Source organism: Pelophylax lessonae (genome assembly GCF_965119305.1).
Source record: "Pelophylax lessonae genome assembly, chromosome: 9".
NCBI classification, from domain to species: Eukaryota; Metazoa; Chordata; class Amphibia; order Anura; family Ranidae; genus Pelophylax; species Pelophylax lessonae.
The window spans coordinates 32286633-32358721 of record NC_138776.1 but is presented as its reverse complement, the minus strand read 5'-3'; the positions used below and the strand labels follow the sequence as shown (position 1 = coordinate 32358721).

The window sequence follows — 72089 nt, the reverse complement described above, 5'->3', positions numbered from 1 at the left end:
TGTCCCATGTACATTCTAATTTGATGTTGTGTTTATTTATATTTAAATGCTCAGTGAACTCTGCTAGCGATGTCTCTGTACCAGCCCAAATAAAAAATAGGTCGTCGATGTATCTTTTGTAGAAGACCAGCTGCTCTTTTCTGTGGGCATATATACTCCTATCTTCCCACTCGCCCATAAATAGGTTGGCGAGGCTGGGTGCATATTTTGCACCCATCGCCACACCTTTCTGCTGCGTGAAGAATTGTCCCCCATACCAGAAATAGTTGTGGGTTAAGCAAAAGTCCATAACTATCCCCAAGAATTTTTTCTGGTTATGTGGTATGTCCTCTCTCTTACTCATTGCCCAATTGAGGGCTAGTAATGCATCCTCATGCTGGATAATCGTGTAGAGAGATGCTACATCAGCTGTTACAAGATATATCTCAGGGGCATCAGGCAGAGTTAGATTGTCCAACAAGGTTAAAAATTCCTTCGTATCTTTCAAATACGCTTTTAATTCAACCACACTTTTTTGAAGGAATACATCCAAGTATTCCCCAATTCTTGAGGTCACTGATCCGATACTGTTTACTATCGGTCTTGCTGGAGGGCAAGACTGATTTTTGTGGATCTTCGGGAGCGTATATATGGTAGGTACGCGATTAAAACTAGGGAATAAATATTTTTTCTCCTTCATAGTTAAAATGCGTTCATTAAAACCAAATTCAACCAAATTGCACAAATCCCTTCTATACATCAATGCGGGGTCCTTAGGTAAAATCCTGTACGTGGTGACATCATTAATCATGCCTATCAGTTGCTCGTGATAGAATTCTTTCTTTAAAATAACCACTCCCCCTCCTTTATCTGCTGGTCTGATCACGACCTCTTTTCTGTTTTCTAGGGCCTCAATGCCCTCTTGTATGTATTTAGGATTGGCATTCCTTATTGGTTTTATTTTCTCCAAGTCTGTCGTTATTAATTGTTTAAAAACCTCAATGTTGTGGTTGGACGTCTGTGGAGGATTAAAAAGCGAATTGTTTTTGAGTGCACTATTAACACTTGTTGTTGCCGATGGAACAATATTCTCCCGATTTTTACCTGGGTTTATATTCAAGAAATACTTCTTCATATTCAATTTTCGTGTGTATTTTTGAATATCCATGTAGACATCAAATTTGTTTAGCGACTTTTTAATACCGCATTTGAGTCCCGCATTTAATACGTTGATTTCTTTTTGGTTCAGCTCTATTTCAGCCAAATTATAAATCCCTTTTAATCCTGTCCCAGCCTTCTTTTTTTGGATTTTTCGTCCAGCTCGGCAGCCCCTACTTGTTGATTGTTTGTTGGCATATACTGGTTTGTTGGTTGTGGGCCGTAATTAAGTATATTTTTTAGACAGGACGTTTTATGGATTCCATTTTATATATAGATTTTTATATACAAAATTTTATATATACTTTTATCCTTCTCCAATTTTACTCGAATTTACGATTATGCCTCGACCATTGATTCCTTATGGCAACACGCCTTTATTTATATATATTTTAACCTTTAGTACCATTGGTTATGGACTAAGATATTTTAGAGCGAATTTTATATATTATATTTGCGATTTGGCCTCTATGAACAACATTTTCTTGTAATCTCAACATATGAATTGTACCTATTATTTATGAAGTTAATGTATTTATTTATTATGTATCTACTATTTATGAAATTATTTATTTAAGATTTGACATTTACTGGTTTTAAAACATATCAGAAATTACATGACATGTGCTAATTATGTAATAAGTATGACATCTTGAGGACAGTGGTCATACATGATGGTTTCACCATTAGAATGCACTTTACATTTTACCTATGGCCACATCACCCTGAACATGCCCGATCTCATCTGATCTCAGAAGCTAAGCAGGGTCGGGCCTGGTTAGTACCTGTATGGGAGACCACCTGGGAATACCAGGTGCTGTAGGTTTAATTTTGTGTCAAATTTTGGTTATATCGATTTTAGCATAACCGTTTTAAATATTAGTAGTACTTAAGATGTATGCATCCGGATAGGGCAAGATGGCATGTAGAATTAGGGGTAGAAAGAACTCCATGACCAATTTTTACAAATCGATAGGTTTGGAAATTTTGAACATACATGCTCAGATCGGGCAAAGATGGCCAATCTGAAAAAAACTGGGGCTCTGTGTGATTCAAACCCGGGGAATACCCATTCAGATACTGGTTGCAGTAATAAGAGAGTTAATAGCGGTATTAAACTTTGTTTTGTATCGATTAATCTTGTTTTTCCGGTATTTAGAAAATGATTCTATGGTATGTCCATATTGAATTTCCTTCAGGCCAGGTAATGGCAATGAAGAGGTGTTTGAACCCATCAGTGGTGTAAACCAATCATGATGGGAGGGAGGTCCTCCGGCTGCATACATTAATCTTGATTGCAGCAGCGCACGTTAGTCCTCTGTTGAAGTCTACCAGACCAAACCGGTCAGGATGCACGTACGCTGCTGCTGAGGAGACGAAGGGAGGATACCGCTGTTGTTCTGGATCTCGCCTGTTAGCCGCAGGAGCGCTGTAATCCACAGCAGGGACTAGCTCGCGGTCGGCGAGCGGCGGTACCTTTCAAAGCCTCTGTGTTTATGATATGCGTGCAAAGGGTGATTGAAATGTAAGCATATACGCTGAAGGGGAGGGAAGTTTTATTTATTAATAAAGTCGAAACAGTATTACACTACTCTCTTGCTTCATGTCGTTTGCTTACAAATTGCACTGAGGAGATATACAGCCTGATAGTGACCCCTGGTGGACGGATAGGATCTGGACGTGCCTAAGAGACGACAGACCGACTAGAAGCAAGGGCTCATGCAGCTTATGCATAAAGGCGATATTTCAAGGGCAATTTGGTGAGTAGCCACTTCATAGGGGTGCACAGTCGGTGTGGTGAAGGATTAGTGATACTGTGTGTATAATCACTGGTGCTGAACATCAGAGGAGAAATCTTTTTGCTGGCTGTGACTGCACATCCTGTGGAGTTGGGACTAGTTTGCAATTGCAGGCTCTGAAGCACTGCAGGAACTGACTAATATACTTGCACACATACATTGTGTGTGCTGAAGCGCCGCTGAATGTATGATATAACGAACTGAGACGCACAGATTGGGCTATTATTATACATTTGATTTTGCAAGTTTTACGTTTACAGTGGCAGCTAGTGCATTAAAAGGATGCACAGAGTGACATGTTTTACATGATTTTATCTACATGATTTTATTTACTATTTATTCATGATTTGAGTAGATATATTTATTTCTTTATACCTTACACTGATTTATATATATATTTTAGCGCCGGGCGGGTGGTTGACGTTTTTTAGCATCAGTTACCTTTTACAATATGACACTGACACTACTTTTATATCAAGACATCGCTTGTTAATCAAGTCAAAATGTATTGAAAATTTTTGCTTGTCTTGCAAAATGCTCTCTAACCAAGTTCCAACGAGAACTATAATATCCGCATCCCTCGGATGTTATAGAACCGCTGTGCGTTTCAGTTTGTTGCATAAGCTACGCACATTCCACGTTGGAATTTTCAGAGGGGCCATATTGAAGACATACAATAGAATTCATGCCCAGGCGACACGGAGACCCCAGGCCCAGACAGCACCAACACATCACACAAAATGGCACAACAGTAAGCTAGTACATAGAAAGATGACAGCATATATAACCTCTTATGTGTACATTGCTCATATGGAAAAATCACCAAATTAACCAATAACTTCCCATCCCTGGCCCCTTTAAGGGGGTGTGTTCTATACCTACATACTTTTGCTAATAGATGTCCCCGCGTTTCCATCTCAAAAAGTTGGGCGCTTTGTTTATTATTGTCATTGAGATCATCCCTCCAATCTGACATCTTGTCTTGCATGACCCAATCTAACCACATAATGACCAGCCGCCGCAGAAGTACTGCGGCAGGCTGGCTCTCTTACGCAAAGTCCAGTACATGTACGGCGCTTAAATAATAAATAGTGTAGCGCAGTCTATGATAGATTATTGGGATTCAATCATTGGATAAAACACTTTAAACCAATAATAAATATATTAAATATATTAAAACATGTCTAAAAAGGAGATAGTCCATATAAGAGGCGATAACAGTCGGTAGAGGTAAAAAGTCCACTTGTGATATGGTGAAATAATAACAGGTGTGACTCTGGTGCTCAAATCCCTCCACCAAGCAATATCTGCCTCTCACCTCCAAAACATGACCCTGCAGGGCCAGAAAGCATAAACAATCTCCACAGGTAACCAACTCGTGTTGCTCCGATACAGGCAAGACCAAGACTCCAGCACTTGTCAGCACAAATAAGGATATCGCTGCAGCAGGTACAACTCACACTCGATTCCAAGTTTCCCAAGATATATAAATAAAAGAGGGGGAGATCTAGTGCTCTCTGTTGTAATGCTGAAAGCTTTAATTCACTCAAAACATATTGCACTTACATTGTATCCGACCATAATAGGCATAGTAGTTGCAGAGTGTGCAGCGTGCTGGATGGTGCCTGGTTACTTCCTGGTTAACAGCCGTAGGACCGATTGACCAATCCCCCGAGCGGGACAATTGGTCAATCGGTCCTACGGCTGTTAACCAGGAAGTAACCAGGCACCATCCAGCACGCTGCACACTCTGCAACTACTATGCCTATTATGGTCGGATACAATGTAAGTGCAATATGTTTTGAGTGAATTAAAGCTTTCAGCATTACAACAGAGAGCACTAGATCTCCCCCTCTTTTATTTATATATCTTGGGAAACTTGGAATCGAGTGTGAGTTGTACCTGCTGCAGCGATATCCTTATTTGTGCTGACAAGTAGTGTTGAGCGAACACGGACTGTATTATTCGTGTTCGTACCGAATAATTGGATTTTTTGTACCCGAACACGGACACGGACACTTTACTGTATGTTCGGGTAAAAATCCGTGTTCGGTCGTTTTATTTCCGGGTTTTGCATGCTTTGGCGCTCTTTTCATGGCGGGCTTTCAACAGCCAATCAACAATCGTTTAACTGGTGTGCCTTAAGCCATCCCAGCCATGCCTGCAAATGTCTCAGTAGCTGTGATTGGCCGTCTGAAGCATGTGACCAAGTCTTTATAAGTTCGAGGCAGCCGCAGCGGCGTCATTATGCTGCTTAGATTCAGGGACAGAGCACACATCAACGTGCTGGCTGCTGATTAGGGAAAGATAGGCAGGAAAAAACCATTTGTGTCCGGATAGAATTGAGGGACAGGTCGGAGTGTTTAGGCAGGGCGAGTTGTAGGCATTTTAGGGATAGAGTCTGCTGAATTATAGGGTCAGTGTCTTCTACAAACTACAATCGATATTGCTGTGTGGGGGGTGGGGTGAATCTGCACTCAATCCTGATCTACGATCTCTTCTCAATCCTGTTAGGGACAGAGTCTGCTGAATTTTAGGGAAACTGTGTTCTACAAACTACAATCGATATTGCTGTGTGGTGTGGGATTGGAGATAGGCAGGTGTCAGTGATCCACATCCATTTTTCTGTGTGTGAGCTGCAGTGAACACAATCTTTTTGGGCTGCAGTGAACACAATCTTTTTGGGCTGCAGTGAACACAATCTTTTTGGGCTGCAGTGAACACAATCTTTTTGGGGTGCAGTGAACACAATCTTTTTGGGGTGCAGTGAACAAAATCTTTTTGGGGTGCAGTGAACACAATCCTTTTTGGTGTGCAGTGAACACAATCTTTGTGGGGTGCAGTGAACAAAATCCTTTGTGGGGTGCAGTGAACACAATCTTTTTGGGGTGCAGTGAACAAAATCCTTTTTGGGGTGCAGTGAACAACATCCTTTTTGGGGTGCAGTGAACACAATCTTTTTGGGGTGCAGTGAACAAAATCCTTTGTGGGGTGCAGTGAACACAATCTTTTTGGGGTGCAGTGAACACAATCTTTTTGGGGTGGAGTGAACAAAATCATTTTTGGGGTGGAGTGAACAAAATCATTTTTGGGGTGCAGTGAACACAATCTTTGTGGGGTGCAGTGAACACAATCTTTTTGGGGTGGAGTGAACAACATCCTTTTTGGGGTGCAGTGAACAACATCCTTTTTGGGGTGCAGTGAACACAATCTTTTTGGGGTGCAGTGAACACAATCTTTGTGGGGTACAGTGAACAGAATCTTTGTGGGGTGCAGTGAACACAATCTTTGGGGGGTACAGTGAACACAATCTTTGTGAGGTGCAGTGAACACAATCTTTGTGGGGTGCAGTGAACACAATCATTGTGGGGTGCAGTGAACTCAATCTTTGTGGGGTACAGTGAACACAATCTCATACTTCTGAAGGTTTGAGGGTGCTGCCTGTTCCATACTCCCCCTACTCCTCATCTAGCCTTTTAGGGGTACAAACAATAGTAATTGGGGCCTAGTGTGGTTGTGTACGTGTGATATACATACACTTTTTTGGGATCATATTTTCTATTCCGCTATTTAATCAAAAACCTTTGGGGATCAGTTAAATTGGGGGATAGTCTGTGTTGGTACGTGTGAGAGAGATCCACCTTTCCAAGTTGTTGGGGTTCATCTCATACTTCTGAAGGTTTGAGGGTGCTGCCTGTTCCATACTCCCCCTACTCCTAGCCTTTTAGGGGTACAAACAATAGTAATTGGGGCCTAGTGTGGTTGTGTACGTGTGATATACATACACTTTTTTGGGATCATATTTTCTATTCCGCTATTTAATCAAAAACCTTTGGGGATCAGTTAAATTGGGGGATAGTCTGTGTTGGTACGTGTGAGAGAGATCCACCTTTCCAAGTTGTTGGGGTTCATCTCATACTTCTGAAGGTTTGAGGGTGCTGCCTGTTCCATACTCCCCCTACTCCTAGCCTTTTAGGGGTACAAACAATAGTAATTGGGGCCTAGTGTGGTTGTGTACGTGTGATATACATACACTTTTTTGGGATCATATTTTCTATTCCGCTATTTAATCAAAAACCTTTGGGGATCAGTTAAATTGGGGGATAGTCTGTGTTGGTACGTGTGAGAGAGATCCACCTTTCCAAGTTGTTGGGGTTCATCTCATACTTCTGAAGGTTTGAGGGTGCTGCCTGTTCCATACTCCCCCCTACTCCTAGCCTTTTAGGGGTACAAACAATAGTAATTGGGGCCTAGTGTGGTTGTGTACGTGTGATATACATACACTTTTTTGGGATCATATTTTCTATTCCGCTATTTAATCAAAAACCTTTGGGGATCAGTTAAATTGGGGGATAGTCTGTGTTGGTACGTGTGAGAGAGATCCACCTTTCCAAGTTGTTGGGGTTCATCTCATACTTCTGAAGGTTTGAGGGTGCTGCCTGTTCCATACTCCCCCTACTCCTAGCCTTTTAGGGGTACAAACAATAGTAATTGGGGCCTAGTGTGGTTGTGTACGTGTGATATACATACACTTTTTTGGGATCATATTTTCTATTCCGCTATTTAATCAAAAACCTTTGGGGATCAGTTAAATTGGGGGATAGTCTGTGTTGGTACGTGTGAGAGAGATCCACCTTTCCAAGTTGTTGGGGTTCATCTCATACTTCTGAAGGTTTGAGGGTGCTGCCTGTTCCATACTCCCCCTACTCCTAGCCTTTTAGGGGTACAAACAATAGTAATTGGGGCCTAGTGTGGTTGTGTACGTGTGATATACATACACTTTTTTGGGATCATATTTTCTATTCCGCTATTTAATCAAAAACCTTTGGGGATCAGTTAAATTGGGGGATAGTCTGTGTTGGTACGTGTGAGAGAGATCCACCTTTCCAAGTTGTTGGGGTTCATCTCATACTTCTGAAGGTTTGAGGGTGCTGCCTGTTCCATACTCCCCCCTACTCCTAGCCTTTTAGGGGTACAAACAATAGTAATTGGGGCCTAGTGTGGTTGTGTACGTGTGATATACATACACTTTTTTGGGATCATATTTTCTATTCCGCTATTTAATCAAAAACCTTTGGGGATCAGTTAAATTGGGGGATAGTCTGTGTTGGTACGTGTGAGAGAGATCCACCTTTCCAAGTTGTTGAGGTTCATCTCATACTTCTGAAGGTTTGAGGGTGCTGCCTGTTCCATACTCCCCCTACTCCTAGCCTTTTAGGGGTACAAACAATAGTAATTGGGGCCTAGTGTGGTTGTGTACGTGTGATATACATACACTTTTTTGGGATCATATTTTCTATTCCGCTATTTAATCAAAAACCTTTGGGGATCAGTTAAATTGGGGGATAGTCTGTGTTGGTACGTGTGAGAGAGATCCACCTTTCCAAGTTGTTGGGGTTCATCTCATACTTCTGAAGGTTTGAGGGTGCTGCCTGTTCCATACTCCCCCTACTCCTAGCCTTTTAGGGGTACAAACAATAGTAATTGGGGCCTAGTGTGGTTGTGTACGTGTGATATACATACACTTTTTTGGGATCATATTTTCTATTCCGCTATTTAATCAAAAACCTTTGGGGATCAGTTAAATTGGGGGATAGTCTGTGTTGGTACGTGTGAGAGAGATCCACCTTTCCAAGTTGTTGAGGTTCATCTCATACTTCTGAAGGTTTGAGGGTGCTGCCTGTTCCATACTCCCCCTACTCCTAGCCTTTTAGGGGTACAAACAATAGTAATTGGGGCCTAGTGTGGTTGTGTACGTGTGATATACATACACTTTTTTGGGATCATATTTTCTATTCCGCTATTTAATCAAAAACCTTTGGGGATCAGTTAAATTGGGGGATAGTCTGTGTTGGTACGTGTGAGAGAGATCCACCTTTCCAAGTTGTTGGGGTTCATCTCATACTTCTGAAGGTTTGAGGGTGCTGCCTGTTCCATACTCCCCCTACTCCTAGCCTTTTAGGGGTACAAACAATAGTAATTGGGGCCTAGTGTGGTTGTGTACGTGTGATATACATACACTTTTTTGGGATCATATTTTCTATTCCGCTATTTAATCAAAAACCTTTGGGGATCAGTTAAATTGGGGGATAGTCTGTGTTGGTACGTGTGAGAGAGATCCACCTTTCCAAGTTGTTGGGGTTCATCTCATACTTCTGAAGGTTTGAGGGTGCTGCCTGTTCCATACTCCCCCTACTCCTAGCCTTTTAGGGGTACAAACAATAGTAATTGGGGCCTAGTGTGGTTGTGTACGTGTGATATACATACACTTTTTTGGGATCATATTTTCTATTCCGCTATTTAATCAAAAACCTTTGGGGATCAGTTAAATTGGGGGATAGTCTGTGTTGGTACGTGTGAGAGAGATCCACCTTTCCAAGTTGTTGGGGTTCATCTCATACTTCTGAAGGTTTGAGGGTGCTGCCTGTTCCATACTCCCCCTACTCCTAGCCTTTTAGGGGTACAAACAATAGTAATTGGGGCCTAGTGTGGTTGTGTACGTGTGATATACATACACTTTTTTGGGATCATATTTTCTATTCCGCTATTTAATCAAAAACCTCTGGGGATCAGTTAAATTGGGGGATAGTCTGTGTTGGTACGTGTGAGAGAGATCCACCTTTCCAAGTTGTTGGGGTTCATCTCATACTTCTGAAGGTTTGAGGGTGCTGCCTGTTCCATACTCCCCCTACTCCTCATCTAGCCTTTTAGGGGTACAAACAATAGTAATTGGGGCCTAGTGTGGTTGTGTACGTGCGAGATACATACACTTTTTTTGATCATATTTCCTATTCCGCTATTCAATAAAAACCTTTGAGGATCAATTGAATTGCGGGATAGTCTGTGTCGGTACGTGTGAGAGAGATCCACCTTTCCAAGTTGTTGGGGTTCATCTCATACTTCTGAAGGTTTGAGGGTGCTGCCTGTTCCATACTCCCCCTACTCCTCATCTAGCCTTTTAGGGGTACAAACAATAGTAATTGGGGCCTAGTGTGGTTGTGTACGTGTGATATACATACACTTTTTTTGATCATATTTCCTATTCCGCTATTCAATAAAAACCTTTGAGGATCAATTGAATTGCGGGATAGTCTGTGTCGGTACGTGTGAGAGAGATCCACCTTTCCAAGTTGTTGGGGTTCATCTCATACTTCTGAAGGTTTGAGGGTGCTGCCTGTTCCATACTCCCCCTACTCCTCATCTAGCCTTTTAGGGGTACAAACAATAGTAATTGGGGCCTAGTGTGGTTGTGTACGTGTGATATACATACACTTTTTTTGGATCATATTTTCTATTCCGCTATTCAATAAAAACCTTTCTAGGGCAAGATCTTAAATTACAGAAATATGAGGAGACCGTCAAATAAGGGCCGTGGCCTGGGTCGTGGTGCTGCTGGTAGAGCTCCTGTTGCAAGGAGAGGACATGGTCGATCTGTGCCAGCTACACGCACAAGTGAAACACCTTCCTCAAGTGTGAGTAGGCGACAGAACCTGCATCAGTATTTGGTAGGGCATCAAACGCCCCTAGAAGTGATGAGGCCAGAACAAGTTGAGGCGATAGTAGATTGGTTTGCTGCTGACAGTGCCTCCAGTTCCTTCACATTGTCTCCCACCCAGTCTACTGCAGAAAGGTCAGAGTTGGCACCTGCAGCCAATGTCCAACCGTCTTTCACCTCACCCCCTTGAAAATCAGGCCAGCAGTCTGAGCCCCAAGCCATACAGCAGTCTCTTATTCTTTTTGAGGACTCTGTCAGCAGGGTTTCCCAGGGCCATCCACCTAGCCCTGCCCCAGAAGTGGAAGAGATTGAGTGCAGCGATGCCCAACCACTTATTTCTCAAGATGAGTACATGCAAGGATCATCGCAGCACGTCTCCGATGATGACGAAACGCAGGTGCCAACTGCTGCGGCGTTCAGCATTGTGGAGACCGACAAGGAGGGCAGGGGTGAAGACTGGGTGGAAGATGATGTGGAGGACGATGAGGTCCTCGACCCCACATGGAATGAACGTCATGCAGGTGACCTGAGTAGTTTGGAGGAAGAGGCGGTGGTCGCACAGAGCCACCAGCACAGCAGAAGAGGGAGCAGGGTGCAGAAGCGGAGCGGCCGTGCCCTAGACACTACGCCCGCTACTGCCCAACGCAGCAAGGGAACGAGCGCACCAAAGTCAGCTCAAAGGAGTTCTCTAGCGTGGAAGTTCTTTAGAAAATGTGCTGATGACAGGACACGAGTGGTTTGCACCCTGTGCAATCAGAGCTTGAAGCGAGGCATGAACCTTCTCAACCTGAGCACAACCTGCATGATCAGGCATCTAAGTGCAAAGCACGAGCTGCAGTGGAGTACACACCTTCAAAACCAAGAAACGTCTCTGGCTCATCCTGCTTCCTCTTCTGCTGCAGTCTCGGCCGCTCCAGCCACATCTGTAGTGATACCGGCACCTGCCACCCCGCAAACAGACGATCTGTCAGCAACACCACCACCTGGGTCACCAACAACCATCTCCACAATGTCCCGTGGAAGCGTTCAGCTTTCCATCTCCCAAACACTTGAGAGGAAGAGGAAGTACCCCCCTACCCACCCGCGATCCCTGGCCCTGAATGCCAGCATTTCAAAATTATTGGCCTTTGAAATGCTGTCATTCCGTCTGGTGGAGACGCACAGTTTTAAAAACCTTATGTCGGTGGCTGTCCCACAGTACGTCGTGCCCAGCCGCCACTACTTTTCCAGGCAAGCCATCCCTTCCCTGCACAACCAAGTGGGGGAAAATATCAGGTGTGCACTGCGCAACGCCATCTGTGCCAAGGTCCACCTAACTACGGATACGTGGACCAGTAAGCACGGTCAGGGGCGTTATATCTCCCTAACGGCACACTGGGTAAATGCAGTGGCGGATGGGCCTGAGGCGGATAGCAATTTGGCGCATGTCCTTCCACCACCGAGGATTGCAGGGCGCTTCAGTTTGCCTCCTGTTCGTAACTCCTCCTACTCCGCTTCCTCATCCTCTACCGCCTCCTCATCCGGACAGCGTAACACCTTCACCACCAACTTCAGCACGGCCAGGGGTAAACGACAGCAGGCAGTTTTACAACTTGCCTGTTTGGGGGACAAACCACACACCGCGCAGGAGTTGTGGAGGAGCATGGAACAGCAGACAAATGAGTGGTTGCTGCCAGCGAGCCTCAAGCCCGGCCTGGTGGTGTGTGATAACGGGCGAAATCTCATAGCAGCTCTGGGCCTAGCCGGTTTGACGCACATCCCTTGCCTGGCGCATGTGCTGAATTTGGTGGTGCAGAGGTTCCTTAAAAACTACCCCGATATGTCAGAGCTGCTGCAGAAAGTGCGGGCCGTTTGTGCGCACTTTCGGCGTTCTCACCCTGCTGCTGCTCGCCTGGCAGCGCTGCAGCGTAACTTCGGCCTTCCCGCTCACCGCCTCATATGTGACGTGCCCACAAGGTGGAACTCCACCTTGCACATGCTGGAAAGACTGTGCGAGCAGCAGCAGGCCATAGTGGAGTTTCAGCTGCAGCACGCACGCGTGAGTCGCTCTGCGGAACAGCACCACTTCACCACCAATAACTGGGCCTCCATGCGAGACCTGTGTGCCTTGTTGCGCTGTTTTGAGTACTCCACCAACATGGCCAGTGGCAATGACGCCGTTCTCAGCTTAACTATCCCACTTCTATGCCTCCTTGAAAAAACAATTCGGGCGATGATGGAAGAGGATGTGGCACAGGATGAGGAGGAGGAGGAGGATGAAGAGGTAACATTTCCAAGGCTTTCAGGGCAGTCATTCGCAAGGGGCTCCGAGGGTGGGTTCCTGCACACGCAAACGCCAGGGACGCAATTGTCCAGCAGGGGCACAGTTCTGGAGGATGAGGAGGATGAGGAGGAGGAGGAGCTGGAGGAGGAGATGGAACCATGTTCACAGCAGGGTGGCACCCAGGCCAGCTCATGGCCATCACTGGTGCGTGGCTGGGGGGATACAGAGGACACGGACGATACACCTCCCACAGAGGACAGCCTTTCGTCGCCTCTGGGCAGCCTGGCACACATGAGCGATTACATGCTGCAGTGTCTCCACAACGACCGCCGAGTTGCCCACATTCTAACTTGTGCTGATTACTGGGTGGCCACGCTGCTGGATCCCCGTTACAAGGACAACGTACCGTCCTTAATTCACTCACTGGAGCGCGATCGCAAGATGCGCGAGTACAAGCGCACGCTGGTAGACGCCATGCTGCTGGCATTCCCATCTGACAGCGGGGCCACAGTGGAAGCACAAGGCAGAGGAGGAGGAGGAGGAGGTCGCCAACGCAACCAGGGCACCGCCAGCACCTCAGAAGGCAGGGTTAGCATGGCCCAAATGTGGAAAAGCTTTGTCAGCACGCCACAACAAACAGCAGCACCAGCAGCTCAGATGGAACGTCTTAGCAGGAGGCAGCATTTTACCAACATGGTGGAGCAGTATGTGTGCACACGCCTACATGTAGTGAATGACGGGTCTGCCCCCTTCAACTTCTGGGTCTCCAAATTGGGCACATGGCCTGAGCTTGCCCTTTACGCCTTGGAGGTGCTGGCGTGCCCTGCAGCCAGTGTATTATCTGAACGGGTATTTAGCACGGCTGGGGGCGTTATAACAGACAAGCGCAGCCGCCTGTCCAGAGACAATGTGGACAAGCTCACGTTCATTAAAATGAACCAGGCATGGATCCCACGGGACTTTTCCGTACCTTATGCAGAATAGCAATGGATACCGACCTTACCCACCCATTGTTCCATTTTTGCTCTTTCTCACTCTTTTGGGGTGTACCCTCATTTAAAATTTTTGAAAAGAAGCAGTGTTGGCTACCTCGTCCTCCTCCTCAGGGCCAGATTAATGTAGGGGCTATTGGAGCTGCAGCTCCAGGCCCCTACCTTTTATATAGGCCCCGGGTTGGCCATATTCACTGTTACCGCTCTTCTGTCACTTGTAAACACAGAAGTCTGGCTTCTATGCTCGCTTCCCCAGGCAGCACCCTCAGAACCTCCCCACACAGCGTGAAGGCCGGACAAGGAGGGACAGTTGGCGATGCATGGATGTGTTTATGGGCTTCAGAGACAGCATCCCATGTTGAATTAGGCATGCATGGCTGCACCCTTCCTCCTCTGGGTGCATGGCAAGGCACGGCCCTTAAGGCCCTTCAAAATCCTCAGCACCAAGCCCATGATGCTGTTAATCCGGCCCTGGTCCTCCTCCACCGCCGCTTCCACCTACACCGCCCATAGGTGTGCGCAGCCTATTGCATTAAGGTGTGCACCCCAAAGTTGAAATACACATGCATGTGTTTGCCAGCAGGGAGAGTAATGTATCGGGGCCATGTACCTGTAGGCAAGGAGAAATAGAGCAGAGCAGGTCCCAGGGAGATCTTTCCCATCTCCTCACTGGCAATGCTATGTGCCCTAGGTGATTAGGGTGTGCCCAGGCACACCCAGCACACCCTGTGCGCACGCCTATGTCACCGCCACATCCACCACCACCTCAACCTCCCTCCTACTCCATATGGGCCTCGTCCTTCAGAGATGAAGAAGAACATTGTTTTATTTTTCTGTTTTTTTTTTTGTTGTTTTAAGTTATTTCCCTATCCACATTTGTTTGCAGAGCACTTGCCATGCTCTTAATTACGTTTTGCTGCCATTTGCAGCACTCTAGCCCTTTCCTTTGGTGTTTTAGAGCCATTTTAGTGCCTTAAAGTTCGGGTCCCCATTGACTTCAATGGGGTTCGGTGTCCGGGAAAAGTTCGGTAAAAGTCCGGGACACGGACCCGGACTTTTTTTTAAAGTTCGGCCGAACCCGTCGAACACGGACATCTAGGTGTTCGCTCAACCCTACTAGAGATCCCTTTCAAGTAGCCAAACGCATGCACTACTGTTCCCTTTAAACCCTTACCTTCTACATGCCAACAGGTAAGAACATGTGCAAACATTCAATCGTATTCGTCTCATCTCTTTTTGGGTCGACTTTGTTTTACATGTGTTATCTTTTTACCGACAGGATCACCTTAAGCCAAAGCATTTCACCCTGTTGTTGCCCATTTCAAAGTGTGTTAGCTTGTAATGTGATTGTTACTGTTCTTTGATTGACCTTGTTGCTGATCCTGCTTATTCTGACCTTTCTTGAACTCTACCCATGACCTCACTGTGGCTGTTGATTTCATGTTTGCCCCTTGCCCTTGTTTCCCAATGGGTTCTGGTAACCTTTAGATAAAAACCAATAGCCATTTCTGCCACCCCTGAATTTGAAGCACCCCTGTGTTACCCCTTTTTCATCTTTCATCCTTTGGAATTCTCAATGCCCAGCTGATCTCAATCCCTGTTCGTTTACCTGTAACCCTTTGTGTACCCTCTGGAACTTTATTACTGTTTCATACAGCCTGTGGGTTGATGCCCCCCCTGCATAGGTGGCTGCTAAAGGTAAGGAGTGATGCAGTAGAGGCTAAAGTGCACTTTAGAATACTAATACTAATAGAATACTAATAGTATTGTGTTTTTATACCTACTGTAAATCCCACAAGGTGCCAATAATTTCCCATAGAATAGAATTTCCCATGGAATGAAAACCTATGACTTGTTTACCCCACATTGATGTACATGAATAGAAAAGGCAACCGCACTCCGGCTTGAAGGTATGAAACTATAAAATCCATTTATTGAAGATCCAATTGTTCAAAACAATCCATAGCGACAAAATCAGAGACAGGGGACAAACACAGTTGACGCGTTTCACGAAATCACTTTCGCTTAATCATAACCGTCACATTGATACACCTTGCCCTCACTTCCAGGTAGCTCTACAAATCATACATTTATCAATAATTCACTCTCAGCTGCATTTCATACAGAGTATAATGCAGTGCATTATACCGTGCATCCGGAAAGTATTCACAGCGCATCACTTTTTCAACATTTTGTTATGTTACAGCCTTATTCCAAAATGGATTAAATTATTTTCCTCAAAGTTTGTTTCTGTTTGATCTCTGCAAATTTATTTTAAAAAAAAAATAAATCACATGTACATAAGTATTCACAGCCTTTGCTCAATACTTTGTTGAAGCACCTTTGGCACCAGTTACAGCCTCAAGTCTTTCTGAGTATGATGCTACAAGCTTGACACACCTATTTTTGGGAAGTTTCTCCCATTCTTCTTTGCAGGACCTCTCAAGCTCCATCAGGTTGGATGGGGAGCATCAGCGCACAGCCATTTCCAGATCTCTTCAGAGATGTTCAATCGGGTTCAAGTCTGGGCTTTGGCTGGGCCACTCAAGGATATTCACAGAGTTGTCCCATAGCCACTCCTTTGTTATCTTGGCTGTATGCTTAGGGTTGTTGTCCTGTTGGAAGATGACACCTCGTCCCAGTCTGAGGTCTAGAGCGCCCTGGAGCAGGTTTTCATCAAGGATGTCTCTGTACATTACTGTATTCATCTTCCCCTCGATCCTGACTAGTCTCCCAGTTCCTGCTGCTGAAAAATATCCCCATAGCACAATGCTGCCACCACCATGCTTTACTGTAGGGATCGTATTGGCCAGGTGATGAGCAGTACCTGGTTTCCTCCCGACATGATGCTTGCCTTTCAGGCCAAAGAGTTCAATCTTTGTTTAATCAGACCAGAGAATTTTGTTTCTCATGGTCTGAGAGTCCTTCAGGTGCCTTTTGGCAAACTCTAGGTGGGCTGTCGTGTGCCTTTTATTGAGGAGTGGCTTCCGTTTGGCCGCTCTACCATACAGGCCTGATTGGTGGAGTGCTGCAGAGATGTTGTTCTTCTGGAAGGTTCTCCTCTCTCCACAGAGAAATGCTGGAGCTCTCTCAGAGTGACCATCGGGTTCTTGGTCACCACCCTAACTAAGGCCCTTCTCCCACAGATCGCTCTGTTTTTCCAGGTGGCCTGCTCTAGGAACAGTTCAGGTGGTTCCGAACTTCCTCCATTTACAGATGATGGAGGCCACTGTGCTTATTGGGGCCTTAAATGCTGCAGAAATATTTCTATACCCTTCCCCAGATCTGTGCCTCGATACAATCCTGTCTCTACAGATAATTCCTTGAACTTCATGGCTTGATTTGTGCTCTGACATGCACTGTTAACTGTGGGACTTTATATAGAAAGGTGTGTGCCTTTCCAATCATGTCCAATCAACACAATTTACCACAGGTGGACTCCAATCAAGTTGTAGAAACAACTCGAGGATGATCAGTGGAAATAGGGTGCACCTGAACTAAATTCTGAGTGTCATGGCAAAGGCTGTGAATACTTACCGTATTTTTCGCCGTATAAGACGCACTTTTTCTTCCCCAAAACTGGGGGGGAAAAGTTGGTGCGTCTTATACGGCAAATACACATTTTGCCCGCTGCGTCCTGACGCCGCAATGGGGGCGGTGCCTGTGCGTGCGTCAGTCACGCACCGTCACCGCCCGATCTCCTTCCCGCCGGACCGAGAGAGCCGCCGCCCGCCGTCAAAGAAGACAGAAGAGGACGAGAGGAGCAGCGCCGTGGACGGTTCCCGGAATCCCGCCGCCATCAGAAGAAGAGGACGAGAGGAGCAGCGCCGTGGACGTCTCGCAGGCAGCCCAGGAGAGCAGGTGAGTGATTGAAGCCGACCTGTGCCATGCCTGTACCATGCCTAAACCACCACCTGTGCCATGCCTAAACCACCACCTGTGCCATGCCTAAACCACCACCTGTGCCATGCCTATACCCTCACCTGTGCCATGCCTATACCACCACCTGTGCCATGCCTAAACCTCCACCTGTGCCATGCCTAAACCTCCACCTGTGCCATGCCTAAACCTCCACCTGTGCCATGCCTAAACCACCACCTGTGCCATGCCTAAACCACCACCTGTGCCATGCCTAAACCACCACCTGTGCCATGCCTAAACCACCACCTGTGCCATGCCTAAACCACCACCTGTGCCATGCCTAAACCACCTGTGCCATGCCTAAACCACCACCTGTGCCATGCCTAAAACATCACCTGTGCCATGCCTAAACCACCTGTGCCATGCCTAAACCACCACCTGTGCCATGCCTAAACCTCCACCTGTGCCATGCCTAAACCACCACCTGTGCCATGCCTAAACCACCACCTGTGCTATGGCTGAAACATCACCTGTGCCATGCCTGAAACATCACCTGTGCCATGCCTAAACCACCACCTGTGCCATGCCTAAACCACCACCTGTGCTATGCCTGAAACATCATCTGTGCCATGCCTAAAACATCACCTGTGCCATGCCTATACCCTCACCTGTTGATATAAAATATTTTACTGCAGTATTTGGTTCAGAATCTTTTTTTTCTAGATTTTCCTCCTTTAAAATTGGGTGCGTCTTATATGCCGGTGCGTCTTATACGGCGAAAAATACGGTATGTACATGGGATTTTTTCGTTTTTTATCTTTAAAAATTTTGCAATGATTTCAGACAAACTTCTTTCACATTGTCATTATGGTGTATTGTTTGTAGAATTTTGAGGAAAATAATGAATTTAATACATTTTGGAATAAGGCCATAACATAACAAAATGTGGAGAAAGTGAAGCGCTGTGAATACTTTCTGAATGCACTGTATATACCCTCCTGTGGTTTCATTGAACTGCCTTATACATGCTTTTGCATTGTAAACTTTTCTTGGTGTATTTTATGGCCATCCTTCTGCATATTGTGTAGACTGGAAATAATACCGAAAATGTTGCACCTAGCCTCAAAAATATATAATCAGAATCTACTGCAGTCAAAAAAACTCCTTGAACAGTGAGGAAATATTATGTATATTTTTCTACTGTGAAAGTGTCCCCAAAATGAATGTGACAACAATAATGAAAATATCTTTGGGTGAAGTATATAATAGAAATTATATCACTCTAAATGTGTATTGCTCTGAATGACCATGACAATTATATGTGTATATTATACTAAAACATACAAAAATATCGCAAAAAATGTTGACACTACAACCCAAAATTTTCAAAATCCAATTGTCATAGGGACAGAAAGTGAGGGGAAATCTTCTGAACAGGGACACAGACAGCAAAACAACTGTTACAGGGTGTTACCCATTCCATACCATAACCGAAAAAATGTAAAAATTATTATTTGGGCTGGAGCCATAGCCGGACTGGCCATAGGGAAGACCGGGCATATTCCCGGTGGGCCGCGGCTCTCACTCATCAGTCACAAAGATAAGACTGTCTGACATGCAGTGAATGTAAGCCAGTAAAGCCACACCGATCCTCCTTGCTTCTCTGCCCTGTTGATTTTTTGTCCTTCTCTTATCTGTTCTGTCTATAAATCTCTACACTTGTCCTGCAGCCTCTGGTCTCAGCTCTGCATTCCACACACTGATCTTACACCCTTTCCACCCCAGTTTGCTTTTAGCTCTTCTGTCCTGTCCCCACACAGCCTAGAATATTCAAATTTTCTCTGCACCCCATCACTTTGCTCTTCTTTAGCACATACCACCCCAACCTACTCATTGATTCACTATTTTCTTATCCATAATAGTGGGGTCACATAGGTGACATGATGACAATGGTTTTGGTAATTGTCTGACTCTGATGCCAGCCTATTTGCAGAAGAAATCCTGATTTGAATAAACTATTTTCTGCCAGGCCAGGCTATTTGCAGAAGAAATACTGATTTGAATAAAATTGTTGCTGCCAGTGCCAGCCTGCCAGGGGCTGATCTGAGGTGTGAATGTGCAGGAATTGGGGAGATCTGAGGTGTGATAGTGCAGGAATTGGGGCTGATCTGAGGTGTGATAGTGCAGGAATTGGGTTGATCTGAGGTGTGAAGGTGCAGGAATTGGGCTGATCTGAGATGTGAAGGTGCAGGAATTGGGGCTGATCTGAGGTGTGAAGGTGCAGGAATTGGGGCTGATCTGAGGTGGGAAGGTGCAGGAATTGGGGTGAACTGAGGTGGGAAGGTGCAGGAATTGGGGCTGATCTGAGGTGTGAAGGTGCAGGAATTGGGGCTGATCTGAGGTGGGAAGGTGCAGGAATTGGGGTGAACTGAGGTGGGAAGGTGCAGGAATTGGGGCTGATCTGAGGTGTGAAGGTGCAGGAATTGGGGTGATCTGATGTGTGAAGGTGCAGGAATTGGGGTGATCTGAGGTGTGAAGGTGCAGGAATTTCGGTGATCTGAGGTGTGAAGGTGCAGGAATTGGGGTGATCTGATGTGTGAAGGTGCAGGAATTGGGACTGAACTGAGGTGGGAAGGTGCAGGAATTGGGGCTGATCTGAGGTGTGAAGGTGCAGGAATTGGGGTGATCTGATGTGTGAAGGTGCAGGAATTGGGGTGATCTGATGTGTGAAGGTGCAGGAATTGGGACTGAACTGAGGTTTGAAGGTGCAGGAATTGGGACTGATCTGAGGTGTGAAGGTGCAGAAATTGGGGTGATCTGAGATGTGAAGGTGCAGGAATTGGGGTGATCTGAGGTGGGAAGGTGCAGGAATTGGGGTGATCTGAGGTGGGAAGGTGCAGGAATTGGGGTGATCTGAGGTGTGAAGGTGCAGGAATTGGGGTGATCTGAGGTGTGAAGGTGCAGGAATTGGGGTGATCTGATGTGTGAAGGTGCAGGAATTGGGACTGAACTGAGGTGTGAAGGTGCAGGAATTGGGACTGATCTGAGGTGTGAAGGTGCAGGAATTGGGACTGATCTGAGGTGTGAAGGTGCAGAAATTGGGGTGATCTGAGATGTGAAGGTGCAGGAATTGGGGTGATCTGAGGTGGGAAGGTGCAGGAATTGGGGTGATCTGAGGTGGGAAGGTGCAGGAATTGGGGTGATCTGAAGTGTGAAGGTGCAGGAATTGGGGTGATCTGAGGTGTGAAGGTGCAGGAATTGGGGTGATCTGATGTGTGAAGGTGCAGGAATTGGGACTGAACTGTGGTGTGAAGGTGCAGGAATTGGGACTGATCTGAGGTGTGAAGGTGCAGAAATTGGGGTGATCTGAGGTGTGAAGGTGCAGGAATTGGGGTGATCTGAGGTGTGAAGGTGCAGGAATTGGGGTGATCTGAGGTGGGAAGGTGCAGGAATTGGGTTGATCTGAGGTGTAAAGGTGCAGGAATTGGGGTGATCTGAGGTGTGAAGGTGCAGGAATTGGGGTGATCTGAGGTGGGAAGGTGCAGGAATTGGGGTGATCTGATGTGTGAAGGTGCAAAGCTCCCTTCATTTCTCACTATTATTCAAGCGGTTTACAGCAGTTACTTTATATGAAGTTGACAATTGTTTTTTATGTATCTGGCACTCCCAATTTCTTTGAAAATATTTTTCGGCACACTGTGCCCAAAAGGGTTGTCTACCCCTTGATTAGAGTAATCCTCATTTTGTGCTGCTTCATAATATTTCTAGGACTCAACCATCCAAACAGGATTTAAAGTAAGACAAAAAAAACAGCATCACAAGGCAGCTCTGATCTAAATTGGACCCAGTCTGTCAGATTAAACTAAGAAAGGTACCGTAATCGAATCCACACATCCTGGAACATTAAATCCTGTCATCAACCATCCCGACAAACTCCCCGCCCCGCCACGCCCCACCACGCCCCTGTCACCCCCCTCCTGGGCTGCTTAGTCCAAAATGCCCGGGCCTATTTTTTGTCCCTGTCCAGGCCTGGAGCCTGGAGCTACACTTAAAAAATGTACCTGTTCCGACTTACAAACAAATTCAACTTAAGAACAAACCTACGGACCCTATCTTGTTTGTAACCCGGGGACCGCCTGTATTTGCAAAGAATAAATGAGTGATTGCAACTTCCCACATGCAGTTCAGAAAGAATTGTCCTTGTGCAAATGAAATAATACAAAGTGCATCACCACTGTACTATGAAATGTAAGATTGGCCGCTTACCAAATGGAATGATCCCACCAAGAGATCACATGCATGTATGTGAAATCAGAGGAGATTTCACATACACACATATGATCTCTTGCACTTGCACTTTGGCTTATTTCATTTGTACAAGGACAATTCTTTATGAATTGCATGTGGGAAGTTGGAATCATTCATTCTATACAAATATAGGAAATTGTTGGATTTTGTGTTGGGTTGCATTCATAGCCTACTTGGGTCGCATGTGGCCTGTGGACTGCAGATTGGACAATTAATGTTAGATATTTCTTTTTGGCGTATTGGGCTCTTACCTTGTGAGGTTTTACTCAATTAATTACTAGTAAATAACTGATTTCTGGTTTGTATTTTTTCCTTCAATTTGCAGCGGTCTTGATTTAAAAACAATTAAATTAGGGGCCTATAAACAGCTGAGCATTTTGTAGCTAGAAGCTCAACAAAGTTCCAAACTGCTCAGCATCCAAAATTCCATGGTTTTCAATTGTGCCTATTCATACCTGAACATAGCGTCGCTTGAGGCTTGTTGCTCAAGTACATGAGCATCTTTTGAGCTAAAAGTTTTAAGTGTTTTGGCCTCAGTAGAGATCAATAAGAACACCCAGGAAAAAAAGTGCAAAAAATGCGTGTATCACATATTTTTCCCCTAATAACTAGCTTTATACTGGCCAAAAATATTTTTTTGCTGAAGCAAAAATGCCTGCAAAAACACTCAAAACCACCTGTACAAATTTTTTTAAAAAAAAGGCTATTAAACCATCAAAGGCACTCAGCTCAAGCGCAAATGCAGCCTTCAAGAGGTAAATTTGTCATTTCATTATTTAAAAAGATTATGTAATAAGGTAGAATTCTCCTCTAATACTGCACCATATCCCCCAGCTACAGTGATACGATTGATAAGAATAACGCTCTCAAATGATGTAGCAGAAATTCTTGGCTGAAAGCCGTGTGTGCAGCCAGAGGATCATTTTTATATGTTTATTTACCTCTTGGGGCTTAGCCCTTGTGATTTTACACATTTGCTGTAGTTCTATTTTAATGAAATAGGATTAGATTTTAATTAGATTCAACAAACATTTATTGATGATTGATATTTACAGCAACACAAATTGATAAAAAAAAATATATATATATATATATATATATATATATATATACTGTATATATATATATATATATATATATATATATATATATATAGTATCTCGCAAAAGCGAGTACACCCCTCACATTTTTCTAAATATTTTATTATATATTTTCATGTGACAACACTGAAGAAATTACACTTTGCTACAATGTAAAGTAGTGAGTGTACAGCTTGTATAACAGTGTAAATTTGCTGTCCCCTCAAAATAACTCAACACACAGCCATTAATGTCTAAACCGCTGGCAACAAAAGTGAGAACACCCCTGAGTTAAAATGTCTATATTGGGCTCAAAGTGTCAATATTTTGTGTGGCCACCATTTTTTTCCAGCACTGTCTTAACCCTCTTGGGCATGGAGTTCCCCAGAGTTTCACAGGTTGCCACTGGAGTCCTCTTCCACTCCTCCATGACGACATCACGGAGCTGGTGGATGTTAGAGACCTTGCACTCCTCCACCTTCCGTTTGAAGATGCCCCACAGATGCTCAATAGGGTTTAGGTCTGGAGACATGCTTGGCCAGTCCATTACCTTTACACTCAGCTTCTTTAGCAAGGCAGTGGTCATCTTGGAGATGTGTTTGGGGTCATTATCATGCGGCCCAGTCTCCGAAGGGAGGGGATCATGCTCTGCTTCAGTATGTCACAGTACATGTTGGCATTCATTGTTCCCTCAATGATCTGTAGCTCCCCAGTGCTGGTAGCACTCATGCAGCCCCAGACCATGGCACTCCAACCACCATGCTTGACTGTAGGCAAGACACACTTGTCTTTGTACTCCTCACCTCGTTGCCACCACACATGCTTGACACCATCTGAACCAAATAAGTTTATCTTGGTCTCATCAGACCACAGGACATGGTTCCAGTAATCCATGTCCTTAGTCTGCTTGTCTTCAGCAAACTGTTTGTGGGCTTTCTTGTGCGTCATCTTTAGAAGAAGCTTTCTTCTGGGACGACAGCCATGCAGACCAATTTGATTCAGCGTGCGGTGTATGGTCTGAGCACTAACAGGCTGACCCCCCCACACCTTCAACCTCTGCAGCAATGACGACAGCCCCCATATGTCTATTTACCTCCGGATATGATGCGGAGCACATGCACTCAACTTCTTTGGTCGACCATGGCGAGGCCTGTTCTGAGTGGAACCTATCCTGTTAAACCGCTGTATGGTCTTGGTCACCATGCTGCATCTCAGTTTCACGGTCTTGGCAATTGTTGTAGAGTAACAATTCTTTTATTCAGATCCTCAAAGTTCTTTGCCATGAGGTGCCATGTTGAACTTCCAGTGACCAGTATGAGAGAGTGAGAGCGATAACACCAAATTTAACACACCTCCTCCCCATTCACACCTGAGACCTTGTAACACTAATGAGTCACATGACACCGGGGAGAGAAAATGTCTAAATGGGACGAATTTGGACATTTTCAATTAGGGGTGTACTCACTTTTGTTGCCAGCGGTTTAGACATTAATGGCTGTGTGTTGAGTTATTTTGAGGGGACAGCAAATTTACACTGTTATACAAGCTGTACACTCACTACTTTACATTGTAGCAAAGTGTCATTTCTTCAGTGTTGTCTCATAAAAAGATATATTAAAATATTTACAAAAGCTTGAGGGGTGTACTCACTTTTGTGAGATACTGTACTTCATTTACAATCAAGTAGCCTGGTGCTTATTTCCTGTATGGTAATATCATAGGTGTGCGCAGCCTATTGCATTAGGGTGTGCACCCCAAAGCTCAAACACGCGCGCGCTCGCGTGTGTTTGTGTGTTTGTGTGTGTGTATAAAAAAAAATTTTAATTAAATAAACACTTATCAATATAAACAAACTCTTTCATTAAATTTTTGTTAACTTATTAAAACATTCAGTTAACCCCTTAGTGATGGATGGTAAAACAAATCCTAATGACTAAACACAATTTTTCAACTTTGACATGTGTAACTAAAATTGTATATATCTCAACTACTTTGTGTTTTCAGGTAGATTATATCAGTTGTTTTTTTTTGTTCAAAACAAATTAAGCTTTCTTTTGGTTGTAAATGGTAATAGGTATCTCCTGATTTTTTTTCTTATTATTATTATTATCAATAGAAAACTGGCCCAAAATAGTAAAACATGTTTTTTAAATTTAGCTGTATATTTCTTGCTATTATCATAACTTAACACCAAAAATCAACTCCAAATAAATGTTCCTGCTTCTGACAATCGTAGCAATACCACATATGTGTATATTATCTGTTGTTTACCGTATATCCGTAGTACGGTCTGGAAACAATGGTGTGCATTTTGCTTTTTTTTTTTTTATCCTACCTAAAACACACTGACACTGATACTAATTTGTGACTAATTTGAAAAATGCTTTTTAAAAAAAAAAAAATCCTACCCAAAATATACCGAACCTGACTTTTGACCCTAACACTAATCCTAACACTGACCTAGATCAAACCTTAATCTAGCTATTTTTTTTTCTTTATTTTTAAATGTTTTAAAGTGATTGTAAAGTTTCCTTTTTTTCCCCTATAAAAACAAAAAACATATTATACTTACATGCTCTGTTGCAGTGGATTTGCACAGAGCAGCCCAGATCCTCCTCTTCTCGGGTCTCTTCTGTGATCCTGGCCCCTCCCTCCTGTTCAGTGTCCCCACAGCAAGCAGCTTGCTATGGGGGCAACCAAGCCGAGTCACAGATCCCTGTGCCCATTCAGACATGGAGCCCCAACCCGGCCCTGCCCCCTCTCTCCCCTGATTAGCTAGCTGACTTTGATTGACAGCAGTGGCAGCCAATCAGGAGGGAGAATCTCAGACAGCTGAGACACTCGTGGACATTGCTAGACAGAGAGGGAGCTCAGGTAAGTATTAGGTGGATGAAGGGGGCTGCTACACACAGAAGGCTTTTTATCTTTTTTTTTTAAATAATCTTTATTTAACAAATTCAAGACAGTACAAGTATATGCAAAACAGCAAAAAGAGCAAGCAAAGTGCAGATAAGAGATACATAGATAAGGCACAATAGGTAAGAAGGCTTTTTATCTTAATGCATAGAATGCATTACGTTAAAAAACTTCTGCATTTACAACTCTTTTAAGTATTTTTATTTTTTACACATTTTCCTTTTGTTTACATCTTTCTCTCCTGATAGAAGAGAAATATACAATGTATCTTTCTCTCTATTCAGAAGAATAGGAAAACACATGGACGGTCTTCACAGCGACTGGCCAATCAGAGGCTATTACAGCAATCAGGTGATCGGAAACCGGGAGTCCCGATCATTAGTATGAGACCTGGTACTCTTGGTGAAAGCCTGGTCTGTGTGTTGGAAGCACGCTGCATAGTGTGCTCTGTGTTCTGATCATAGTGGTAGCTGATGCCCAGTGCCATCTGGAACTGCACTGTCCAGCCACTGTACAATATTTGAGGCTATTGTCTCTCAAATAATACACTCTAGTTTTTATTTGAATTGTGTATTGTCTTTACACTAGGCAATTTCTGCCAAACACATATCTAAATACTTAAAGAGACATAGCATTGCTCTTTCTTTTCCCATGGTCAATTTAGTCTTTAGCTGTATGCTGTGAGAGTTTAGAACAGTGGGGGAACATTAAACTATTCCTAGATATTTAGGGACCTTTTTTTTAAGCAGTAGCACGCAAGAGCGTGTGGTAATAGTTCTGGTGTCCTGAAACAATAAATATTATTTATAACATTTCCAAGAACTCTTTAAAGCTTTTTTGACCTCAGCATTCCTAAAGCTATATATCAAAGGATTTAACATTGGTATACCAATACTGTAGAAGACAGAAGCCACCCAATCCTGATCTAAAATGCTGGAGGATGGACGAAAATACATAAAGAAGACAGTTACATAGAAGACACTGACAGCAGTGATATGAGAAGTACATGTGTTAAAAGCCTTGTATCTACCATGGGCTGATCGTATCTTCAGAACTGCCCTGACAATATTGGTGTATGACACAAAAATGAGGATGATACTGCTTATGCTGACCAAACTACCTAAAATAATTAAAGCAACAAAGTTCATGGATGTATCAGAACAGGACAGCTTGTAGAGTGGAGGAAGGTCACAGAAGAAATGATCAATAATGTTGGATCTGCAAAAATTTAGATGGAATGCGGCCACTGTGTGCACAAGGGAATTGAAAACCCCTCCAAAATAGGCAGCAAATAACATCTGGAGACAAAAGATACCGTTCATGTGGACCTGGTATAGCAATGGGCTACAAATGGCTACATAACGATCGTATGCCATGACTCCTAGCAGAAGACTTTCAGTGCTTGCAAAGGACCCAAAGAAGAAAAGCTGCATGGCACAGCCAGCAAAAGAGATGGCATTGGTTTCACTTAGAAGGTCCCTCAACACCTTAGGCAGGACCACTGAGGAACACGTGAAGTCAACAAAGGAAAGATTACTCAAAAACAAGTACATTGGCTTGTGAAGACCTTTGTCTGCTATGTTTAGGAACATAAAGCCAACATTACCAACCACAGTTGTGATGTAAACAAGCAGAAATATGACAAACAATGGAATTTTCAATTTGGTGTTGTCAGTGAGCCCAGTGAGTATAAATTCTATTACAGAAGTCTTATTCATTTCCAATAAATGTAGATGTTCTCCATCTGTTTAATACACAAAATAAGGGTTGTAAATACCTGACCAAAGGTATGTTCTGATAAAAGATGTTTAAGTTATTCTACAGTGCTTTGTATCATTCATATCAACCCTGGCCCAAAAGAAGTTGTAGTCCTACTAACCCCACCCCAGACTTCTAGGTGTAGAAGACCAGTTATAGAGACTTAGTTTACCAGTTTATAGATTGAAACCAATGAGCCTCAAACTTATTTTGGAGTTGTGGTGTGGCAGCAACTAAGATGGCTGTGTGTAACAAAATGGTTGCTTCTGACAAAATATTTTTACTTGTAAAGGCGCAGAAGATTTCGAACATTCTGACAAGCTGTAACTAGGACACCCACCCCCTCCCCTCTCTCTTCCTGTGAGGCAATGTATTGGCAACTTAGAAGCGAGTATCAACCTAGGTTAGAGAGACAAGGCATATAAGTGTGAAACCGCAAATGTAATTTGCTAAACGAACTTTTACATGCATAATATGTGTATGCAAAAGGAATATGTATTTGTGACGCAATTGCTGGTATACAGTGTATATATATATACAGTATCTCACAAAAGTGAATACACCCCTCCCTTACATTTTTGAAAATATTTTATTATACCTTTTTATGTGACGACACTGAAGAAGTGACACTTTGCTACAATGTGAAGTGGTGAGTGTGCAGCTTATATATGGCAACATGTATTGTGACATACTGAAGCAGAGCATGATCCCCTCCCAACGGAGACTGGGCCGCAGGCCAGAATTCCAACATGATAACGACCCTAAACACACCTCCAAGACCACCACTGCCTTGCTAAAGAAGCTTAGGGTAAAGGTGATGGACTGGCCAAGCATGTCTCCAGACCTAAATCCTATTGAGCAACTGTGGGGCATCCTCAAACAGAAGGTGGAGGAGCGCAAGATTTCCAACATCCATCAGCTCCGTGATGTTGTCATGGAGGAGTGGAAGAGAACTCCAGTGGAAACCTGTGAAGCTCCGGTGAACTCCATGCCCAAGAGGGTTAAGGCAGTGCTGGAAAATAATGGTGGCTACACAAAATATCGACACTTTGGGCCAAATTTCAACATTTTCACTTAGGGGTGTACTCACTTTTATTGGCAGCAGTTTAGACATTAATGGCTGTGTGTTGAGTTATTTTGAGGGGACAGCAAATTTACACTGTTAAACAAGCTGCACACTCACTACTTTACATTGTAGCAAAGTGTATTTTCTTCAGTGTTGTCACATGAATGGATATAATAAAATATTTACAAAAATCTGAGGGGTGTACTCACTTTTGTGAGATACTGTACCTGGAAGCTGTTGGGTCAACGCACGGTGGAAGAAAAGGACACATCTAATATCTGCAAGCTCTGCTCCAGTCACATACCCAGAAGCTGACTGGTCAACGCACAGCCGAAGTTGGGAATATTCACCAATTTGATGTCTACTAGAAATGCTCTAATAAGATTACTGGTAGCCATAGTAATGATACTGGCTAGGCCCATAAGTGGGAGGGCAAATCATGTGACCCATGTATCAAAACCACTAGAGTAGGGCCCATAACCACCAGAATGTTGCTATGGCATTCTCATTACCAATGAAAAGGCATAGTACCTGACACTTGGATGCATAATAAAACCACCTATTCAATGTGTACTGTAGGGGAACCAGGTAACTTGTTATGACCCCACCCATGAACCCGCCAAAACTTGGTTAACTTTTCGGAGCTTTGGCTCCACAGGCATCCTGATAAACTGTACCCTGAAAACCAACCCAATACAGCAGCGAGCCTGATTTTTGATGTGTGCTCCGCCATTAACCTTAACCACTTCCCCAGGGGAAGCTGCTAGGGGTTAGAATGAGCAAGGGAATACCTGGAAAATGACAGATACATCTGCTCAGGGAAGCTAGGAGCTGGTTGCACTAGAGAAGAATGGAACTATTGTTCCCGGTGGAAATGTGCCGCTTGGGCAACATGGGTAGAGACAAACCGAGACGCTATCCCACAGTCCCTGCCTGGACTATCCAACTGTACATTAGAAAGCTGCACTCCTAAAAACTTTACCATATACAACCCCACCAGATTTCTGACACGAAGTGGTAGTAAGTTCGGAGTAAACATATATGGGAAGGGATCAGACCCCGGGACAATTGTGCATATATCCATGGAAATAGAAAACACCAAGAGTGCCACTCATATATTATTCCACTCCCTCTATGAAGAGATTGCCACTGGCATAGTGGTACCCCTTAGCACCAAGAATCTGTTCCTAGAACTGGCAGAGAGAGTAGCTGACAATTTAAAAGTATCTTATTGCTATGTGTGTGGGTGAACTAACATGGGGGACCAGTGGCCCTGGGAAGCCCAGGAAATGGATTACAATGTGTCATTTAATGCTGTCTCTGAAAAACCCTCCAAGCGAGTAAAATCAGAATGGCATCTGAAAACATCAATCATTGAGAAATACTGTATAGCCAGGTCAGGCCCCCTTGTATAAATCCCATGTAGGGAAAATGGCCTACCTAGGACAGCAATTTTACAATGACACTTCAAAAAGGACCTCTTGGTGGGGAAGTAAAGATGTACCCATGCCTGACCCTTTACTAATTTCACAAGCTTGCAAGGGGTGTGGGAGGATCTCACAAAAGAATCTGACTGGAAGGCCCCAGAGAATCTGTACTAGATTTCTAGGAACAAAGCTTACTCAGAGCTTCCCCGAGTCTACTCAGGAGCTTGTGTCTTAGGTACAGTGAAACCTTCATTCTTTCACCTCCCCCTTAGGAGTGGAGAACAACTGGGAGTCCCTGTGTATGAAAGATCACAGAGGAAAAGAAGGGCATCTGGCCTACAGATAGGGAATTAGAAAGATAATGAATGGCCCCCTGAACGTATTGTCCAGTATTATGGTCCCGCCACCTGGGCGGAGGATGGATCAAATGGCTACCACACTCCCATCTAAATGCTCAACCGGATTATCAGGCTACAAGTTATGTTAGAAATAATTACCAATGAGTCTGAAAATGCTTTTAACTTGCTTGCTAAACAAAGAACAAAGCTGTGCACCGGTATTTACCAGAACCGGCTTGCCTTAGACTATCTACTAGCTACTATCTACTAGGGAGGGGTGTTTGGAAAGTTAATAAATAACAAAATTAAAGAGTGATTGCTGTCTGGAGATAGATGACAATGGGAAGGCTATAGAAGAAATCACTGACAGGATGAGAAAGTTAGCTCATGTACCCATGCAGACATGGGATGGATTTAATGCTGATAGCTGGTTTGGGGATTGGTTCCCAAATTTAAGTGGGCCGAGGGCCATGTTAGGAGCAGCTATCGCAATACTGGCCGCCTGCATTTTCCTTCCTTGCCTCATCCACCTTGTGACTAGGATGATCCGGAGTTTCATTGAGGCCACTGTAGAAAGGAAGGCTGTGGCCCATGTAATGGCCATGTGGAAGTACCAACCATTAGCTCCCCGGGACTAACCAGGACCACCATTACTCCCTTCCATGCCCTAGGGGTGCCCCTGGGCTTGGTGGTCTGTAATGATGCTATGTGATGCAGGGTAAACCTCCGCTCAAACTTTCACTATGATAGCATCAAAGGGGGGAATGTGGCAGCACCTAAGATGGCTGTGTGTAATAAAACAGTTGCTTTTGACAAAATGTTTTTTCTTGTAAAGTCACAGTAGATTTCTGACATTCTGACAATTTGCTAAATCATTTGCTAAACAAACTTTTAGATGCATAAAATGTGTATGAAAAGGGAATATGTATTTGTGACGCAATTGCTGGTATATATATTTACGATGTAACTGCCCACCAATGCACTTAGATTTTTGGACACGAGTCCAACTAAGTCCCCTTCGCTAACGAATAAACAGGTTTGTTTTCCTGAAGTCTGTGTCTGGAGTCCATTACTGGTTTCCCAAAAATGTTTGCCGCTACAGTGGGATGAAGTAAAAGCACGTAGGAAATGCAAATAAAGTGCCTTGAAGGAAATTAAACCCAGCAACTTATGGCAACAAAACATGGGCTATAGAGGCGAAAGTGCACTCCTAATGGTGTTTTCTATTATTTATGGCTTACCCACTGTAATTCCAATAAGGTGGCAATCATTTCCCATGTAAAAGAATTTCCCATAGAATGAACATTTCCCATAGACACTGACATTATCACCTTGCCTCCACTTCCAGGTACCTTTACAAATCATACATTTATCAATAATTATACATACTCTTGCACATTATATACATACTTTCAGTAGCATTTCAATAGCATTTCATATACAGTATAATGCAGTGCATTATATACACCCTCTTGTGATTTAAATACACTGCCTTATACATGCTTTTGCATTGTAAACTTTCTCTGGTGTATTATATAGCCACACTTCTGCATATTGTGTAGACCAGAGTTTTTTAACCAGGGTGCCGCAGCACCCTTGGGTGCTGCAAAGAGTCCTCAGGGGTGCCGGTCTGAGTGCTACTCTGTGTTAACTCCCGTTCAGTGCAACTCTGCGAGGAGAAAGAGAGAACACAGCCCGCACGGCTCTCTCCTCCTCCCTGCAGCTATGTGTACTATTGCCGTCAAAACAGAAAGCTGTACAGGCCGTCTGCCCACGTCCTACCAACCAATGACATCATCGGTTGTTAAGGATATGTCGGGCGGCACCACAGCTTTCTGTTTTGCCAGAAATAGTACACATAGCTGCAGGGAGGAGGAGAGAGCCATGCGGGCTGTGTTCTATCTCTCCTCGCAGAGTCGCACTGCCTACACACTGCACGGACAACATTTACTCTAGGAGGGGGGGTTGGGGGGGGGGGTTAAGAGGATTTTCCTGGGAGAGGGGATGGGGGGGTTGAAGTGGGGTTTGTGCTAGGAGTAGGGATTTGGAAACATGGGGGGTTTGTGCTGGGAGGGGGGGATAAGGGGGTTGTGCTAGGGGGGGATTTCAGAGGGTTTCTGCTACAATTAGAAATTAGGGGGGGGCTCAGAGGGGGGATTTTGTGAGGGATTTGTGCTAGAAGGGGGAATTTGGAGGAGTTACAACCTAAGATCACCAAACTTTGCCTCACAGATTTTAAGGCTTGTTCACACCAAGTGCAGTAAGGTAGAATGTGCAAAATTGCACGTTTTCCTGTACCACACAACAATGTGCTGCCTTTTTCAGTCGCATGTGGTGCCATTATTTCTTAATGACACCCCCCACAGATCTAGCAAACGCGTGTATGTTCGCGCCCGTTAAAAAAATGTGACGTCTGTGCACTAGGAAAAAAATGCGTGCTCAGACCCACCTTTTGGTGTGAATGAGCCATCAGACTGATGTGCCCGGGGATTGCGCACAATTCTAAAGGGTGCCTTGGCTGAAATAAGGTTGAAATACTGTAGACTGTATACATATGAATAGGGGTCAGCCTGAAAAGGGTTTCTTTTTCTCATTTTGTTTTTTACTGGAAGACACAAAACTCTATCCCATACTAAAAACAATAAAGAGGTGCATTTTGCTTCTATAATTGTATTTGTTAGAGGACAGCATGGCTAGTTGTTAGCAGTGTTGCAGATATACTACATAAACTTCTCTTATATTTTATGCCTCACTTTGACCAAGCCCTAATGCACTGTTTGTGTTCTTCCTGCATGTTAGTAGGTAGGCAGCAAAAGCACATCAATTTTTAATCTGTGCTTGGTCTGAGAGTGCAGTAGTGAAATAAAAAGAATATCAATAATCAAAATGTATTTCATCCCAAATAAACATTATGATGATCTGCGTTTGGCTTTTATATCTGAAGGTTCATACAAGCAAATCCTCCAGCATCATCATTGGTTTCAGTCAGAACTGAAGCTGTAAGAATTGCAAATGAGAAACCTGTTAGATATTTCCTTTTGCTGTAATGGGCTCCTACCTTGCACAGCTTTATGCAAATGACAGTAAATAATTGATTTCTGATTTTTATTTTGTCCTTTAAATTGCAACAATATTGGTTTAAAAACAAATACATTGACAAAACTCCAAACCGTTTAAAATCTAAAATCCCATGGTTTCCTGTTCTGCCTATTAATACTTAAGCATAGCGTCACTTAAAGCTTGTAGCTCAAAAAAATAAAAGAGCTTCTTTTGAGCCAAAAGCTTCAAGCGTTTTTTAGCCTCAATAGAATTTAAAGAGAACCCTCAAAAAAAATGTGCAAAAAATGTGTATTTTTCCCCTAGTAACTAGCTTACCATTGGTTAAAAATATTAAAAAAAAAGAAATGCTCAAGCAAAAATGCCTGCAAAAACACTCAAAACCGACTGTACAAATGCTCAAAAAAAAAAAAAGAAATTGATTTGCCATTTTATTATTTAAAAAAATATATAGAATAAAGGTAGAATTCTCCTCTAATACTGCACCATATCCCCCAGCTGCAGTGATACAATTGTTAAGAATAACGCTCTCAAATGATACGGCAGAAATTCTTGGCTGAAAGCCGTGTGTGCAGGCAGAGGATTATTTTTATATGGTTATATACCTCTTGGGGCTTAGCCCTTGTGATTTTTTTTTTTTTTTTTACATTTGATGAGTTTTATTTTAATTAAATTAGATTTTAATTCGATTCAACAAACATTCATTAAATGATTGATCATTACATCAGCATCAGTTGAAGAAAAAATGGAAAAAATAAATAATATATATATATATATATATATATATATATATATATATATACAGTATCTCACAAATGTCAGTACACCCCTCACATTTTTGTACATATTTTATTATATCTTTTCATGTGAGAACATTGAAGAAATGACACTTTGCTACAATGTAAAGTAGTGAGTGTACAGCTTGTATAACAGTGTAAATTTTCTGTCCCCTCAAAATAACTCAACACACAGCCATTAATGTCTAAACCACTGGCAACAAAAATGAGTACACCCCTAATTAAACATGTCCACATTGGGCCTAAAGTGTCAATATTTTGTGTGGCCACCATTATTTTCCAGCACTGCCTTAACGCTCTTGGGCATGGAGTTCACCAGAGTTTCACAGGTTGCCACTTGAGTCCACTTCCACTCCTCCATGATGACATCACAGAGCTGGTGGATGTTAGAGAGACCTTGCGCTCCTCCACCTTTTGTTTGAGGATGCCCCACAGATACTCAATAGGGTTTAGGTCTGAAGACATGCTCAGGCAGTCCATCACATTTACCCTTAGCTTCTTTAGCAAGGCAGTGGTCGTCTTGGATTTGTGTTTGGGGTTGTTATCATGTTGGAATACTGCCCTGCGGCCCAGTCTCTGAAGGGAGGGGATCATGCTCTGCTTCAGTATGTCACAGTACATGTTGGCATTTATGGTTCCCTCAATGAACTGTAGCCCCCCAGTGCCGGCAGCACTCATGCAGCCCCAGACCATGACACTCCCACCACCATGCTTGACTGTAGGCAAGACACACTTGTCTTTGTACTCCTCACCTGGTTGCTGCCACAGACACTTGACACCATCTGAACCAGATAAGTTTATCTTGGTCACAACAGACCACGGGACATGGTTCCAGTAATCCATGTCCTTAGTCTACTTGTCTTCAGCAAACTGTTTGCGAGCTTTCTTGTGCATCATCTTTAGAAAAGGCTTCCTTCTGGGATGACAGCCATGCAGACCAATTAGATGCAGTGTGCGGCATATGGTCTGAGCACTGACAGGCTGACCCCCCAACCCCTTCAACCTCTGCAGCAATTCTGGCAATACTCATACATCTATTTCCCAAAGACAACCTCTGGAAATGACGCTGAGCCTGTTCTGAGGGGAAGGAGCACTGCACTGAGTACGTGTATATATATATATATATATATAGGGAAGCAAACAGGGAGGTGACCCAGGAAGTAATATAAGGGAAAAGGGCTTGGTATCGACTGAGGGGACCCTTAACCGATTTTTTCATGTTTTTTTATCTGTATTGCCTCGAGCAGACAATACATTACAGCCACGAGCATGTTTAAATTACATTTTTTTCCTTTAGAGATGTCAGTATTGCTGCAGCAGGCTCCATACATCGTACAGATGCGCTACTTTACAGGCACATTAAGAGGACCCCCAGGCACGATATTTAAAGGAATTTTTCATTTTTATTGTTTCACTTTAAGCATCCTTAAAATCACTGCTCCTGTAAGAACGATAATTTAAAAAAAAAATTTTGCATTGATACATGTCCCCCAGGGCAGATTTTTCATGTTCGTGTCCCATATACTGTAATAGAGTTTGCATGTTCACTAGAACTTTTTCCCTGTTCGAGATGTTCAGGTGCGAACTGAACAGGGGGTGTTCGGCCCAACGCTACATGTGAAATGGAGTCACAGATCTAGTAGAACCCTGCAGCAAGGAGGTAAGATTTTCACAAACAATCTGCAGGCTAGACCATGACAGTACCCCCCCCCCCCCCACTCCCCTCTTATGAGGCCTCCCCATCTGTTTAGGGCCAGGTTTGAGTGGAAACTTTTGATGTTAGAGTTTCACCAAATAGAAAGCAGAAACATCTGTAGAAGGAGTCCAACATCTTCCCTCAGGAGCAACGGCATGAGGAGTAAATTTCGCACAGGGTATTCAGAGATGGATATTCTTAGCAGAGAGCCTGACGCTGTCACCAGGTAGAAATTCGGGACTCACACACTGCAGACAATCTGTAGCTGCTTTGTACTTGGAAGCTGTCAGATGTGAGTTCTTGGAAACAGCTACCTCTGAAGGAGCAAGAATGGGAAAAGATAAGTCAGGTGCTTGAGCTGGAGCAGACACCATTAACCAAGATGAAGAGTCTGGTGAGGTGGCTGGCAGAAAGGACAAAGGATTGGGAGTGAGGGCTGTTAGCAAAGGTAAGGGAATAGGAGTTGAGGCTTTAGTTTGTACAGTGAGCATGACAGGCTGTGCTGAACAGGAACCTGGAATAGGCACTGTAACGGATCAACCGGCACCCCGACTGGGTACCTCCATTGACGGATGCTCCTAATGCTTCCCGAGGGCTCCAAGCACTTCATCAGACACCATAACCACCTCAGACCCCATGAACCGCCGCAGCTTGGTTGGGGTCTCGCTGTCTCCTACCTACCCTGGACCTACGACAAGGCTCCAGGTTCCCGTGGGTGAACCGCTCTTTCTCCAGAGAGTGCAGCAGGCACAGGAACAGGAACAAGCTCTTACAAGAGCTTAGTGATTATTCAAGGGAGTATGAAGAGCATAGAAATCCCTTGTAGCAGATATCCCCCAATAAGAGACAGGACTCTCGATTGAGGGTGTAGTATAACTCAAACTTTAATGGTACAGCTGCTTTTCTTTTATACAGTTTTCCCCCACAAGGTTACCTCCCAGGTAGAGCTTGTTGGGAACAGGCCCTGAAATTCACAATCCAATGAAAACAGAGTTTTACACTCCCATACAGTTTACACAATCCCTCCCCTCTACCTGATTACAGTATCATATGCAGATGAAAGTGTATACTGGAACAGAATTAACCTAAACTAATTATCTGGCCATCTGGACAGAACAATGTGAGGTCATTAACATTTAACAATGGGACAGGCACATTCCACATTCCCTCTCAATACACAAACAATAGGACAAGGCTGCCAATGACAGTCTGTGTGTCTCTCTCACATTGAAGCTGGAATACACATTATCTCAATACACAAACAATAGGGAAAACCTGTCTGACATTGAGGGATATGTAATACACACATTATTTAGGAGTCACAGACTTCATGGCTACAACAGTCTAAGTCTCCCAGTGTAAAGTGGGATTATATAATCATATTTCTTCAAATATTACTGTCCCATCTAAAGCAATTCAAACCATTAATTATCTTTTTTTCATTCCCAGTGATGATGAACTACGTCACAGGCACTGAAGCTAGTAATATGGGAATCATGGCAGGGTCCAAAGCAGCTGAAGGGAAAAAGGGAGCCGAGGTCTCAGCAGACAGGCTACATGAAGCTGGGACCTCAGGTGGACCAGTGGTCGCAGATGTTGAGGCCTTCATACATCCAGATGGTAACAGAGTTGGAGCTTTGAGCTGTACACAAAGTAAAGGGACTGATTGTTTAGGGAGCAAAGAAGGTAAGGAACTAGAGGTGGACAGCACCGGAAGGGGGCCCACAGTAGGGGTAGGCAGGGGAGCAGCTTTTTTACAAAAGACATCTGGGAAGGTCTGATAATGTTAAGGGAGCATCAGAAAGGTTGTCACCTTAGCCACGGGTACAGAGAGAGGTGGGAGCATAACAAAACCTGACCAGAGTTCCAATCTAAATAGGGTGAATGTTTTTGCAACCACGGCAATCCAAGAATGATGGGACTATAAGACTTAGGAAGGATCAGGAAGGAGATTTCCTCATGACGAATAGCACCAACATGCATAGTAATGGGGGTAGTTTTGAATCGTAGGGTTCCTAAGGCTAAGGTAGAGCCATCGACTACAGATACTGAGAAGGGCTTTGCTAAGGGAATGAGAGGAATGCCCAATTCAGCATCCAAGGACTGCTCCATGAAGTTTCCGGCTGCCCCAGAGTCCACATATGCAGCTACTTGATACGAGTTTAGGGCCCAATGAATGGAGACCGATAAGACAGATCGAGAGAAAGTGACAGAATTCAGGTTCTGATCTAGATCACTACCCTCCAAGGGACCTAGACCTGACAGTTTTCCTGGGTGGACAGGACTTTATTGTGTGACTGCTAGCTCCGCAGAAAAGGCATAGACTGAGTCTGAGGCAATGCGATCGCTCTTGTGGCATGAGACATGTCTGACCTAGCTGCATGGGTTCTTCAGATGCTGGCAAAGTTGTAAAGGTGCGTTGTTCAGGAGCTTCCTGGAAAACAGGTGCTAAATTGGGGGGGGGGGGGGGGTGACGTGGACAAGCCCTTTCCAGATATCGCTCCTGGAAGCGGACATCGATTTGTATGCTAAGGGCGATTAAGTCATCCAAGGTGGAAGGTATGCTTCTGCCAGCAAGTTCATCTTTATTATGATTTGCTAAACCCTGCCAAAAGGTTGCAGTAGGGGCCTCATAATTCCATGCTAGTTCCGAGGCCAAGGTGCAAAACTGAAATGCGTACTGACCAACAGTCATGCATCCTTGATGAAGCCGAAGAAGTGCTCCAGCAGCGTATAAGGCCCTGCCAGGCACATCAAAGGTCTTACGGAAAGCTTGCTGGAAGGCGGGAAGACAGGAAATTGTAGGATCTTGATGCTCCCACAGTGGTGAGGTCCAAGCCAGAGCCTCACCAGAAAGGAGGGACATCACTTACGCCACCTTGGAACAATCAGAAGGGAAACGGTTGCTAGCTAGCTCGAAGTAAATCAAGCACTGATTGATGAAGCCCCAACAAGCTTTAGGATCACCAGAGAAGCGAGGTGGAGGAGGCAGCTGGAGTTTTGAAAGATTGTCCTCTGCTGGAGGGACTGGGGAAGCTGAAGCGGCAGGGGCAGACACAGGAGCCTGAACGGAAGGTGAGGAAGTGGCACAACCTGCAGCTGATCCAAATGTAAAGTACCTGCAGACACTGCATAATCTGTTCTTGATAAGTCTGCTGGACGTCAACTCCCTGCGCCAAACACTGAAGTTGATCCAGAAGAGGCTGCAGTGTCTCCGCAGAGCTCATGGCCTGAGTAAACTGTTAAGAGTCTGTGGTAGAGAGCCCTTGTAGTTCACCAACTCGGGGTTTCCCAGGGTGCGGAATCTAAGCCCCAGCCTGCTTCTTCACCAGGGCCCCTAATGGTGGGGATGGCCTTGCAGCAAGCTAGAACCAGGTACGCCCACCTTGAAATGCAGACACCACTTAGCAAGTGCAGAGTACAACAGGAGAATGAAGGGAAAACCAGGAAACTAGCCGAGATCAGGGCAGGCGGCAGACAAGCACAACAATACACAAAGCTGGGATCGGTAGTAATCGAGTAATCAGACACAGGCTATACATGTAGTAACAACCAGGAGCTCAGAGAACTGTGAATTTGCTCAAGCAAGGAGCACAGCATTGAGCATGTGTATATATAGGGAAGCAAACAGGGAGGTGACCCAGGAAGTAATAGAAGGCAAAAGGATATAAACCCACAGTGAATCAGGCAACACCCATAGGTGAACAGAGAAGCTAAACACCACATGTGAAATGGAGTCACAGATCTAGCAGAACCCTGCAGCAAGGAGGTAAGAACATGACAGAAAAATCCTTTAATGCCTAATTCTTTCCACACAATTTTATATTAAATATTGAAATTAAAAGGTTTAGCAAAGGTTTTGGCCACCAGATGATCATCCATAATCCAATGCACACAGTACAAACCGGGTTCATTCCCAATAGGATTATCCTTCTGAATATAATAGGATGGCTCATGAACCTTCCAATCACCTATAATAGCATTGGCAATAGACTGTATTATCACTAGTGATGGGCCCAACATCCCTTGGTTCGGTTTGCGCCAGAACTCTCGAACATCTCAAACGTTTGGACCCAAACCGCGAACCCCATTGAAGTCTATATGACCCAAACTTGAAAAATCAGATGTCCCTATTTTTGAAGGCTTATATTTAAGTTATTGGCCCTAAAAAGGGTTTGGGGACCCGGGCACTGCCCTGGGGGACATGTACCAACGCAAAAAAACTTTTAAAAAAGATACATTTTAAAGGAACATTTTAAAGGAACAGTGATCTGAGAGGTCATGAGATATAGCGGGGGTAGACATGAAAGGTGAGGAGGAGAAGAATTGTGTCCCTTGTGTGTGGCTTTCAGGTGCTCTTGCCAATGGGCTGAGTGGTGGGAGGTTAAATGCCTTGTCAAGCACGTGGTACTCAAATGACTGGTGTTTTTGCCACACTTGATCTGCTTGCAGCAGAGATTGCAAATTGCAGTAATTGCAAATTACAGTGCGATCAGCTGCACAGGTGCTGAAAAAGGCCCAGACAGCTGAACTGTGGGAAGTGGGCTGGGAGAAAACAGCTCCACAATCTGATGGAATAGGGTGGCTGCTCTCTACCCTTCCATTATGGCTGTGTCTGGAGGACACTCTGTCTCTTTGCGGTTGTCCCTTCCCCTCACTTTCCTCCTCAGCTGTATCCGGCACCCAAGTCGCGTCAGTGACCCTCACCATCATCATCCCCTCCATCCTCATCAGAGGCATAACTAGAACCTTCAGGGCACAGGTGCAAGAAACCATGAAGGGCCACCCGGACCCCTGGCCGGGGGCCCTTACCTTCAAGCCTGGGACTCCTCACACTGATCCTGGGGCCCTTTACTATTGTTGAGGGGCTGTTTATTACGGTCCCACAGTGGGACCCTTTAACAAGTTCTGCAGTGGGCCCCCTTCCCGCCATCTTGGGGCCTCCCCACGGTGGTGGAATGCCAGGGCCCGGTCACACTTTGCGATCCTGGAATTTCACCCACTGGTGTCAGAAGTTTTTATTTTTTGGTATTTTAATTGTATTATTTTTTTATCATTTTATTTTATTTTTTTACAATGTCACTGACTATGACTCTGTCCATTCAGAAAAGGAAGGAGCTGGTAAATTGCATATTTACTGACCCCTTCCTGGTTCTCTATTGTGACTCATCCCCTGCAGCAGCCGGCAGAAGAGGGGAGGCAGCACAGTGGGGGGGGGGGGAACCAGGGGAGCACACAGGGGCCCAGAGACAGAAGAACAACACAAGTCAACTGGATAGGGGGAGTGACAGGGGCAGAAAACAGAGGAACCAATCTCCTTCATTTTCCTCCTGCAGCTACAGGAGGAAAAAGGAGGACAGTGACTTCTCTTCATGCTGCCCCCACCGCCCCTCCTATCCAGGTGTACAGGGGAGCCGCACAGGTCCCCTGGAGCATGGGGCCCGGGTTGCAATTGCAACCCCTGTAGTTACACCCCTGATCCTCATCACTGGAGCCAACTTGGCAATACGCTGCAGCTGGGGAAACATGACTGCCAACTTGTTGTTTATCAGTGTTCTCCCCTCTTTTTTAGGCTCATATTACTCCTTCCTCAACCTCAGAACCAACATCAGATTCAAGTAATGTCTGTGCATCCTCAAGAAGTGGCTGACGCTGTGTTTAAATAACTCAGCTGACTCCTCCATGCTGGGGCTATGGCAGGAATAGCTGTGGACAAGGAGGCAAAATAAACCGCTCTGGCAGCTGCAATGGATTGCACACTAGTCTCTGCTTGGGTGATGGAGGATGAGAAGGATGAGGATGATTTAGCCAGTCCACCACCTCTGCATGCTGTGGCTGAAAAGCACGGGTAACATAACTAAACAGAAGATTGAAATTGAAAATAAACTGGGAAATGTGTGATTGGATGCACTTTATTGAATAGAAAGTGATGTGTGGTGCACTTTAAATTGAGGACTGACACTGACAGAAATGTAAAAATTATAAAAAAATAAAATAAGAAAGGGGAAACACCGGCGTCGCATTTAGAAAAACTGCTGCTGACAATTTAAAAAAAAGGGGGCAGGCAGGGGACAAAAAAAAAAAAAAAGAAATAAGGGTATACAGCACTAAATGTAATGTAATGCTGTTTTAAACACTGCACTACACTAACACACTACACTGACACTATACTATACTCACACTATACTCACACTATACTATACTCACACTATACTCACACTTTATTGACACACTATACTATACTCACATTTTTGACACACTACACTATACTCACACTATACTGACACACTAAACTCACACTACACTATACTCACACTATACTCACACTATACTCACACACTAAACTCACACACACTATACTCACACTATACACACACTATACTCACACTATACTCACACTATACACACACTATACACACACTACACTATACTCACACTATACTCACACTATACACACACTATACACACACTACACTATACACACACTATACACACACTACACTATACTCACACTATACACACACACACTATACTGATACACTATACTCACACTACACTATACTCACACTATACACACACACACACACTATACTGATACACTATACTCACACTACACTATACACATGCACTATACTCACACTATACTGATACACTATACACACACACTATACTGACGCACGATACTCACACTACATTATACTCACACATTATACTCACACTACACTATACACACACACTATACTCACACTATACTGATACACTATACTCACTCTACACTATACACACACACTATACTCACACTATACTGATACACTATACACACACACTATGACACACTATACTCACACTATACTGACACACTAAACTCAAACTACACTATACTCACACTATACACACACTATACTGATACACTATACTCACACTACACCATATACACACTATACTCACACACACTATACTAATACACTATACTCACACTACACTATACACACACACACTATACTCACACTATACTGACACACTATACTCACACTATACTGACACACTATACTCACACTATACTGACACACTATACTCACTCTATACTGACACACTATACTCACTCTATACTGACACACTATACTGACACACTATACTCACACTATACTGACACACTATACTCACACTATACTGACACACTATACTCACACTATACTGACACACTATACTCACACTATACTGACACACTATACTCACTCTATACTGACACACTATACTCACTCTATACTGACACACTATACTGACACACTATACTCACACTATACTGACACACTATACTCACACTATACTGACACACTATACTCACACTATACTGACACACTATACTCACACTATACTGACACACTATACTCACTCTATACTGACACACTATACTCACACTATACTGACACACTATACTCACACTACACTATACTCACACTACACTATAATGACACACTATACTCACACTATACTACTCACACTATACTGACACACTATACTCACACTACACTATACTCACACACTATACTCCACTCAAACTACACTCTACTCACACTATACTCACACTATACTAACACTCTATGCTCTGAGTAACAATAAGTGAACACACTAACTCGCTAGTAGCAAACTGAGCCCTGCTCTAGCTATCTCCAACAACACACTGCAAAAGCTTCCTGTGGGAAGGAACCTGTTAGTGTGGGGTGGGACAATGAGCACTGAGCCGTGATTGGGCAAAGTCATCATCACTTTGTCAAATCAGGGCTCTAACAGTGCTCTGTGCCCTAATTGGCTAAGCCTTGCATCTGACCAGCGGTCAGGTGCAAGACTTCATCCAATTAGTGCCCTAGAATGCACTATGCAGCTGAACGGTTGATTCAGGCCAAACTTTTGCTTGGCCCCAACCGTTTGCCGAACTCTAATTATCACTAGACACATCAAAAGCATTTGATTCCATGGAGTGGAATTTTTGCTGGAAAAAGCAATGCCAAGATATAAATAAAGCTGCAGTTTAATTATATGGATCAAATTGCTATTTGCCTTTCCCACTACATTCATTAGATGTAATGTCTGTCTCATAAAATCCCTTAAGTTTAGGGGACACATGCCAGGGATGCCCACTCTGCCCTCATTGTTTTGGTAGTAGAATACACTGCTATCCTTGTCAGGAATTCCCTCACAATAAATGTTTTTTTATTAAACTGCATGCATGTGGATGATACCTTAATATACCTTGGAGATAGATATGGCTTTTTTAACCCAGAACCTCCACATAGTTAATACATTTGGAACCTTCTAGGGACTCCAAATAAATTGTCATAAATCTGCTCTTCTGCCCATAAGTGACCTTCCCCCTTCAAGTGGTTTTAAGGCTGCATACATCTATTTTATTTTAGGTAAACAAAAAATGGTCCTTTAGAACCACTTTATCCCTCATCCAGCCTCTCCCAGATTTCCTGTGTTTCTACCTTTTATGACCTTGGCTTGAGTGTAAGACCCAACTGACAGTCACCAGCTCTCACGGAGTCTCAGCTGTTCACGAAGCTGTGGGAACCGAGCAATCTGCAGTGTTAGAGCCAGCAGCAGACCGATGCTACATCCAGCTAGGTAAGTATAATTGGGGGGAAAAAGTCCATACAATACTTCTCTCTTAAAGTACAATTATTAAAACATTAGTGACCATGCTGGAGTATATGTGCATAAACCTCCCAGTGATCAGGCTACAGCGTATATGCATTAGCCTCCTGGTAATCAGCCACCATAGAAAAAATATTAATTCTTTAGTCCCCAAGCTTATAAGTGTTACCCCTATAGTTACTTGTCCACAGTGTATGCTATCTGCTTGTGCATCAACCCCTCAACGATGTACAATATATTGTCAAAAGTAATGGGACACCTGCCTTAACACGCACATTAGCTTTAATGGCATCCCAATCTTAGTCCGTAGGGTTCAATATTGAGTGTGTCTATGGGAATGTTTGACCATTCTTCCAGAAGCACATTATTGAGGTCATGCACTGACATTGGACGAGAAGGCCTGGCTTCATCCCAAAGGTATTTTATCAGGTTGAGGTGCAGGCCAGTCAAGTTCCTCCACCCCAAACTCACTCATCCATGTCTTTATGGACCTTGCTTTGTGCACTGGTGTGCTGTCATTTTGAAACAGGACGGCCTCTCTCCAAACTGTTCCCACAATGTTGGAAGAATAAAATTAACCAAAATGTCTTGGTATGCTGACGCCTTAAGAGTTCCCTTCACTGAAACTAAGGGGCCAAGCCCAAACCCTGAAAAACAACCCCCACACCATAATCTCCCCTCCACCAAATGATTTGGATTAGTGCACAAAGCAAGATCCATCAAGATAAAGAGTCCTGACCTCAACCTAATAGAACACCTTTGGGATGAATTAGAGTGGAGTCTGCAAGCCAGGTCTTCTCTTCCAACATCAGTGCCTGACCTCACAAATGCGCTTCTGGAAGAATGGTCAAAAATTCCCATAGACACACTCCTAAACATTGTGGACAGCCTTCCCAGAAGAGTTGAAGCTGTTATAGCTGCAAAGGGTGGGCCAACTCAATATTGAACCCTACGGACTGAGACTGGGATGCCATTACAGTTCATGTGCGTGTAAAGGCAGTCGTCACAATATTTTGGAAAATATAACGTATATTTAAGTGGTTCTAAGGGTAAAATGTGTTTTACCTTAATGCATTACCAAGAGTCTTTCAAATGGCAAAACACCAACAAGAAAAAGCAATATAACACAATACAGTACCACTTTAAGCCACTCCCACCCCTCCTGCAGGACTGACTATTTAAACGTGAGCTCCTAAACTGAGAAAATTTGCCCAAGTTTGCGAATAAGATAAGAAATTATAAACACTGGGCTAGCTCACTTGCGGGTTCTCAGTGAAAAGAGTCAAAATTTATCTCTCAGGAATTAAGGCAAATACATTTTCATCAGATACCCCAAGCACGTGAAGAACTCTAGTTGGGGCCCTTCTGTTGGTGCAAAATAGAGATGTAGTCTCTTTGAGGAAAGCGGAGTTGCCAAAGAAATAGTAAAATAGCTACCGGATATCCCCTTTAATAAACACTGGTAGGGTAAAAGGTCACTTTAAGGATGTCAGATTAGGTGAAGTCACTTTAAGAATGTCAGATGGCAACAGAGATTATTTTGGAAGGAAAAAAGGGGAAACGGATTTCTGCTGAAGTATGTCCATTTAAATAAAAAAACAGCTAATTTCTTCCTGGATGGCTCAAGTCTGAATTAGGTGAGCAAAGAGGTGAATTCTAGTATCCTGCAGGCAGTGCTGGTAAAAGCAGTAAGGAAATTAAACTGCAGCACTGGATGGGTATAGAATATGTGCCTAAAGTTATAGGCCTGTACTGTACACTTTTATAGGCTCTAGCAGGGCTTGACAAATTTGCTTACAATCTAGGAGCCAGTTAAAAAAATTAGGAGCCAGTTTTTTAAATCCACTGCCCAGCGCTCAGAACTACATGTCCTGGGGCATCAGGCAATACGAATTGCTCTCGCCTGGTGCCAAGGGATAAAAAAATGAAAATTAAAAAAAAAAAAAAAGAAAAGTGGCACTGACGAGGCTGCGCTGATGGGCAATGATGAGGTGGCACTGGCAGGCCACACTGACGAGGCTGCGCTAATGAGCTCTGAAAGACTGCACTAATGGACACTGATGGGCACTGACAGGCAGCACTGATGGGCACTGATTAAGCTGCACTGGTTAAGCTGCATTGATTAGGTGGCACTGATAAGCTGCACTGCCAGGTGGCACTGATGGGCACTTACAGGTGAGACTGATAAGCACTGATGATATGGTACTGATAGACACACTCCCAATCAAGCCCAGCTTTCAACCTGGGAAGATGATGTCGGAGGTGGACAGGCAGTGAGAGCAAGCCACGCTCATCACAGCACTGTCCACCAGAGGGCACCGGTTTGCACATAGGAGCATGTATCCCGCTCCAGCAGGCCACAAAGCCGTGGCCCAACGCTAGTCCGCACACCTGCGTGTGGGCCACATGGGAGATCCCGATCACTGCTGCGGTGTAACCCAGGTGCCAGGATGCGACTTCCACTTTTCTGGTGCCTGGGTTTTGTTGAGACCTGGGCTCTAGCAACTGGATGCAAACAACAAGCTTGACTGCAATAGCAGTTTTGTGTGTGTTATTAGTTATAAGTGATTATATATATATATATATAAAGTCTCGTGTTTTTTTTTTTTTTTTCTTTTTTAATAACAAACATGTTATACGTACCTCCTCTGTGTACTTTGTTTTGTACAGGGCAGCTTGGATCTTCCTTGTCTCGGGTCCCTCTTCCCTGCTCCTGGCCCCTCCCTCCTGTTGAGTGCCCCAACAGCAAGCAGCTTGCTATGGGGGCACCCGAGCTGAGCTGCAGCTCCATATATTCATTCAGACACGGAGCTGCTGTTCGGCCTCTCTCTCCTGATTGGCTAACTGACCATCAGACGGCCAAGGGACTCTCTGGATAGAGATTGGGCTCAGGTAAGTATTACGGGGTGCTGAGAAGGCTGCTGCACACAGAAGGTTTTTTTCTTCTGTATGCACAAAATGCAATAAGATAAATAAAAACCTTCTGTCTTTGCAACTCCTTTAAGAAGCCTCTCACCCGGTTCCACAGCACAGCAGGGATGACCCCCTTTGTCCTTCTCTAAGATGGCTGTGAAGGTGGCGATCAGCCGGTCCATCTTACTACAGATTTCGCTACCTGCCTCTTCAGGATGATCGGCTTCTCTGGCAACTGTTGAGTTTCACTGACTTGGCCCAATCCAACCTGGGTCTGCCTGGATCCGCTCTGCTCTCTCTTACGTCCGGCCTCTAAACCTAATCTCTCCAATCCACCCCAGTGTTCCAGGGCTTTTACCTTTTTAAGTGCTCCCACCCCTTTGCCAGTCCTCATGGGCAATATAGCTCAGCTTTAGCTAATCTGGATGAAAGAATCTCCTCACAGCATACAAATCCCAGAGTTCACACTTCTGTATGATAACTAAATTGTGGGACACTGCCATTTTGTGGCGAAAAACTGTTCTGAATAACAGTAACATTTCACAGTGCTACACTTGCATTAACTGTTCATTTTCAAATGGGATTGACATCAGCTTTGACAAAACTAGTCTATAACAAACAACATGTATAGATAGGGCAAACAAATATATAAAACTAGCGCAAATTCTCTTTAGACCCAACTCAGGCTAAAATATTTCTTTAGATGGACTAATTTGATCAGACTGTAATCATTTTAAGGTGCCAGTGCGTCTATGTTAGATGCGGAGATGAATACTAGAACCTAGAGATCCCAACTCCCAGCTGGTTAACCTAGTTTGGTAAAAATGTATAAAATTAACAAAAATGTGAAAACAGTCCTGCACGCTGGAAATTATACGATAAGGTAAAAAAAAAGTGTATTTGTAGTGCAAATGAATAATGTAAATCTGAATAATATGAAAATAATCTTTCAATGGCATATGTTATAAAAATATTATGTAACAGAGTGATAATATTATTTAAAGTCTATTGTGCAAATGTAGCAAAATTGTAACTAAAAATACAAAAGGTGTGCTTAGTTAAATAAACTGACCACTAGATGGCAGTGGTGTGAAAAAATAAATATAAAGTGACGGAGGCACCCGGTCTTTCGCGGTTAAGTGGAGTCAGCGTGTGTGGCTTACAGCGGAGATTCCTTTTGGTATACATATTTCGCTTGAACACTTCTCATCCCATGTGATTGAATTTCTTTTTAATCAATAAATACTCTGTGTGGTACATGTTACGCTATGGGTCCCCTTATTTTCATTACATGTGATCATAATATGAGGATATGAGGAATCGTTGATCCATATTGGCAAGCGGATATCAGGACCTGGAAGTGGATCGCCATTTAATAGTGGAGGATCACTGGGTTTGATCTAAAGGCACTTGATCCTTGTTATGAGGGTACGTTTTTAATACCTAGGGGAGCACATCGGTGTGGTGAAGGCTCTTGGTGGTGTATAGAGGAATAGAGGAGGATCTCCCCCTTTGTTTGAACCTTTCCACGCTATCTTTTCACCACTGTCAATAAGAGACTTGCATGTTATTTTTGGATGCCGATTTGCTAACTGGACATTCAGAGTGACTGATTAATATAACATTTGATCACATTCATTCAATTGGATCATGGACAGATTTGTTTCTCTTGTTAGCAAGAGTTTATTAGCACTGCTAGTGCATGTATAGGCTTGATTTATATACGCACCTTTTTAATAAAGTGACTATAGTGCAAACATCTATGAAATATTTTATACAAAAATAATCAATAATTTATAAAACAAAGATATTGGTGTTGCTATAACCTTGTGCAAATATGTGCAACAAAACTGGAAACGAACACACCTTCAAAATATACCATAAAAATATATATATTTAAAAATGAAATAGTTTGTAAAGAAATCAATCTAGTCCCATAAACAGTCCATATAATGCTTCAAGCTAATTTTTTGTGCAAATGTGCAATTAGTGCCAATAAATTATAAAGTGCTTTTAGTGTCTACACGTGCAGATCCCACCGTCTGTGCAGGCTTTCTTCTCTAAATGAACTCTCCAGAACTTTAGCTGGAAACACCCAGCAAACTCGCCTTTAATAGACTCCACTTTTGGCTGTATAACACCTCCACAGGACTCTATCTGGTAGTAATCTTGCTTGATTATATCCTCCACCAGAGGTAGTGCTCCCAGAGATAGGGAGATTATGTTAGGAAGGAGGAGAGAAACAAAGCCCACATAGCGTAATTCTGTTACAAAAGAACAAAGTTTACTTAAATAAATGGTTACACTCACATGACAATGTGTCAACCTGACACTAGGATTCTCAGCAATGAAAATCAATATAGAAGAAACTCCCGGCCGTCTCCAGCCCTGGTGTCCTGCTAGCTGTCTTTCTCACAGCATTCTAAGCCATGCCCTACTAGTTTCGTCCCACTGACGTCTTCACGGAGCGGTAGGACGCTGTGAGACACCGCACACTTTTAAATGGGGGAAAGCCGCTCGCTTCCCCTATCAGGATCCCAGAATCTTACTGTCTCTATTCCCACAAGTAGGATGACAAGCCGTCAATCGCGCTCTCACTCTGCTATGCGAGGGACAATACCGACTTAGTATACAGCATAAAACAAGTCTATATCTGCAACTGGTCATAATGACCAGAATATTAAAATATCAAGTAAAAGAACTGAATAAGTAGGAATAGACATCCATCACTTTAGTCTATTCACTACACATCCACCTCTTACCATTTAAATTGCTGAAACATAAACGGCCTATCCTTGAAGGTCTAGGCACATCATTAATCACATAAGTGTTTAAAAAGCATAAATAATTACACAGATATACAAAGAAATCTTTTAAACCATCTCTCTTTGACATAAAGGAACAAAGTCTCTAATTATACATCTTATCTGATAATATTTAAACCTGTATAAAAACTTAATAGAACCAGTGTATTTTGAATTCTTATATATGTTTTCCTCTACTTTATAACAACTCCGCGTGTAAAATATTCTAAATCCATATAGAGCAATATCTTATAGGGAGAATTAATAAACTCATCACTACAGTATATTAAAATAATATCTTATATTTAAAAAATCATTGTTTTAAAACATTTTTTCTCTATGTATGTAAAAACGTGAAAAAAAAAAAAATCAAGTAAAAAGATCAACTAAAAAATATTCAATATTCAATATTGCGGTAAGTGGTTAAGTCCTTAACCACTTACCGCGAAGTAGATCTACGTCGGCAGACTTCGCGGGGGGTATACCGGGATGATGCCTCTAGCTAGAGGCACCATCCCGGTACCGTGGTTAACAGCCTACGGTCGGCTTTCCGTCGGTAATGACCGATGCGATCGATCGTTACCCGGTTGAGCGGGAGGGGACGCCTTTCCCGCCGCCTTCTGCGACTTTACCCGGGTCTCCCGCCCCACCGGGAGCCCCGAGCACCCAGCCAGGGCGTCCGCCGGCTGGATGGAGTCCCAATCAAAGCCGGAAACGGCTTAGATCGGGCCTCCGATGATGTAACCCGGAGGCGGCGTCCGTGACGTCACTTCCGGGTTACTCTGCTGCAAAAGGCGTCAAATTTAAAAAACGGCTGTATGCAAAAATGCAGTTTTCAGCGTTTTGCATACATGGAAGTGTAGTGGAGAGGTCTGGGGTCTTTTAGACCCTCGATCCCTCCATAAAGAGTACCTGTCACTGCATATTGGTGTCACAAGGGATGTTTACATTGCTTGTGACAGCAAAAAAAGTGATCAGATTTTTTTTTTTTTTTTAAAAAAACCTGTAATAAAGTTAAAAAAAATAAATAAATAGGAAAAAAACATTTTAGTCGCTCCCATCACCGTTAGCTCGCGCACGAAAAAAACATACACGGAAGTCGAGCCGCGAATGAAATCGCTCTTCAAACCACACATGTGAGGTATCGCCGCGATCGCCAGAGCGTTAGCAATAATTTAAAAAAAAGAGCTACACTCTAACTCTAAACTGGTAACGGTTAAAAAAAATTTAAGCGTTGCCTATTGAGATCTCTATTGACCGTAGTTTGTCGCCATCCCACGGGTGTGTGCAATTTTAAACCGTAACATGTTGGGTATCTATTTACTCGGCGTGACATCATCTTTCACAATATACAAAAAAAATGGGCTAACTTTACTGTTTAGTATTTTTTAAATGCAGTGAAATGTGATTTTTCAAAAAATCTTCCAAAAAAAATGGTGTTTTAAAGACCGCCGCGCAAATATCGCGTTACAAAAAATATTGCAATGACCGACATTTTGTTCTCCAGTGTCTTTGCTAAATATATATATATAATTTTTGGGGGTTCTAAGTAGTTTTCTAGGAAAAAATACTGATTTTAACTTGTAAACAAAAAGTGTCCGAAATAGGGCTGGGGCTTAAGTGGTTAATCTTGTCCAAAGTTAACACCCAAGGCGCTTGATTACACATTTTCCTATTCATGTATAGATAGGGGACGGTTGGTAAGCAAATTGGTTGGTGAATTGAGCTGGGAATTTTGTTCTGTTTTTGACTCGCTAGTTTATAACCCTCCATTTTTTTCTTCTTGAGAATCCTAGTATTGCTAAAGGAGGCTTAAAGCTGCACCTCTTTTTTTCAGCACAGCGCAGCTTATTGTTATGCCCCGTACACACGTACCAATTGTCGGCTGTAAATATTCGTCCGACGACCGATCGGCCGATTGTAGGCTTGTTAGTATGATGCTTCCGACAGCCGACAGCCCATTTTCGGCCAAACAGAATCTGGTGTGCAGGCATTAAAATTTTTGTTGGCCAACACCAGAACAGCTGCTTGTTCGTCAGTCAGTACAGATTTTGGCCGACAGACAGCAGATTTGCAAGACTGGGCATGCTCAGAAAAGAAAAAAGACAAGGAAAGTGAACCATCACATGACATCACTTCTGCAGTCGGCTGTTGTTGGCCGACAAAATTAGTGTGCAGTCTTTTGCACTTTTCAACAGACACGACAGCCCTGGACAAAAGACGGCCGATCGTTTGGCCGACGATCGGTACGTGTGTACGGGGCTTCTGGCTCCAAGACAAGGTGGAGTAACAACTTTGTTGCCTCCTCAGATTCTCATGACTTTCTTTTCAACAGAAGCAAGAACTCAGAGGTAGTACTATCTGGGGTCCCTAATATTTAAAACATTTTAATGAACTCTTTAAAGATTCTTTAACCTCAGCATTCATAAGGCTGTATATCAGAGCATTTAACATAGGTATAACTATACTGTAAAAGACAGAAGCCACCCAGTCTTGCTGTAAGATGCTGGTGGATGGCCGGAAATACACGAAGAAGACAGTTCCGTAGAAAACACTGACAGCTGTTATATGAGAAGCACAAGTGTTAAAAGCCTTGTATCTACCCAGGGCAGCCATCAGAAATTTCGGGGCCCCTTACACAGCTTTAGGCCAGGGCCCTCTGGGCCTGACCACCAGGTTACATCCTCCTCCTCTGCGGGGGCCTGTGAATGCATATGATTGGCTGCTAGGTTGCCAGGCGGTCCTAGCAACCAATAATTTTGACAGCGGTGGCCAGCAGCAGGATGGGAGTCAGGAGCCAGTGCAGCAGGTGGCACCAGCGGGAGTCGGGACTAGTTGTCAGTGTAGGGGAGAAAAGGAACAAAATAGGTGCCAACTTGGAGCACGGGGTATCCTGAGGGACTGGGCCCCCCGGGACGCCTGGGCCCCCTACATCTGTATGGGCTGTACCCCCCTGATGGCAGCCCTGTATCTACCCTGGGCTGAATGTATCTTCACAATGGCCAGGACAATGTTGGTGTAGGAGACAAAGATGAGTATGCTGCTGCTCATGGTGACCAGACTACCTAAAATGATCAGAACAGCCATGTTTTTAGATATATCAGAACAAGACAACTTGTATAGTGGTGGAATGTCACAGAAGAAATGGTCAATAATGTTGGATCTGCAGAAGCTAACAAGAAACACTGGAACGGTGAGAACAAGAGAATTCACAAAACCCCCAGAATAGGCAGCAACCAACATCCGGAGGCACAAGGAAGTGCTCATGCGAAGCTGATATAGCAATGGACTGCAGATGGCCACATAGCGATCATAGGCCATGATTCCTAGAAGAAAAAATTCAACTGTAGCAAAAGACCCAAAGATGTACGTCTGCAGAGCACAGCCAATGAAAGAGATAGCCTTGATTTCACTAAGAAGGTCCTTTAACATTTTAGGTGTGACCGCTGAGGAACATATCAGGTCCACAAAGGAAAGATTGCTCAAAAACAAGTACATGGGTTTGTGAAGACGTTTGTTTGCTATGCTCAGAGAGATAATTCCAATGTTAGCAACCATAGTTGTGATATAAACATGCAGAAATATAAAGAATATTGGAATTTTGAGTTTAGTGTTGCTGTTGAGCCCAGTGAAGATAAACTCCTTCACTGAACTCTTATTCATATCCAGTGAATTCAGATGTTCTGCATCTGTTTAATAACAAGAGGAATAGTATAAATTACTGTCCACATTCCAACACCCAGGGCATTTTTTCAGCAGGAACGCGGGGGAACGCAGTTCCGGCACCTCCAGGACTGACTGTATGTAATGGCAAAGGGTGCTTGGTGTGCTGCAGGGTCTATTGATGCTCGCTGCTGGGGGATCTATTCTAACTGGAGGGGATATATTTTTGCAGGGGGGAGGTCTGTTGTTGCTGAGGAGGTCTATTGTTGCTGGTGGGGATCTATTGTTGCTGGGGTGGGTCTTATGTTGCTGGGGGAAGTCAGTTGTTGCTGGGAGAGATCTACTATCTGATCATACTATTGATCCTGACTGTAGGGAAATCTGTTGTTGCTGCTGGGAGTCTATTGTTCCTGAAGGGGAAATTTTGTTGCGGGTGGTCCATTGTTGTTAGAGGTATATATATTGTTGCTGGCTGCAGGGGATCTATGTTACTTCTTTTCTTGTTAGCATTCTCAAATTCCATACAAATGACTTAACACCACAAAATTTGGTTCTGCATTGTCTAAAAGGGAAGTATTGGGAGGTGGGTAAGGGATGGAACCAAGGAACTGTGCTCGGAGGCGGGCGGAGAAAAGGGGTACCTCTGAAAGAGAGAGAGTTCCTGCACCTATTCTCTGAGAAAAAAAAGCACTGCCAACACCTAAAGAACCTCACTTACTAACCAATGTAAAATCAGCCCTTGCTCCACCTGTATAAAAAAGGTATATAAACAATGGCAAAAATAGTGTTTTAGAAAACAAATGTTTAAAAATAACTTGGCCACTAGTATAGGTTAAGATGATCCACGGAATATCCAATTGCCTCTTGGGCATAAGGAAGGAATTTTTCCCCTGCTGGAACAAATTGGATCATGCTTTGCTGTGTTTTTTTTTTTTTGCTTTCCTCTGGATTAAATGTGGGTATGGGATTGTGTATATATGATTGTAAAATGTAATTTATTTTTTATTGGTTAAACTAGATGGATTTGTGTCTTTTTTCAACCTGACTAACTATGTAACTATATAATTATGTAACCCCTGATTCCAATGCTTTTGAGCGAAGTGGGTAATGTCACCATGCCTCAGTGCTACATGACAGGATAGCTGGGTGCTCGAAAAACCCTGAAAATGACCTTCTTCCACTATTTTGGCTGAATTTCAAGTACCCAGCTCTCCCAACATGTAGACATGAGGCAAGCTGGCCTTAAAACTGTATTAAACCCAAGAACAAAAATGTATTTATTTTTATTGCCAATCATTAAATGTGGTGGCTCTTCTTTTCCCCTTTTTTTTCACCTGGTGATCTGACCAGTAAAATGCTTCCTATCTTGGGGTGGCTCCTCTGTCTATGGAGGAGCAATATAGTCACCCTTGTACAGCAGCACTGTCTGTAGAGGGTAGTGTTAGAAGAAACAAGTTAATTTTTTCCTTTTGGGATAAAGGTTTTAACTAAATGCTATCACTGCCTCCTGCTTCTCTGCAGTGCCAGGGCAAGGTCATCTAGTGCCCAGGGCGAACATGCCAAATTGCGCCCCCCCCCCCCCTGCCCCCAGGATGTATGAGCATTATGTGTCAGAAAAAATCCCCCCCACCAAAACAGTGAACACTAATCTGCAAACTTACCCCCCCCCCTCCCCCAAGCATAAATTCCCCCTCTCCTAGCACAAATCCACTACCCTTAAAATTTCCCCTCCAAGTAAACATTTCCCCCTACTTTAAATCCCCCCTCCCAGCACAAATTCCCCCAAATCTCCCCTCCCAGAATGAATTTTCCTCCCCGATCGCCCCTCCCAACAGAAATCCCTCTAAATCACCACTCTTGGCACCCCCCCCCCCAAAAAAAACCCTAACTAAAACAATACATACCCCCTAAAGCCCCCCCCCCCCTGCCCAGCACCTCCATCATTAAGTCCTGCTACACTGCCACATGCCACATATCCTTTGGTTGCCTCCAAAGTCAGAGTTACCATTAGGCAAAGTAGGCATGTGCCGATATATGGCAACAGCGAAGAGGTAGACTTTTCACTTTTCAGTTACTGGTCACACAATTTTTTCTATCATAAGTAGAAATGAGACCTACTCATATAAGGCTAATTACACATGCTACAGCATTCTTAACTAGGTTAGGACCAGTAAAACAAAAAATGTTCCATGTAATTGAGGGGGGAGGGGGTAATTTATTGGTTCAGGTATGTCGATAATACTGTAAGAGGATATCTGGTGCAGAACAAGGTTCTTCCTGCCTTCGTACTGTAGCAGTAAAAAAAAAACTTTATTGATAAAGATGTTTTCCCTAACAAGGGCAGTGGTGTCACCTGTTATTCTTCTATATTACTGCACTGTCCCCTATTATAAAACAACTGAAGGGAAAAACGTACTTGTACAAATGATGGTTTATGATGAATGTTATGTTAGAAATTCACAGCAAGCTTTTATATCTTTATTATTCTCTATGGGCTCAGTCCTTGTCGCATTGTAGATTGCGTTACAATTGTTCTAAATCTCTGAGGTTTTGTAAATGAGCTTAATGTTAAAAAAATAAATAATTATGCAATGAAAATCTCTATCATTACAACAGATAAACCAATGTAAATGAAAGTTATAGTCAATATTAGTTACCAGTGATTAATGGGCGCTGTTCCATTTTGGATTTGTCATGTTATACAATGTATGTACTGTACTCCTTGACAATGAACCTTGCCTATTTGATCCCTTTTGATCTGTTAAATATACCACTCAAAGAGTTTTGTTATACAACGTATCTGTTCGATAAGTACAAAAAAGTGTTTGCTGATCCTGCCAGAAATCTTGTGAGCAGACACCTACATTATTACAGTGATCAGTGCTAAATAATATGCACTGTAACTGTACTAATGGCAGGGAAGGGGTTAACATCAGGGGCAATCAAAGGGTTAAATGTGTTCCCTGGGAGTGCTTTCTAACTGTGGGGAGTGGGTGCTTGTACTGTAAGTCGGAAATGACGAAACGCGTTGGGGCGTGGCTATACGGCGTCCACTAGAACCTGTTTGTTGATGGGGAAGGAGTTTCTGGCATATGGTGAATGCAGCGGGACCCCGTACCAGACCCTGAACCTGTCATTATTCTGCTTTTAATGATCTGCTAACAAGTGAGTGTGATGTGTACTTTTGTGTGAAAATAAATTTATGCCAAACGGTATCACGCTATGGAATTACCTTTTGTTTTGTTACCCATGCAATATCTGTGAGAGGAGGAGTGCTTGCAGTGGCCGACATTACCGGAAGGAAGTTGGTTTATCTATGCTCTTTCAGCCTATTCCATGAGAGTGGTTAGGCATGGCTTTCCGGTGAGTGCGTTTTTTTGCCATATTCCCAGCACTGGTGGTGGTGATATCTTGTGGTGGTCTTTATATCAGCACGAACAAGACTCTCTTCAGATTGTGGTTTACAACAAAAGACTTATGAAATAGTATACTTTATTAGTTTTATACTAATTAAAGGACATTTCAGCACTCTATGCACTTTATAATAGGAAGGTTCCACCATCCTTGCGCTACTGAAGTTCTATAGAAATTGCTTTTGGATAAATTTCTGTGTTGAATTTTGCCTGTTTATGATTGTACTGTAAGAAGACAGAGATCTGTGTTCCTGCTTAGCAAAAACACAAGATCTCTGTCTTCTCCTGTCACAGAGCGACGATCTGCCTGGTTTACATAGGCAGACTGCAATTCTGCCTGCCTCGGGAATGATCGGCAGTTCCTGGCAGACTTCGATTCCACAGGACCCGCTGATTGGCTCCCGCTGTGTCCAATCACAGCAGGGATGGGCCTGTGCGCCCCAGACCCAGCTTTTGAAATCGTGTACAGATATGTTATTTCGCCCTAAGGGGCGCCCTGCCGCAGTATATGTACATGGGGCGATTCTTAAGTGGTTAATGGGACACTACCTTGAGCGCTTCACTATACTGGTTGGGCCCCAACAAGCTGGCCAGCAGCAAAATAGCGTGCCGATATTCCTCCAGGCCCTCCTAAAGACAGAATGCCATCCATGGTGAAGTAAGTATGAACATCGTTTATTCGGTCAATACATAGAACTACTTACAAACATAGATGGATAAAAAGCAGTGATCGGCTCGGTGGTTACTGCTCTTGCAACGTGCATTCCACCGGCCGGATGTGACGAACTGCGTGACGAGATGCGCTCAACCAATCGCTAGACGCGTTTCGCTCCCTCCTCCTTGGGCGTCATCTGTAGCTCACTGCTCACCTATATCAATATCGGCATTTATATGTAAGGATCCTTTTCCAACATACCAAAAGGCTGTCTCCACGAGGATTACCAGAAAAGCCTAATTGATATCCACCGCTTTACTCTCTTCTATTTGTGGTAAGTAGGAAGCCACGAGGGGAGCACCAGCACTTTCATCTAAGAAGTGGAGCACTACAGCACTTTATTTTGCTCTTTGCACTTAAGGATTTTGATTTATATAGTACTAAGAAGTGGAGCACTACAACACTTTGTTTTGCACTTTGAACTTAAGGACTTTGATTTATACAGTACTATTTATACCTATGTATTTATTTTTGATGCACTGTATGCACTAGGATGTATTACATAGCAGCGCGGAAAATTACGGATTATACATAATTCTCTTACAGTTTATTCATTACAGTAGATTTCTTATTTTGTTTACCCTGTTGCAATACACTTCTTGATATTACTTAACCAGTGGCTGTGTTATCCTTGGCGTTGATGAACCTCTAGCCATTGTAGTGTATATACCAGTCGTCTCCAAACTGTGGCCTAGGGGCCAGATGTGGCCCTTTGTTTCCCTTTATTTGGCCCTTGACACTAATTATGGGGCACCATTCCTCCCAGTGACTATTGATTGGGCATTATTCCTCCCACTCATACAAGCGATGAAGCACTTTTCCCCCACCAAAACCAATGATGGGGCATTGTTTAGGGTTCAGCATTACCCTACTTTATGTACAGGTTAGTGCAATGCTCTACAGCAGTGGTCTACGAATGGGGGCCCAGGGGCCAGATGCAGCCCGTGTCTCCCTTTATCCAGCCCTGGAGAGGCTTTTCCTCCAACTGACACTTTTCCCCCACTAAAACCAATGATGAGGCATTGTCTATTCCCACTGATCCCGGGGCATTTTCTACTCCCACTGGCCACAGTCCGGCCCCCCTAAAGCCTGAAGGACAGTAAGCTGGCCCTTTGTTTACAAAGTTTGGAGACCCCCGGTATATACAGATATCAGCAGTAAATATTCCCCGCCCAGCCAGGTGTGTAAGCGCTACATTTGTATTCAATGATACATCCTTAAAGGGCAAATAAACTATCTGAGCACCACAACCTAAAAAATCTATTTTAACCACTTGCCTACAGTGCACTTTCACCCCCTTCCTGCCCAGACTGATTTTCAGCTTTCAGCGCTCTCACACTTTGACTGAGAATTACTCAGTCATGCAACACTGTACCCATACAAAAATTGTGTCCTTTTTTTCACACAAATAGAGCTTTCTTTTGATGGTATTTGATCAATACTGGGTTTTTTATTTTTTGTGCTATAAATAAAAAAAGAATGAAAATATCGTGAAAAAACGCATTTTTCTTTGTTTCTGTCATAAAATTTTGCAAATTAGTCATTTTTCTTCACAAATTTTGGCCAAAATTTATACTGCTACTTATCTTTGGTAAAAATAACCCAAATAAGTGTATATTATTTGGTCTTTGTGAAAGTTATAGAGTCCACAAGCTATGGTGCGAATCATTGAAAATTGATCACACTTGATCACACCTGATGTACTGAAGGCCTATCTCATTTCTTGAGACACTAAAAAGTCAGGAAAGTACAAATACCCCCCAAATGACCCCTTTTTTGAAAGTAGACATTCCAAGGTATTTAATAAGGGGCATGGTGAGTTTTTTGAAGTTGTAATTTTTTCCCACAATGCTTTGCAAAATGAAGATTTTTTTTTTTTTTTTTTTTTTTTTTACAAATTGCCGTATTAACAGGTTATTTCTCTCACACAGCACATGTATACTTGCAACTACACCCCAAAACAAATTCTACTACTCCTCCTGAGTATGGCGATACCACATGTGTGAGACTTTTTCACAGCCTGGCCACATACACAGGCCTAACATCCAAGTAGCAGCGTCCGGCATTCTAGGAGCATAAATTACACATATCATTTCCTGACAACCTATTGCACTTTTGAAGGCCCTGGAGCACCAGGACAATGGAAAACCCCATAAAATGACCCCATTTTGGAAAGCAAACACCCCAACGTATAATCTTTGAGGCATAATGAGTCTTTTGAACATGTCATTTTTTTCCACAAGTTTTTGGAAAATGTGGAAAGAAAATGAAAATGCTTTTTTTTTTACACAAAGTTGTCAATTTATGCAATATTTCTAACACATAGCATGTACATAGCAAAAATTGCACCCCAAAATACATTCTGCTACTTCTCCTGAGTATGCTGATACCACATGTGTGAGACTTTTTCACAGCCTGGCCACATACATAGGCCCAACATTCAAGTAGCCCCGTCCGGCATTCTAGAAGCAGAAATTACACATATAATTTCCTGACAACCTATCGCACTTTTGAAGGCCCTGGAGCACCAGGACAATGGAAACCCCCATAAAATGACCCCATTTTGGAAAGCAAACACCCCAACGTATAATTTGTGAGGCATAATGAGTCTTTTGAACCTGTCATTTTTTTCCACAAGCTTTTGGAAACTGTGGAAAGAAAATGAAAATGCATTTTTTTTTACACAAAGTTGTCAATTTATCAGATATTTCTAACACATAGCATGTAGATTGCAAAAATTGCACCCCAAAATACATTCTGCTACTCCTCCTGAGTATGCTGATACCACATGTGTGAGACTTTTTCACAGCCTGGCCACATACAGAGGCCCAACATTCAAGTAACCCTGTCCGGCATTCTAGAAGCAGAAATTGCACATATAATTTCCTGACAACCTATCGCACTTTTGAAGGCCCTGGAGCACCAGGACAATGGAAACTCCCATAAAATGACCCCATTTTGGAAAGCAAACACCCCAACGTATAATTTGTGAGGCATAATGAGTCTTTTGAACCTGTCATTTTTTTCCACAAGCTTTTGGAAACTGTGGAAAGAAAATGAAAATGCATTTTTTTTTACACAAAGTTGTCAATTTATGCAATATTTCTAACACATAGCATGTACATAGCAAAAATTGCACCCCAAAATACATTCTGCTACTCCTTCTGAGTATGCTGATACCACATGTGTGAGACTTTTTCACAGCCTGGCCACATACATAGGCCCAACATTCAAGTAGCCCCGTCCGGCATTCTAGAAGCAGAAATTACACATATAATTTCCTGACAACCTATCGCACTTTTGAAGGCCCTGGAGCACCAGGACAATGGAAACCCCCATAAAATGACCCCATTTTGGAAAGCAAACACCCCAACGTATAATTTGTGAGGCATAATGAGTCTTTTGAACCTGTCATTTTTTTCCACAAGCTTTTGGAAACTGTGGAAAGAAAATGAAAATGCATTTCTTTTTACACAAAGTTGTCAATTTATCAGATATTTCTAACACATAGCATGTAGATAGCAAAAATTGCACCCCAAAATACATTCTGCTACTCCTCCTGAGTATGCTGATACCACATGTGTGAGACTTTTTCACAGCCTGGCCACATACAGAGGCCCAACATTCAAGTAGCCCTGTCCGGCATTCTAGAAGCAGAAATTGCACATATAATTTCCTGACAACCTATCGCACTTTTGAAGGCCCTGGAGCACCAGGACAATGGAAACCCCCATAAAATGACCCCATTTTGGAAAGCAAACACCCCAACGTATAATTTGTGAGGCATAATGAGTCTTTTGAACATGTCATTTTTTTCCACAAGTTTTTGGAAAATGTGGAAAGAAAATGAAAATGCATTTTTTTTACACAAAGTTGTCCATTTATGCAATATTTCTAACACATAGCATGTACATAGCAAAAAATTCACCCCAAAATACATTCTGCTATTCCTCCTGAGTATGGCGATACCACATGTGTAATACTTTTACACAGCCTGGCCACATACATAGGCCTAACATCCAAGTAGCGCTTTACACAAAGTTGTCCATTTATCCACTTTAAGACTGGGCCTATTTTTGACACTTGGTGTTTACAAGCTAAAATCATTTTTATGCTAGAAAACTACTTAGAACCCCCAAACATTATATATTTTTTTTTAGCAGAGACCCTAGAGAATAAAATGGAGATTGTTACAATATTTTTTATCACACCATATTTGAGCAGCAGTCTTCCAAATGCAATTTTTTTAACAAAAATTCACTTTTTTTAATTAAAAAAAAAGAAAACAGTAAATTTAGCCCAATTTTTTTCCATAATGTGAAAGATAATGTTACGCCGAGTAATTAGATACCCAACATGTCATGCTTCAAAATTGGGCACGTTCGCGGAATGGCGCCAAACATTGGTACTTAAAAATCCCCATAGGCAACATTTTAAAAATGTCTACAGGGTACCAGCTTAGAGTTACAGAGGAGGTCTAGGGCTCAAATTATTGCTCTCACTCTAACGATCGCGGCGATACCTCACATGTGTGGTTTGAACACCGTTTACATATGTGGGCGGGACTTGCGTATGCGTTAGCTTCTGCGCGCGAGCTAACGGGGACAGGGCGCTTTAATTTTTTTTTTTTTTTTTTTTTCCTATTTATTTTATTTAATAATTTTTTATTTTTACATGGTTTTTTGAAAAAAAATGTTTTGATTGTTTTTATTCCTATTACAAGAAATGTAAACATCCCTTGTAATAGAAATAGGCATGACAGGTCCTCTTTATTGTGAGATCTGGGGTCAAAAATACCTCACACCTCACAACTACACTAAAAAAGAAAAAAAAAAAAAAAATTTTGAAAAAAAAAAAAAAACAAAAAGGAAAAAAAAAAATGGCCCTTTAAACCGGTTGCTAGGCAACGACTTTTGACGTAGCTCCGGTCCTCCAAGACCATAGAGTCGAGTGAGGGGCATCTTGCCCTCACTTGACTTCCTGTCTCTGAGGATCCGGGACCGGATAATTTTCCCCGCTTCCGGCGGGTCCGGTAAGCTAGGAAAACGTCTAGGACGCGGCGGGAGGGGGGGGGGCACCTCTTCCCCTGCACCGTTGCGGCGGATTCCGCGGTGACTCCGCCACTGAGACCACCCTTATCTGAAAGCCGACCGCCCCCCGTTTAAAAAAATACCAGGGTTATGGCAATTATCTGCTGCCATAACCCCAGTATTTAGCTTTAATTGCCAATGTATAAATGACAACCTATCATTTTTGAAGGCCCCTCATATTTTTTACACATAGCATGTACATACCAAGAAATACATTACAAAATATATTCTATAAAGGAAAGTGTAAAAAAAATTATTACCTGTGGTTGTAGTAGTGCAGTTGTCCACAGAGGAGAGCATTAGTCCAGGCAGCAGGCAGGGATATGCTTAGCGACTACAATAGCAATTTTCCAGGCAGCAGGCAGGAATATAGTCTATAGTCTGGGATATTGTCAGCACAGCCGCAGCATTTGTCCAAATGAATTTTCCAGGCAGAGACATGGTCAGCACAGCCATAATATTGGTCCCGGTACACTGCAGACAATGATTGTACCACTCTCCAGCTAATATCATGCAGAGGCATGATGGTAGTAAGCTGAGGGCCTTGGTCAGGTGAGACCTGGGGACAGGGGTAGAGGCTTCTCCCACCCAAATCTCTTTGAAGCCTCCGGACTCCAGACCCTAATGCGGAATTTACAAAACCCAGAGACAACCAAAAAATTGGTTTTCTCCATCCGGAAAAACAACTCTGGAGCCCCTCACATATGTGAGACCCCTGTGTACTACAGTAGCAGGGGGCGACAGATCAGTTCAAGCGGTAGGCAGAAGAATAGTCGGTAAAACAAGCCAGGGTCAGTTCACGTGCAAGCAATCCAATCGGCAGGCAGAAGAGTAGTTGAAAAACAGGCCAAGGGTCAGTTCACAGGGAAGCAATCCAAACCGTAGGAAGTAGCGTAATCGGTAAAACAAGCCAGGGTCAGTTCACGTGCAAGCAATCCAATCGGCAGGCAGAAGAGTAGTTGAAAAACAGGCCAGGGTCAGTTCACAGGGAAGCAATCCAAACCGTAGGAAGTAGCGTAATCGGTAAAACAAGCCAGGGTCAGTTCACGTGAAAGCAGTCCAAACAGTAGGCAGAGACATAGTGGAAAAACAGGCCAGGGTTAGTTTATGTGGAAAGCAGTGGCATGGTGATATGAGGAAAATTGGTCAGCACAGATGAAAACGGGGAAATGGGCTAGTAATTTACCAATGTATGGTAACGCGTGAAGCATTCTCCAACGCACAGGCCAGGTTGGGAGGGACAGTACCGACAATAGAAGCTGGTATCCTTACGAAACCCCCTTCTGCTGCATACACGGCATCTTTTTTGCCGTCTTCGGCCTGATTCAGACGGTGGAACGTAGTCTGGAAAGTGGCGCTCACTAAGTCGGCTAACAGCCTCAGAGCGAAGGTTTTCTTGGGGGAGTCCTTGTGGGTAGATGAGGGTCGTGATAATTTCTTCAATAAATTTTAGGAAGGAGATGGGGCTTTCAGTGGATTTGGTGTAAATGACATAAGAGTTATAAAAGGCCAATTGAAATAAATAAATTGCAACCTTCTTATACCAGAATCGGGACTTCCTTGTGGCCAAGTAGGGTTGAATCATCTGGTCGTTAAAATCCACCCCCCCCATGTAAAGATTGTAATCCTGCACACATGATGGTTTTTGGATGGGACCTCTTCTTCTCCGAACCTCCACTGTGGTGTCGTCATGAATGGTGGACATCATGTACACATTTCGGTTATCCTTCCATCGCAAGGCCAGCAGCTCGTTGTTTCTCAGGGCTGCTATTTCCCCCTTCCTCATTCTTTTATTTACTAAGGACTGTGGGAAGCCCTTCCTGTTCTTCCTGGTGGTTCCGCAGGCCAAGGTTCCTTCAAGGTACAGATGTTTTAAGAGGGGCACGCTGGTATAAAAATTATCCAGGTAAAGGTGGTAGCCTTTCCTCAGCAGTGGGTACGCCAAGTCCCATACAATCTTTCCATTTGTGCCCATGTAGGCCGGGCAGTCAGGGGGATTGAGCTGGGAATCTCTTCCTTCGTATATGCGGAACGCATACAGATATCCCGTAGCTCTGTCGCACAGTTTATAGAATTTGACCCCATATTTGGACCTTTTGCTTGGAATATACTGCTTTATTCCAAGCCGGCCTGTGAAGTGTAGCAGGGACTCATCTACACAAATGTTTTGATTAGGGACGTAAAGTTCTGCAAAACTTTGGGAAAGAAAATTTATGAGGGGGCGAATTTTATACAGCTTGTCAAAATGTGGATGATTTTGGGGGGGGCACTGGCTGTTGTCACTAAAATGAAGGAAGCGCATGATAATTTCATACCGGGACCTGGGCATTTGGGCAGAATATATGGGCATACTGTGTATGGGTTGGGTGGACCAATAGGCATGTCCTTCATTTTTCTTTGTAACCCCCATGTTTATGGTGAGGCCCAAAAACATTTTGAACTCCTCCAAGGTTAACTCTCTCCACTCAAACGGACGGGAATAGGAAGATTGGGGGTTGTTAGCAATAAACTGCTGGGCATACAGATTCGTTTGGTCCACGATGTATTGCAGAAAATCGTTGGGCAGAAATAAATGGAGAAAATCAATAAAAGAAAAATTTTCTGTATTGGCCTGCACACCTGGCTGTGCGGTAAAAGGGGGAATATTTGCTGATCCTGAGTTGGAGGGCAGCCATCTTGGATTGGCAAGAGCATCTGGGAGGTGGATAGTGGCCCTGGCTCTTGGGGGATGTGACACTCCAGTGCTGGTAGAAGGGGGATTCGGAATTGGGAGTGATGCCGCAGCGCTGGTGCTGGGCCTGGGCATTCGCTCCTGGGGTGTTTCGCTGGGGGCAGAGCGGGTACTGGGCCTGGGCATTGGATCCTGGGGTGTACTGGTGGTGGCAGTGCTGGTGCTGGGCATAGGATCCTGGGGTGTATCCCTTGTGGCTGCCCGGTTTCCAGAGCGCCGTGCCCTTTTGGGAGGGACCCATTCTTCCTCCGAGTCCATCTCCGATCCGCTACTATTGGCGACTTCAAATTCCGAATCGGATTCGGAATTGGACCCGGATACTGATGAGAGCTCCCCGGTGCCCTCATCATCCATAGAGATGATCTCAAACGCCTCCTCGCTGCTGAACATCCTTTTTGACATTCTGGCTGATGGGTGGCAGGTGACGGATAGGTGGCAGGTGACGGTCACTGATGGGGTGACAGATGACGATCACTGATGGGGTGACAGGTGACGATCACTGATGGGGTGACAGGTGACGCTGATTGATGGGGTGACAGGTGACGATCACTGATGAGGTGACGATCACTGATGGGGTGACAGGTGACGCTGATTGATGGGGTGACAGATGGCAATCACTGATGGGGTGACAGGTGACGATCACTGATGGGGTGACAGGTGACGGTGATTGATAGGGTGACAGGTGACGGGCGCTGGTCACCGATGGGTGACAGGTGCACCGCTGGCGATACTTATGGCAGTCTCTGGTGACAGGTGCACTTTATAGGTAGTGATTTTTGGTGCAGTGATAGTGACAGGTGACTGTTGGGTGACAGGTGCAATTGGGGGGGGCTGATGACACTTTTTTTTCTGATTTTCACAGGACAGGTACACAGATCAGTAACTCACTGTTTCTGGCTCTCCTCTCCTCACACTGGAAACGGTGTGTGAGGGAAGATGAGCTAGTAACAGTGAGTTACTGCTCTTTGTTTACATTTGTGATGGGCTGTGAATGGCTTCACAGCCCATCACATCGTAATCAGCCACTGTCATTGGCTGTTTTACACTGTCGGTGACTAGCTGTGTTCCTAGGGAACACATAGCCACCGACATGACCGCGCTGCGCGCTCCCGATCGCGCATGCGCGGTCATTTTCTGCCGCCCTCTATTGTGATCGGCTGTGTCAATGGAACACAGCCGATCACGTGGGAAACAGCCGTGCCTATTGGCTGTTTCCCCCCTGCCGGTGACGGGGGGTGTCCCTGGGACACGCCGACACCGGCAGTGCAGGGCGGCGCGCCCGCGATCGCGCGCCTGCCCTGCTTAAAGTGCCGCCGTCATATGACGGCGGCCCAGGATAATGGTCGCTCCGCTCCGCCGTCATATGACGGCGGGCGGGCGGCAAGCGGTTAATCATGTTTACCCACTTCAGCTCCGGAAGGTTTTACCCCCTTCCTGACCAGGCCATTTTGTGTGATACAGCACTGCGTTACTTTAACAAACAATTGCGCGGTCGTGCGATGCTGTACCCCAAAAAAAATGTATGTCTTATTATTCCCACAAATAGAGCTTTCTTTTGGTGGTATTTAATCCCCTCTGCGGTTTTTATTTTTTGTGCTATAAACAAAAAAAGAGCGACAATTTTGAAAAAATAAAAAAAATGTTTTACTTTCTGCTATAAAACACATCCAATAAAAAATGTAAAAAATCTAATTTCTTCATCAATTTAGGCCAATATGGATTCTGCTACATGTTTTTGATAAACAAAATCCCAATAAGCGTATATTGATTGGTTTACACAAAAGTTATAGAGTCTATAAACTATGGGATAGATTTATAGTCTTTTTATTTTTTTTATTGTTTTTACTAGTAATGGCGGAGATCAGCGATTTTTAGCCGGACTGTGACATTGCAGCAGAAAAATATGACACAAGTGACACTTTTTGGGGACCAGTGACACCAATACAGTGATCAGTGCTAAAAATATGCATTGTCACTGTGTAAATGACACTGGCAGGGAAGGAGTTAACATCAGGGGCGGTCAAAGGGTTAAGAGTGCTCCTAGGGAGTGCTTGCTAACTGTGCAGGGGATGGTCTGACTGGACGAAAACAGAGATCCGTGTTTCTGCTTAGCAGAAACACAAGATCGCCATTTTCCTCCCTCACAAAACGGCCGTCTGCCTTGTTTACATAGGCAGACCGCTGTTCTGCCTCTCCTCTGAATGATTGGCCGGTCCCGGCGGCCATCATGGTAATTGGATCCCGCTGTGTCCAGTCACAACGGAAAGGGGCTCCAGTGGCGCTCACGTGCACTCTAGAGCTAAGGATCTAAATTATGTACAGGTACATGATTTTGCGCTTAAGGGCCGACCTGTCGCAGTATATGTACATGAGGCGATCCTTAAGCGGTTAATATTCAATGCAAACTCCCCCATCCATCCATGTCTCCATGCTTCATTTTGTTAAGAAAACAGTTTAACCTAGTGCCGCTCCTCCACAGTAAATATACTGCGGCAGGGCTGTAGCTGCAGGTTCAGGCTATATATATATATATACACATTATTTTGCCTATTCCGGGTTTGAAGCGCACGGTGGGCTCCTGCTGTTACTGGGCACAGCGGATTATTCTTACTGATAACCGGGTATCGTGTGATCGCTATGATTGGCTTTCTATTCACAAACAGGTTGCTTACTGTTATCTGTTATTGGCCCACAGCAATCACATGGTACCTGTGACTGGACACAGCAGATTATTCTTACCGATAACCGGGTATCATGTGATCACTATGATTGGCTTTCCATTCATAAACAGCTTGCTTAGTGTTGTGATCTATGATTGGCACACAGCAATCCCATGGTACCTGTGACTGGACACAGTGGATTATTCTTACTGATAACCGGGTATCATGTGATCGCTATGATTGGCTTTCCATTCATAAACAGCTTGCTTACTGTTATCTGTGATTGGCACACAGCAGAGTTGTATAAAGTACTCGAAACCCATACTTGAGTAAAAGTACAAGTGCTCGATCAAAAAGTGACTTGAGTAGAAGTGGAAGTGCTCGATCAAAAAGTGACTTGAGTAGAAGTACTAAAGTATTCAACGGCGCCCTAAACGGAAGTTCTCCTCTCCCCCTCCCTCCCTGCAATCTTCTGGGACACGTCAGAGGTCCCAGAAGATTGCCGGCCAATCAAGACGTGCAGCGCGACTCACGCATGCTCAGTGGGTACACGGCTGTGAAGCCGCAAACTGTCACAGCCGGGTGCCCACAGCAGTGATGCCGGCGCCGAGGGAGAGGATCGAGGCTTTGGGCGGCCGCATCGCTGGACCGTTGGACAGGTGAGTGAAATGGCTGGAACTCCGCTTTAAGTACAGTAGTGAAGTAGTTCTACTTAGTTACTATACATCTCTGGCACACAGCAATCACATGGTACTGTGACTGGACACAGCAGATTATTCTTACCGATAACCGGGTATCATGTGATCCCTATGATTGGCTTTCCATTCATAAACAGCTTGCTTACTGTTGTGATCTGTAATTGGCCCACAGCCATCACATGGCACCTGGCTACCTGTACCATATGCTGTAGCAAATCACAATCATAAGCAAGCTGGGAAACCTAATAATGGCAGCCAAAACTTTTGCTTTTTACAGTGATCATCACTTTATAAGCAATAACAGTGTAAAAAAAAAAAATCCTTGATCAAGCCACCCCACCCAGAGTAGCACAGTGTCACTGTGGTGACATTGAACTAATCTGTTGAAAGAATGTAAAAAAAAATGGTTAAAAATTTTGAACATATTTACATTTTTTTACATACTGTCCCCAGTCAGTAGTCAGCATCCCTGACCACCACCATATCAGTTATATAATGATGCTTTGCCGCATTGACAGTAGGTAAAAAAAAAAAAAAATTGTGAAAAAAAAAAGTTATATTTAATTTCTTCGTTTTATAAAATGTTGTGACAAAAAATTACAACTTTAAATAACTCACCATGCCTCGTACTAAAAACCTTACTAAATGACTAGGGGTCATCTGAGGGATGTTTGTACTGTTCTGGCATTTTGAGGTCTCAGGTAAATGAGATGGGGAGTCAGTACATCAGGATTGATCAATTTTCAAATATACAGTATATATACCATAGTTTGTAGACGCTATAACTTTCACACATATCAATTTATATACACCTATTGGTATTTTTATTTTACCAGAGACATGTAGCAGAATACATTTTGGCCTAAATTTATGAAGAAATTTGATTTTATTGGATATGTTTTATAACAGAAAGTAAAAAAATATTGTTTGCGCTATTTTATTTTTTGCGTTATGTTTTGTGTTATTGTCACTTATTGTGTTTTATCATTTTAGGTTTTTATTTTCCTTTTTCTACAGGTTTTTTCTTTCTGCAAAAATAACATAAAATAGTAAGGCCAATCACAGGTTATTTTGTTGGCAACAAAAATGGGCCCAGGAAATGTAAAATAGGCTTTCATAACCATCAAGAGCCATTTAGACCCCTCCAAATCCCCCAAACCACCTTCATTTCACTTTTCTAATTAATGCCCACGTATTTTCCAAAACTGTGAAATTGATTTGAAATCTCCCCGTTTTTTGATAAAATTTTGGGGAAATGGGGAATGGGGAATGGGGAAATGGGAAACTATGTTTCATCCATAACAATTATTAATCCCCTGATGACGTCAGCACGCCTGACGAAACGTGCGTCGGGAGCGTGAGACCGTAGAGTTTCGGTGTGGTGGAGCGCAGATGCGGAAGCGGCGTACCATCCACCTGAGTAGCCGAATGTTTGTACTTTCAAGGCATTTATTCTACCGCTATGGAGTAAGTGCAACTCTTTTCAATTAAACCTAATTTTGACGTTATTACACTATTGGAGTTTCCTTTATTTTGCACTATGATGTCTGGAGCCCCGGAGCTGCCTTTGTTAACTGGCTTACTATACACTTGATGTGGAGACAGTACTGAGGACAACTCGGAGCGTTTGTGGAGACACATGCTATTTGTGACCCCCTGTAATTAAGGGGTCAACTTCTTCTGGTAAGAAGTATTTTATCTGAGCACTGGGTGGATATTGTTTGGTGAAGGCACTTCATATCAAGTCCAAGTTTGCTGCTGAGACAACTAGTTTGCACCGAGCACTTTAAGGACATATGTGATTATTTATTCACCATTGAAAGGACTTTTTGACCTTTTATTTACCTATTTATGAACTGAATATTGTGGGTACCCGTGTTTTAATGCACTATAGCACTTTTTTGTGAGTTTAATTGCTGAGCGCAATATTCCCCCTCTATCACATAACAGTTATTATGCTTTGAAATGCTTCAAAGAACTCTTTAGAGCTTCTTTAACCTCAGTGTTCCTAAGACTATATATCAGAGGATTTAACATAGGTATAACTATACTGTAGAACACAGAAGCCACTCGGTCTTGCTGTAAGGCATAGCTGGTAGACGGGCGAAAATACATAAAGAGGACAGTCCCATAGAAGACACTGACAGCAATCATATGAGAAGCACAAGTGTTAAAAGCTTTGTATCTACCATGGGCTGACCGGATCTTCATAATGGCCAGGACAATGTTGGTGTATGAGACAAGGATGAGTAGGAGGCAGCTCAAGGTGACCAGACCACCTAAAATGATCAGAATGGCTAAGTTCACGGTTATATCAGAACAGGAGAGCTTGAAGAGTGGTGGAATATCGCAGAAGAAATGATCAATAGTGCTGGATCTGCAGAAGTTAAGACGAAAGACACCAATGGTGTGCACAAGCGCAGTCATAAAGCCTCCGAAATAGGCAGCAGCCACCATGCGGAGACACAATATGCTTCTCATGAGAACCTCATACTGCAGCGGGCTACAGATGGCCACATAGCGGTCATAGGCCATGATTCCCAGAAGAAGACATTCAATGGTTGCAAAGGACACAAAGACGTACATCTGTAGAGCACAGCCAACAAAAGAGATGACCTTAGTTTCACATAAGAAGTCATTCAGCATTTTAGGAGTGACTGCTGAAGAATAAGTCAGGTCTGCAAAAGAAAGATTGCACAGAAACAAGTACATGGGCTTGTGAAGACGTTTGTCCAGCACACCTAGAGTAATAATTCCT

At 43.5% G+C, this 72089-nt stretch overlaps 3 protein-coding genes across 3 annotated transcripts in view; all 3 read right to left on the bottom strand.

The window, feature by feature from the left end:
• Window positions 1-26650: 26650 nt before the first annotated feature.
• Window positions 26651-27568, bottom strand: LOC309563287 (olfactory receptor 5AP2-like; the record flags this gene model as incomplete). The annotated part of the gene is made up of 1 exon (XM_082267691.1): window positions 26651-27568. The coding sequence occupies one exon, from the start codon at window positions 27566-27568 to the stop codon at window positions 26651-26653; it is 918 nt and encodes a 305-aa protein (XP_082123817.1).
• A 25163-nt stretch (window positions 27569-52731) lies between these two features.
• Window positions 52732-54024, bottom strand: LOC309563286 (olfactory receptor 5G9-like; the record flags this gene model as incomplete). Its single annotated transcript, XM_082267690.1, has 2 exons — window positions 52732-52960; window positions 53333-54024. 2 exons carry the CDS (start codon window positions 54022-54024, stop codon window positions 52732-52734), a joined length of 921 nt encoding a protein of 306 aa, XP_082123816.1.
• A 17260-nt stretch (window positions 54025-71284) lies between these two features.
• LOC309563285 (olfactory receptor 5AR1-like) overlaps window positions 71285-72089 on the bottom strand; it is a gene marked incomplete at both ends in the record, with an annotated part of 909 nt that continues 104 nt past the window's right edge. Inside the window, one exon of the mRNA XM_082267689.1 lies at window positions 71285-72089. This exon is cut by the window's right edge and continues 104 nt beyond it. Within this exon, the coding sequence (XP_082123815.1) occupies window positions 71285-72089 (805 nt within the window).